Raw genomic sequence first — 68,553 nt, forward strand, 5'->3', positions numbered from 1 at the left:
CACTTGTCTGTAACCCCAGCCCAGGGAAGGCAAGACAGGTGGATCCTTGTGCTTCCTGGACAGTCAAGGTCAATTTAGCTAAAGTGGTAAGCTCTGTGTTCAGGAAGAAGAAGGTATCAAAAGATACGGTGGAGGGCCAACAAGATGGTTCAGGGCATAAAGGCCTAGGACCCACACAGTGGAAGGAGACAGCTGATTCCCACACACTTCCTGCCTTCTGACCTACACAGGCATGCTGTGGTCTGCACTTACAGACATACACATGTGCACACACAATTAAAATATCAAAACAAGCCGGGTGTAGTGGCGCATGCCTTTAATCCCAGCACTCGGGAGGCAGAGGCAGGCAGATTTCTGAGTTTGAGGCCAGCCTGGTCTACAGAGTGAGTTCCAGGACAGCCAGGGCTATACAGAGGAAACCTGTCTTGAAAAACAAAAAACAAACAAACAAAAAATATATAAAGACAGCTAGGAGTGGTGGTGCATATCTACAATTTTAGCACTGGGGAGGTTGAGACAGGAGGATCAGGATTTAAGGTCACACTGAGTTACATAGTAAAGTCAAGGCCAGTCAGGGACACAGAAAGAAAAGCAAGTATTGATGAGTTCTTGCTATGCCCAGGCCAGTCTCTGGTTTGCAGTTCTCCTATCTTCACTTTCCAGGTTCTGTGGCTGCAGGTGGCTTGGGTGTTCCTGCTTCATGGGAGTGTAAGATTCCTACATGTGGGTCACATGACAACTCATGGGGGTGGCGGGGGAAACTCAGATTTGTCAGGCTGTAAGTTAAATGCCTTCACTAGCTGGGCCACTCACTGGCTCGTTTTTTAAAACTTATGAAGCCTATTTTGTATGTGTATGTATATGTATTTGGGTATTCTGCCTGTATATGTATGTGTACCATGTATATGCCGGATGTCCTGAGGGGCCAGAGAGGGCCTCTGATCCTCTAGAACTGGGGCTGGTGATAGTTGTGAGCTGTCACGTAGATGCTAGGAACCACTTGCAGAGCTGCTGGAACTGGGCCACTTCCCCCCTTTAAACGCAGCTCATTCTGTGCCACAGTATACACCGACGGTATACACAGTATACACCGACGGTATACAATCCGTGTTTTTACCACCCCAAAGAGGAAGTACCCCTTATGTTCCCAGACTGGGGCAAGTATGCAGAGATACACAGGGTGGCACCAGAGCTCCCGAGAAGCCCAACCTCTAGTGCTGTGTTAACAGCAATAATGAACATTGCCGCCATTGTGTTGTAGGGCTCTGCAGGGAAAGATGTTGGTAGCCAAATCTGATGACTTGAGTCCGATTCCTGAAATCCACATGGCTTTGGACAGTGAGAATCAACTCCTGAAAGTCATTTTCTGTTTTCTGAAACCACACCATGGCACACACACACACACACACACACACACACACACACACACACACACACACACAAATACACACACTCACACGCATGCATAACCGCACACAGAAACACACACAAATGAATGTAAAAGAAGCTCTAAAGTAAAACATAATTAAAAATAATCATTTCTGAAATGATTTTCTTTTATTTGGGGTTCATCCAGGACTGAGTGGGGAAGGGGAAGCCAGAGGGTAGGTGACCCCCCACAGGTGGGACTCTGGGCCTGAGGCCTGACTCTCCCACTGGGATCCCTGTCAGCCTCCATTGTCTCCAATAGAGAAACTGAGACAAAGCTGACTTGGCTAGGTAAAGAAGGGCTTACAGTTCCTGGGTTGGGCTGAGGTGGGGGTCCTGGGACATCCCACACCTGCCACAGAGCCTTTTGGGCTGGATGCTTTTCCTTGGGACCAGCCAGCAACTGGAACAACGGGTGCCATATTTCTTGTACCTGGAGGGAGGAGGGAGGGAGTAGGGTATGAGAAACCACCATTTAGGATGCAATGGGAACTAGAAACCACCAGGAGGAAACTATTTTCCTCACAAGGTGGCTGTTTCTCTTTCTCTAGTTTCCACACCGGCTGAGCCCAGATTGATTGCCACCCCCAACACCTCCAGGTTGAGGACCTGATGCCACAGGCATTGCAGAGGGGTGTCCCATCTTCAGCGTCTCTCCATAGTGGAGTCCTCTGGGTTCTACAAGAAGCACACCGCCTGGGCCCTGGAGGGTCAGAAGTCAAAGGCCAGAGTTCAATTCCAGAGGCCTGTGTAGAGCTGAGAATTTGGTAGCAGTGGTGGGGGGTGGGGAGGTTCTGTTAAGGATTTAGTAGCTCTGGGCTTGCCTTGGGTGTTGTCAGAGAGAAGGCAGAGGGAGAGCTAGGAACCAAGACAGATGGTGAGTCAGGTGGTAAGGCTCTGATGAGGAGGAAGCTGGGGGTGGGGTGACTCAGTCCTGGAGGGGGGCTCCTTTGAGCAGGTCTAAATGAGGAATTGGAATGAAGGAGGGAGATGGAGAAAGACAGAGAGAATGTGAAAATGGAGCCTCACCAAGGGCCTCACTGCTTCCTGGGCTGGCCAGAGCCTTGGAAGGGCTTGCAGGAAGCTTTTGTGAACAACTTCTTCCAGGCAAGCTGCAAAAAGGACAAGATGTAGTGTCGGGGGGGTCTGTAAGGTGGTCCCCAAAATGATATGTCCCAGGTCCTCACATGCCCAAGCAAATGTCACCACTGAGCTGCTTCCAGCCCTCTCTCTACCTTTCTTAAATCAAAGACTTTTATACACTTATTTATAGATATATTAAATCACAACAGAATAAATTTAAAAGTAAAGTATCATTGTCAGAGGAAAAAAATTATTAAATTCTTTTTTTACTTTTTATTTTGACACAAGGTCTTAGCCTCTAGTGTGGTTGGGACTACAGGCCTGCACTGTTTCTTGTTTTTTCTTGCTGTTGAGACAGGGTCTCTGTAGCCAAGGCTGGCCTGGAGCTTTCTCAGCCTCCTGAATGCTGGGATTGCGGATGTGTGGTATCATACCTGGCTGGAAGCAGCAGGCCCTCACGGAGCCCAGCCTGGCGTGAACTCCCAGAGTTTCTGTCCCTTTTGGTTCCATCTGGAAAATGCTGATTACAGGCATGCTCCTTGTGCCACCGCCAGCTGACTTATGCAGAGCCGGGGACAGAACCCAGGGGCTTCAGAATGCTAAGCAAGAGCTCTACCCACTGAGGCACAGCCCAAATTCATCATCAAGGTTAACAGGCACCCCTCACAAGGTATCTGATACCCCAAAGTCCTGGCTTTGTATCCCACTAGTAGCATGAAATAATTAGTATTGTATTTAGTCGGGCAGGTTACATTCCTGCAATTCCAGTCTCAAGAGGCTGAGGATACAGTATGGTGAAATTCAGGGCTAGCCTAGTCTACATGAGACCTTGTCTCAAAAAGTAAAAAAAATAAAAAAATATAATTTAAAAAAAAAGAAAAAAGCTGGATGTGGTGGCACACACACAGGTAAGCCAGCATGACAGAGGTAGGGAGGTGGAGGCAGCAAGATTCGAAGCTGGGGAGATGGCTCAATGGGTAAGAGCACTGACTGCTCTTCCAAAGGTTCTGAGTTCAAATCCCAGCAACCACATGGTGGCTCACAACCATCCTAACAAGATCTGACACCCTCTTCTGGAGTGTACTTACATATAATAAATAAATAAATCTTTCAAAAAAAAAAAAAGTTCATGACCAGCCTGGGCTACATGAAATCCTGTTTGAAAAAAACAGTAACTTTAAGAGAATCCCAACCAGGGTCTTTGTAGTAGCTCAGTGGCTAAAGGTACTTGCTGCTGAGCCTCGTAAGCCTGATAACTGATAACCTCCGTTTGATCCCTGGAACCACACACACACAGCACATTTATGCTCCATAGATAAATAAATATAATAATAATAATAAAAATATTTGGTTGGACTGTGGTGGCACATGCCTTTCATCCCAGCACTTGGGAGGCAGAGGCAAGCAGATTTCTTAGTTCAAGGCCAGCCTGGTCTACAGAGTGAGTTCCAGGATAGCCAGGCTACACAGAGAAAACCATTCTCAAAAAAGTTTAAATAAATAAATAAATAAATAAATAAATAAAATGTTTGCATGCGATGTGTTCTAAGCAAACACAAACAAGAAGTGTTCTTTAAGTTGTCATAACATCTGTGTGTATGTGAATATCTGTGTGGCGCATGTTTGTCAGTGTGTATGTGAGTGGAGGGCAGAAGACAACTTTTGGGAGTCAGTTCTCTCCTCCCACCACCTCTGCGCTATGGCTGGAGCTCAGGGTGTCAGGCTAAGCTGCAAGCACCTTTACCTGCCGAGCCACCTCACCTGCCTACATCTATCTGTGTTTCTAAGACAGAGCTTCAGCCCAGGGTAGCCAGCTTCAAACTCAACTTCCTGCAACTTCATCGTCCTGGGGGTTGGCAGTACAAGCTTTTGAATTTGGGGTGGGTTTTTGCTCGTAAAGATTATTATTATTATTATTATTATTATTATTATTATTATTATTATTATTATTATTTTGGTTTGGATGGCCTCAAATTCAGAGATCTGCCTGTCTCTGCCTCCCAAGTGCTGGAACTAAAGGTTATTTTAGAAATTATTTGTATTTTATTTATTTGTTTGCCTGCTTGCATGTGTTTCTGGGAACCCAGGGAGGCAGAGTCCACTCGAACAGAAGCTGCAGGCAGCCATGAACTGTAAAGAGACTACCAGGAACAGAACCAAGGTCCACTGTCTCTGCAAGAGAAGTGTTCTTTTTTAAAATAATTTAATTTTTCTTGTTTATTGGTGTTCTGCCTGCATGTATACGCATGTGAGGGTGTCAGAAGACATGGAACTGGAGTAACAATGTCAGCTGCCATGTGGGTGCTGGGAATTAAACCTTGGTCATCTGGAAGAGCAGCCACCTAGCCATCTCGCTAGCCCAAGAAGTAAGCACTCTTAGTTACCTATTTAGCCAGGCTAGCTTTGAATGTGCTTCAGCTCTTTCCCAACATGCCCCATTACACCAGGCTCCCAGTCATTTTACTGTCTTGAGACAGTCTCATTAAGTTGCACAAGCTGGCCTTGAACTCACTCTGTAGCTCAGGCTGGCTTTGAACTTTCCATTTCCTTCCTCAGTCTCCCAAGTAGCTTGGGGGATAGGCATCTACTACCCGCCCTGGACTGAGTGTACTGCTCTTACACATAGGCATACATTATCATGGCTGAGAGTCCTTACCTGTAGGTGGGTACAATCTGGAGGCTAGAATCCGGCTGGATCTGGAACTCCAGAGTTACCCCCTTGAACCTGGGGTCCACCTTCTCAATACCCATTCGCGGGTTTAGCTGCTTCCGTGGTCTTCTCTGGAGTGAGGCAGGAGAAGTAGCACTGGAAATTTCCAGGTTAGGGCACTGTGTGCCCCTGGGATTCCTGGCCATACTCAGGTGGTCTGACATTCCTATGACCATCAGCTCCCAGCACGACCCCAGGACCTGGGTGGCCGGCGAAGGGGAACCCGGCAGTCCCTTTTCTTTCTCTTGGAGGAAAGGCAATGCAGTGCTGACCGAGTCCTGGCATGTAGGCCACAGAGACCTGGGGATAAGAAGCAGTAAGGCGTGGCCACCCCTTTCCTGGGGGCTTGGATTTGATAGGTAAGGAGGGGTGTGGAGTGTCACTCCGTTAGTGCCTCTTCTTTGGTCACCCTGTGCTCCTGGGGCCACATTCTTGGGTTATTAGGTTTAAAAGTTGCAAAATAATTGTTAGCCGACACCGATTCCCCGGTGGCTGGCTATCAGCTCTCCATCAGCCAAATCCCACCACGAACAAAGCAGGGTCCCACCCTAGGCAATCTGCCCAAGTCGGGCTGCTGTCTGGAGCAGCCATTAGTCAATCACCCCACAGACTGTTGTTTTTTAGTAGGCTACCCTCATCACCCCACGGATGAGCCCTCAGTGGCACTTCTTTGGGCCATACAGCCACAGCTGGTTGGGTGGGATGGAAATCACCTGTCCCTTTCAGTGTGTAGCGACTGAAACTTGTTACGTCCGCGTACCTAACAGGGGAAGGCTCAGAAGCCGGAATCCTAACCCCTCCATCTCCAAGCCTGGTGAGGCATTAGCTGGGATGGGCGATGGAAGAGTCTCGCGCCACGCACCTGATATTGGGAGTGAGGCATCTCAGGGCTCCAGGCTCCAGCGCGGGGGGTCGACTCTTCCGGAGCGACTCGGTGTCCAGACAAGGTGGCGCCAGAAGTTCCTGCCGGCGCGTCAAGTCTCCAGCCTGTGCCGCCTCCATGCCCACTGTGGGCCCAGCTGTGGAAACTCTGCCCCGCCCCTCTCCCCCCCACCCCCCAGGGATAAAACGGAGCATGAGAGAGGCGAGGGTGATGACGATGGGCGCCACCTGGGCGGAGCCGGGCGGCGCAGGTCACGTGGGGGCGCTGTTTGCATCTGGGAGCACTTTTTGCCATGGCTGCCAGGAGCCTCAGCTGTGTGGCTCATGATCGGGAAGCCCCCTCTGGGCATCCCCCTCTTTGCTAGCTATCTTCGATCACACAGCACAACCTTGAAGGTCAAGGGATGCTGTGGATACCTTCTTTGCAGCCGGGGCGGGGCCTGGCCGCGCATGGGCATCCCCAGGAAGAAGGGCATCCCAGGCTCTGTCACAGGGGTGCGGGCACTCAGGGCTGGGCAGACCCGCACCCACCCACCAAGGACACAAAACATGTCGGAGATGTGTGTGACTTTTTATTGCAGCTCTGGTTAGAGTCCATCCTTAATTTATAGTTCGATTCTCCCTGGTGGACTGACACACCCAAGATGGAGACCCATCCCCCTCAGGGCTCAGACACTGGCTGTCCCCAGTGGCAGCTCTGGTCTCACACTGTGGGTCCAACTTCTCTTTCCTGGGCAGTCCGTCCTCTGGAGTAGGAAGCGTGGCTTTTCTTTTCAGTTCCATGGCCTGGTCTGTCCAGTGGCCTCATGTCAGTGGGGCTTGGGGATGTGGCCGTCCACATAGAAGTTCCTGGTGATCTTGGGAAGAGCAAATTCAACTCCCTCTAGCTCAGGGGTCAGCACAATCTGGCAGCCCAGTCTTGAGTTCTCTTGGAGCAGTGGAGCCATGTCCAACATGTCGTCCTCCCTGGGACAAAGGACAGTGGTTAGGGTTAGGGTAACCTGAAGCAGCTGGAGGTGGATAGAAGAGATGTGGGCAACATGCAGTCTAGCCGGGGGCTGCCCACTCACCTCTCCTCAGGAGGAGGCAGGAGATCCAGGTGGGCCTCACTCACATACACATGACAGGTGGAACAGGCCAGGGATGCTTCGCAGGCCCCTGGGGACAGGATGGGAAGAGCACAGCCTTAGTGAAGAGTACCTGCCACCTAGCTCCATAGCTCAGAGCCAACTGTTTCGACGTTGTCTGCAGGCTTTTGTTTAAGACAGTCTGAGGTAGCCCAGATGAGTTTTAAATTTGCCACATAGCCAAGGTGACCTTGAACTGGTTCTCCTGCCTCAATCTCCTAAATGCTAGGATGACAACCGTGAACCTTATGCCTAGTCCCACACCGACTCTCACTACGCTAACTTCCTTTCCAACTCAGGGCCTCTGCACTTCTGGACCCACGGTCTAGAATGTTCTCTGCTTTGTTTAGCTGCAGTTAGTCAAGGCTAACTCAACTGTTTCCCCAGTTTCCTCTCTCTTTGTTTTGTGGTGTTTATCACCACATAACTTTTTAGTTAAATTTCCATCCATCCATCCATCCATCCATCCATCCATCTGGGTTTTTGAGATGGGCTTCTTTATCTTGTAACCCTGGCTGTCCTGGAACTCACTGTGTAGACCATGCTGGCTTCAAACTCACAGAGATCTACCTGCCTGTGCCTCCTGAGTGCTGGAAATAAAGGTGTTATTTGCACCTTGCCACCATCAGCTTCACCCTGTGACTTTGTAAAAGGGTATTCGGAATTGTTTCTAGAGTCTTGGGCAAACAAGAGGTCTGCAGTTTCGTCCTCAGTCCTTTAGAAGCCTTTTCTTTCTTTCTCTTTCTCTTTCTCTCTCTCTCTCTTTCTTTTTTTCTTTTTTTTCGAGACAGGGTTTCTCTGTGCAGTCCTGGCTGTCCAGGATCTCACTCTGTAGACCAGGCTGGCCTCAAACTCAGAAATCCACCTTCCTCTGCCTCCCAAGTGCTGGGATTACAGGCAGCATGTGGCACCACTGCCTGGCCTCAGAATCCTTTTCTAAACACCTTTTGTTACTGTGTATGCAAGCATGGGGGTGGAACACCCCTGCCACAGCATCCATGTGGACCTCAGAGGGCAGTGAATAAAGCCTCTGCCCTCAGTCCACCTTGACAGGGGAGGAATTAGTGACTTTATCCACTGAGTCACCCCAAATTTGTAATTTTTGAGACAGAAATTCTTGGTAAATTATCCAGGCTCATTTGAATCTAAAAAGGAGCCTACAGGTTTGCTTTTTGATAATTTTAAAGACAGGGTCTCACCATAAATTCCTGGCTGTCCTGTCCTAGAATGCACTCATAGACCAGGTTGGCTTTGCACTCAAGAGATCTGCCAGCCTCTGCCTGCAAGTGCTGGGACTAAAGGCATGAGCCACCATGCCAAGCCCTTGAGAGCTTTTTAAACATGTATTTCAGGGCTGGTGAGATGGCTCACTGGTTAAGAACACTGACTGCTCTTCCACAGGTCCTGAGTTCAATTCCTACCAACCACATGGTGGCTCACAACCATCTGTAATGGGATCTGATGCCCTCTTCTGGTGTGTCTGAGGACAGTTACAGTGTACTTACATATATGAAATAAATATCATCAATGGGAGGAGAGGCCCTTGGTCCTGTGAAGGCTCTATGCCCCAGTATAGGGGAATGCCAGGACCAGGAATGGGAGAGGGTGGGTTGGTGAGCAGGGGAAGGGGGGAGGGATAGGGGGTTCCAAAAGGGAAACCAGGAAAGAGGATAGCATTTGAAATGTAAATAAAGAAAATATCTAATAATAAAAAAAAAAGAATGTGCTGAGCATGGTGGCTCATGCCTTTAATCCCAGCACTTGGGAGGCAGAGGCAGGCGGATTTCTGAGTTGATAGCCAGGGCTACACAGAGAAACCCTGTCTCGAAAAAGAAGAAGATGAGGATTTTGACTTGATAATGAAGGTGAAACCAGCAGCAAATCACAGATGGAAGAGAGCTGCCTGCGAAAAGACACCCATGAGCCAATGAGCCAAGTGGGCCTGACAAGTGTTTGTTCTGGATATTCAATCTGTGGGGCCTAAAGCTACCCTTTGGTGCCTACGTCAGTTATGCCTCACTGATGTATTTATATATGCTACATAAAACAAATCTTACACAATATATAATGTGTATATTTAAAGTACATAGATGTTGCATATAACTTTAGGTAAATATTAAACTTATATAACTACTGCAGCTTTAATAAATAAGCAAACAAACAAACCCCCACCCCCATTTATTTCTGTGTGTGATCCCGTGTGGGGAATATGCACACCACAGTGCGCATGTATACTTCTGAGGACAACTGGAAGTGGTGTCGAGTCTGGGACCGAATCCAAGTCATCAGGCCTAGTGGCAACTGCCCTTTAACCATGAGCCACCATGACAGCCCTATCAGGAACTCTCCACTCTCCTGGTTCAGCTTCCTGAACTGCCAGGACTGCCGGCCTGAGCTGCCGGGCCTTACTTGTGCTCTTTGTTTAATCTAGGTCTGTGTTGCTGAGGTTGGTCTTCAGCTCCTAGGCTCAGCTAGGCCTTGTGACGCTCAGCTTCTGACAAAGGAGTGCCCACCACGGGGCTCGTGCACCTTTGGCTAGGGGATCTATAGTCACCTTTTTATCCTGGGGCTGGCTGTTGGTCGACCCTCCTCTCTACCAAGCATTAATTATTTTCATTCCCACAACAAGCCATTGAAAGTGATGCTAAATCTACCATTTTATAAAGAAGAAACAAAAGGCTCAGAGAAACCGGCTTGGAGTTTACAAAGCTGGTGAGGCGCGAGAGACATGAATTGTTTGCTTCCGAACTGTTATAAATTCTGTTCTGCACAGTGCCTGCCGGACTCGGGAACAGAATCAGCCATACACACACATACATACACACACACACACACACACACACACACACACACACCGCCCCCCAACCTCTCTAGTGCTTTTTACTGGTTGGGGTTTGTTTTGAGAAAGAGACTCACTGTGTATGCTGTCCTGGAACTTGCTATGTAGACACCAGGCTGGCCTCAAAGTCACAGACAGCCTCTCCTCCCAAGTGCTGCACCACTAACCCAGCACCGACCCTTCCAACTGTCTGCCAATGACAACCTGTCTTTACTCTTGGGCTTAGAGTTCCTGTTAGGCTCAGAACGGCATGCTATGACAAAAGACTGTCACTTTGGTATACACAGTACATAGTATTCACACAAAGACTCTTGTCATTTGGGGGAGGTGGCAGGTTTTTTTCATAACTTGTCATAATTTTTGAGACAGGGACTCTTGCTAAGTTACCCAGGCTGGGTATGAATATAAACAGGGTCTTGTTATTAGTCGATGGTTGCCCTGAAATGTTCTGACTGGGTTAAGGGGTCACTGCAAGCCCAGTGACCTGAGTTCAATCCCTAGGAAAACAATATGGAAGGGGTGAACCAGCTCCCTCAGGCCATCCTCTGACCTCTACGGCGAGGCATAAGCATGCACACACACATGCACGTGCACACACACATGTACACGCACACGTGCATGCATGCACACACACACACACACACACACACACACACACACACACACACACATACACGCTAAATAAATACAATACAGAAAACACTCAAGGGTGATACTCAAGGGAGGCATGAGAGGACGAAATGCCCCATGTCTGAATCATGTTTTGCCATGTGACTCTTGCTTCTGGACCCTGCCTACCATAATATGGTGTACAGCTCCCTGCTCTGCAAGGTGGAACTACTGCCCCCTTTACTCCTAAAGCTGTCCCAAGGAATTAGCACTCAACATACACTGATCTCAGACCTGCTTACATGGAGGGCCTTGGGAGGCCAAGGTGTGAAAGAGGCTGTGGGAGAAATGTCAGAAAGCAAATGAAAGCCAGGCTCTATGAGGCCACTAAATACAGACAGACATGGGCACGGGAGGCTTAAGCTGGGTGAAAGGATGCCAGGCTGTCAAGTCTGAAGAATGAGGAGCCAAGTCATCTGCTGGGAAATCACCTCTCACATTATAAGCACAGAGGTGCTAGGACAGGACTGAGCTGTGATGCCTGAAAAACAGCAAGAGAGTGGTGAGGGACAGCACTGTGCATCTGTGATCCCGCTTCAGTTCCACCTCTCCCCAAAAGGTAGTCAGCGGCAGCACTAGAGAATGGGGGGTCAACATGGAGAATCCACAATTTCCAAGAGAGCACAGATTCTAGCAGCTCAGTAAGGGCTGCTCCAAAACCTAGTTTTATTTTAGTGTTAATTTAAAGAAAGATTTTTAAGTGTTTCCATGTGTCTCTGTGTGGGTTGTGCATGTGAGTAGGTGCCATGGAGGTGAGGTAGTGTGCCCGGCACTACTGGTACAGAAGGCTGTGAATTGCCTGGCACAGAGCTGGTGGTAGGAAGAGAACACAGGTCTTCTCACAAGCCGTCTGCAGTCTTCAGCACTGGCGACCTTTCCAGTTTCATTATTGCCATCTTACTGGCGTTAGCGCAAAGGTGGTAAAACAGTAGAGACAACCTGTATTCTCAGAACTGAGAAAGCTAAGGCAGTATGATCAGCCAGCAGGTTTAAGGGTAAGTCAGAGACTCTGTCTTAACCATTTTGGCACTAAAGAGGTGGAGGCAGGGGCATCACTATTGTGAGTTTGAGCCTAGCCTGGTTATATAGCTGATTTCAGAACAGCCTGAATAACATGGACTCCATCTCAGTTCTTCCCATCCCACCTATTTGGTGATATGGTAGGCAGCACATGCCTGTAGTCTCAGGACTCAGGAAGTGGAGGCAGTAGGTTCACTGCAATGAGTTGGAGGCTAGCCGGGATTACATACTTAAGTTCCTGGACAGCCTGATTCACAGAGTGAGATCGGACCCACCCATACACCACCTAAACAAAAGTATTGGATTGTGGTAGTGCACACCAGGTCCCAGGAGGGTCAGCAGTTCAAAGTCATCCTCTGATACATAGTAAGTTCGAGGCGAGCCTGAGCTATAGGAAACCTCTCAAAATTACAAAAAGGTATAAGAATGCCAAGGATCTCCCTAGTTTCATATGACCTACCTTCCAGGTCCACCCCGTGGCGCTGGGCCAGGTATAGAACATTGTCCCCGACTTTGCCCCTCACCGGGATCCGCTTGCCAGAGCGGTCCACGAACACCACGTTGACCCTGGGGACAAACAGGGTGCAGGTGCTGAGCCGGAGGCAGGGAGTGGCAGGGAGGGGCAGGGCGTGGCACGAGGGGCACTCACACGTCCCGGGGCAGCTCCGGGCTGTCCGCCGCCTCCTCGCCAGCACGCCGCTCGCCTGGAAACACACGAGTGGGTGAGCGGCTGCGGCCTCGCTGCACGCCGCGGCTCGGCCCAGCCCTATGTACCTGTAGTCCCGAACGTCCTAGATGTTACCGCCGCGTGCCCGGCCCTGGGTCCCCAAGATCCCCCGGCCGCCCGTAACAGGACCCGGGCGCTCACGCCCCGGGCCATGGAGGCGGCCATGATAGGCCACGTGACCGGAAGACCTAGCATGCTCTGCGCGTCCTCAGCGACAGTAAACGCAGCGTTTGGGCGCCGTGTGAGGTCAAAGGTGATGCACTGGGATCTAGCTGGACTTCCGGCCTCGCCCTGTGGTTGGATATTTCTTCCCTTAGGTCGTACTGTATGTGTTCTGCTTATATGTACGTATGTGCACCAAGTGGGTGCCTATGGAGCCCAGAAGAGTTGATGGGTAGTGTGGGGCTGGGAACTAAAACTACGTTCGGCAATTGGGACCAACCTCTGAGTTCTCTAATTTTTAGACAGGATCCCCTAGTCTGGCCTTGATCTCCGAATTCCTTTGCTGGAATTACCGGTTATGTGCAACCAGTATTTAAATTTTGTTTGAGACAGAATCTCTATAGACTGAGAAATTCTTAAGTCTCTAAGCAATTCATATAGACCAGGCTGGCCTCCAAGCCCAACTTAAATTTTTAGGGATTGTGTGTATGAGCCCATCCGTGACATGTGTGTAGGTCAGTGGTCAATCTGCGGGAGTCAGTTCTCTCCTTCCACCATTTGGGGCAGAGGGATAAAACTCAGGCTGTCTGTGTTACCAGAATTCTGAGCTAGTTTGCTGGCCCATGGTTTATATCAAGAACCAGCCAGCTCTGATTTTTTTTTTAAAACCGTTTACTTACAAACTTTAATTCAGCAAAGGTCTATGCAGGGGGTGGGGGTGGGGTGAGGGGGTGAGATACACCCACTGGAGTGGGTTTGGGTTATCATGTTTGGGGAGGGAGGCTGGTGGTGGCTCAGCTGGCTAAGGGCAGAGCCCCTAGGTCCCCCTCACATGGACAGAGAGGAGGCCTGCTCCAGTGATCCAGCCTGGGGATGGTAATGACCTGGGTTTGAAAGAACATGGTAGAGGCCCAGTGGCCTGGGTACAATGGTCACCTTTCACAGACAGCAGGGGAGACTGTTGAAGCCAGCAGAAAATACTGGTCTCTGCATCCAGGCTTTGGGCAAAAGGGGTGGTTTGCCAAGATCAAGGCTTTAGCCTTCTGTCCACAGGGCAGACACCTGGAGAAAGGATGAACCCTAGGCCAGAGCTCTTTGGTCCTGAGCGGAGCTTTTGGAGCTCCGCATCTGTGAGGCTCTGACCCAGCAGGACCTGTGGCCCAACTTTAAGGCATCAGAAGGCAAGGATACTGGGGCAGGGGCTGGAGATCTTGGGGCTTAGGGTACTGGCCAGAATAGGCAGGCAGGGGCATGAGACAGCTATACCTGCAGCAGATGACTGGGAAGAGAATAGGGTTAAGCTGTTGGAACCTGCACATGTGGAATAGAGCCTGGGCAGGCCAGACCCTGAAGGAATCAATTTGGGGCTTTTCTGGACGGATGGGGGAGTAGATGTGATAATCATCCTGGTTGTTTTAAAAAATAATAAAAATTAGAAAAGGAAATAAAAGTCAATTGTCGAAGTTTAAAAACGGGGACTGTCTCTGATCCTCACAGGTCAGAGACACCTCCAAAGGCACTCAAGAGGCCAGAACACAGGAGTGACGAGGCAGGAGAGGAGGCCTGGAGCTAGGGAGGGAAAGAGAGCAGGTCAGGCCCCTCTCTCTTAAGGCTGCAGGGTTTGGCTCCAGGAGCAAGCCCACAGGTAATGGTGTGGCCCCAGATACCCCACATTCCTTGAGCTCCAGCTGGTTGGTCAGCAAAGTCTTTTGCAGAGATTTCTCTATTACCCAAAGAAAGGACATTAAAAAAAATAATAAAAATAAAATCCCAGAAAACACAAATACCAGAAAAAACCCAAAAGCAACTTGGTGCAGGCCCTTGGAGCATCTCTGGTGTCGACCCCTTAGAAAATCCTCTTCCGCTTCAGGTAGGAGTCCGCGTAGTGGCCGCCGAGGCCCTGGGAGTGCTGGCCCACGTAGCTGCCCTCTGGGCTGGGCTCAGGTGAGGGCAGCAGGTGGGAAAAACTGCGTTTCTGGCCACCCAGTGGGGTCTGGAGACAGACAGCAAGGGGGGCCAGGTCAGTGGCCTCCCAGAGCCAGGGTTGCCCAGCCCTGTGCCTCCCCTCCTCCTGCCCGTACCTTCAGCAGGTGACTGTGACCATTGGGCCCAGGGCCCAGGCCCAGGAGCCCTTCACTGGAGCCCATTGGAGAGGAACCAACAGCCTGGGGAGTCAAAGAGGTGGGGCAGGTCACCCTGAGGCCACCTAGCCTGCAACTCAGAACTGAGGCCTGGTGGTAATCCAGCTGTCTCTCATCTGTCTTCTGGGGCTAAGACCACCCACACCTTAGGCCAACTTGAGATGAGGGGAAGCTCAACAGTGGGAACCAGAGGGGCCAAAACCACTGCAGCATGAGCTGTCGCCGAGACCCCTTGGATGACAAGGCTACAGAGACATACAGACACACAGCCCGGCATTCCAATGGTCCTAGAGACCAGTCCCTTGTAGGGCAGACTCACCTTGTTCAGGTGGCTCTGCTTGAGGCCAGCCTGTAGGCCACTGGTGAAGTAGGAGGTGGGTGAGCCAGAGTAAAAATGAGAGAGGGGTCCCCCACTGCCTCCACCACTTCGGGGCTCATTGAAGCTGCTAGGTGGGGGGGACATCTGCAGAGAAAGGTTCAGCTGAGGAAAACCATGGCAGGAACCCTTGCCCACCATGATTCAGATTGTCCATGTTTATTTTCTGGGGACCTCTGGGACCCACAGCCATTGTAGCAAATTCAGACTGAACCACAAGAGGATAAGCTCTGAGTGGCTCAGGGAGACACCATGCTCTGAGCCAGTGACCTTCACTTCAACAGATGACTGACCACCTGTGTGAGCCATGGGGTGAGCCCCTGCTGAGCCCCCAGGGAACCACTTACTGCCCCATTGAAGGTGATAAGTAAATGCTTGCACCTAGAAGTTTGAGTTGGACAACATAGGAAGACTGCCACCAGTTTGTGGAGCTCAGTTAATAAGGGAAAGCACTTCTTGTTATACAGCTAGTGCTGACTGCATGTCCACTTTATTACATAGCCAATACTATATGCTGCAGAACACACAGGGTATCTAGGCTCTTACCTTGTGTCGGCTGGGGCCATGAGCCCCTAAGGTTGGTTCCCGAGGGTGGGAGAAGAGTCGTCTAGGTCCCACATCCTAAATTAAAGGGGTAGAAACATGGGAGAAGGGGGTTGGTATATGCCAACTTTATTCTGGGCCAGTTCTACACCAGTTAACACTACGGATTCATGACCCATACTTGGGCCTGCAGCAGCTTCAGTGGGATGGCCCAGTCGAAGCCAGAGCAGACGTGTGCTCTGTCCAAGGGACAGGTGTGCCTGGACCCCAGGAATGGATGCTGTGAAGTGACTGTGTATTGTGATCAAAATGGGAAGAGATGGACAGACAGGATGCTAAGCTCTTTCTCAAGGGAGAAGGTATGTCTTGGGAGTTGGGCAAAGCACCTTCCCAGCTAGGATGCATGAAGCCCTGGTGTCCATCCCCAGCACTATATGTGTGATATAGTGTGACCTGCCCCACCTCTTTGACTCCCCAGGCTGTTGGTTCCTCCCCAGTGGGCTCCAGTGTGGGTGTGATGGAGAAATCCTGAGATCTCAACACTCAGGTGGTAGAGACAGGTTAAGACATTCAGAGTCATCTCTGCTACATAGTGTAATAGCCTGGGCTACACGGAGTTCTTGTCAAAAAAAAAAAAAAAAAAAAAAAACCCAAAACCAAATAAAAAGCCAGCAGGGACTAAAATCTGAAAGAGACAAAGATGGACAGGAGACTCAGGGAAAGAAAAGGTATCAGCCACAAGCTCCTGTCTGCCCACTTGACACTAGAGAAAATACAGCCACCTTTATTAGAAGTCCCCGGACTCAGGAGTGTTTCTGACACCTGGGCTGCCCTGGATTTTGGAATACTCCATGGAGAGACATGGGGGTAGAGAGGTTGCCTAAGTTCAATGAGAAACACACTATATATTGAATGACACTTTTGTGCCTCTGTGTACCATGATGCCACTGAGGGGACAACTTGGGGAAGCAAGTCCCTCTACTGTGTGGGACCAGGAATAGTTTAGGTTTCCAGGCATGAAGACAAGCACCGCTGGCAGCTGGGGGAGCTCACCAGCCCACACCTTTATTTTAATTTTCTTTTGCTTTTGAGGGTCTCATGCAGCCTGGGCCAGTTTTGAACTTCTGATCCTCCCGGTTCCACCTCCTGTTGCTGGCACCACACCTAGCTGACAGTGTCAGCTGTGACTCAAAGGTCAGATGTAGTATCTCCCACCTGCATAGTCACACAGGGTCTCCTAAGACTTTTGGAAATTCAAGCTTGGATGAAGCGCTGGAACACCTGCCTCTTTCATGAATGTGTGTGCATATGTGTGTGAGACTGTATGTATAGATGTGTGTGCATGTGTGTGTGAGACTCTATATATGTGTGTGAGACTGTGTGTGCATGTGTGTGTGAGACTGTATGTGTGTGTGTGTGAGACTGTGTGTATGTTTTAGAATGTGTGTGCGAGACTCTATATATGTGTGTAAGACTGTGTGTGCATGTGTGTGTGAGACTCTATATATGTGTGTGAGACTGTATGTATAGATGTGTGTGCATGTGTGTGTGAGACTATATATGTGTGTGAGACTGTGTGTGCATGTGTGTGTGAGACTGTATGTGTGTGTGTGAGACTGTGTGTATGTTTTAGTATGTGTGTGCATGTGTGTGTGAGACTCTATATATGTGTGTAAGACTGTGTGTGCATATGTGTGTGAGACTCTATATATGTGTGTGAGACTGTGTGTGCATGTGTGTGAGACTGTGTATGTTTTAGAATGTGTGTGCATGTGTGTGTGAGACTCTATGTGTGTAAGACTGTGTGTGCATGTGTGTGTGAGACTCTATATATGTGTGTGAGACTGTGTGCATGTGTGTGTGAGACTGTATGTGTGTGTGAGACTGTGTGTATGTTTTAGAATGTGTGTGTGTGTACAGAGGCAAGAGGATGACATTGGGTCCTGTTGCTCAGGAGCTGTCCACATATTTTCTATAGTTTTTGGCCAGTGTATTCATGTGTGTGCAGATGTATGGAAGTATGGAAGACAAAGATGACCTCAGGATCTTTCTCCACTGTATCCATTGGAGCACTTAGAGCTTGCCAGTCCCACTAGCCTAGCTCATCAGCTCCCTGCAGAGATGCCGTTCTCACCTGCTGCTCCCTGGGATTACAGGTAACTTGCCACACCTGCCCAGCTTCTACAGGCTCTGAGGATCCATATGCTGAACCACAGATTGTTGCAGCCCTGTCCACCTTTTTCGGACAGTCTCACTATACAGCTGTGGTCTGCCTGGAACTTGCTCTATAGACCACGCTGGCCTCAAACTACACAGCAATCTTCCTGCCTTGCCATCAAACCCAGTTGAAATAGGATGTCTCCCCTGGCCTAGAGTTTACCTACTAGACTAGAATGCCTTCCTGTCTCTGCCACTGCGGGCCTGGGGTTACAGGCACTACAGTCCTACCTCTTTTATAATATGTGGATTCTGAGATGAGACTTAGGCCCTTATGCCTGTGACTGAGTGATCTCATCGGATACCGTTCACATTTTGGATGTTTGGACCAAGAAAGCTCACACTGCACAGTCTGCAGATGAGCCTGCTCTACAGGTGCAAAGGGCCACCCTTAAGAGAGGCAGAATATAGGGCAGCCCAGTACTCACTGTGGGATAATCAAAGCCATAGCTGTCAGGCAGCCCTGGCTCAGGGGGCAGGCGGTTGCTGGCGATGGGGCTGAGCAGGCGGGACTTCATTTGGAAGGCTTTGTTGCCATTGTTGCTACCACTGCCTCCACCAGGAACTGCAGGGCTAGGCAAGGGGGGCTCAGCTGGGCGGCGGCCTCTCCCAGAGCCTCCCCAGCCCCGGGTCTCCTTGCCTGCCAGGTTACTGGATGGAAGCAGGCTGTGTAGATTCAGGTAGGGGTTGAGGGGGATGCGGTAGTCCTTTGGGGGCTCCCCCAGCAGTGAGACCTGTAACAGGAAAGTTGGTTTTGCTAGGGACCTGGGTAGAGGAGACCTCAAAAGTAGGGGAGGCTGGAAGTAGGGTAGCACCTTACCCCAGGGGGCGTTGGCAGGGGCCCACTGTCCTTTGGGAGGCCTCTATGGTTGGAGCCTCGGAGCCCCACAGGGGCTGGGGGTGGAGTGAGCTGGGTTGCTGGGGGACCCAGACCCATGGGCTCCCGGTCACCCCCAGAGGGACCCAGCAATGGTGGTAGTAAGGGTTGTGGCTTCCCTCGGCGGGGCGGCAGTTCCGGGGCTAGGCCCCCCCCTAAAGAGAAAAGGAAGGTATCAGCTAAGGGCCCAGCCCTGAAGGGCCACTCTACCCATGGTCCTGAAACAGGCAAGAACACTGTGCCTCAAAGGTAGACTCGGGGTCTCTTTGAGTGCCAGCATTCAAAGACACTGCCAGCTGCCCCACAAGGTGAGCACCAAAGCAACAGACAGAACAGGCCAGGCAGAGCAAGCCACCTGCCCAAGGCCACAGGGGAGGGGAACAAACAGTATGTCTAGAGAGGTGGAGTGGCAGGGTCTGACTTTACCTGCAGACAGCTCCCCAAGGAGGGAGTTGGAAGGTTGGGCCCCGGCCTGGAGGGTACCCAGAGGTGAGTCGCCCAGGATCCCAGGCTTCTAGAACAGAGCACAGTCAGCTGGGGGTGGGGACAATATGGCCTGGGAAGCAGACACGGGACACCCAGAGTCACAATGCCCAGTATCACCAACTCAAAACTTACTCACAGGCAGACACACATAGGGAGCCCTCCAGCACCTGTGACCCCACCCCCACCCATCACCTACTCATGTGGCCTACAGGCCCTCGCGTATATACCAGGCCCTGACCTATATGCACTGGAGATATACAGGAAATACTGAGCATGTCAGGGCTGTCACTCCAAAAAATCCACCACTGTCACACATACCCAATGACAGTCCTTAGCATCCAGCACCCTTGCTCATCACAGAACAATGCTGACCAAGGGTAACTACACCACAGCTGTGTGAGTAAGGCTGGGCTTTCCTAGTCAGTCACTTTAGGAATAGGTAGGCATGCCCTGGCCACCAGGCCCAGGCATCTCTCCAGAGCAGAGGGAAATGTAACTTCTCATACAGGGGTGGGCTAGAAAAGGAGCCTGGTGGGGCTGCCCCCAATATGAGGCTGTTACCTTCTGACCCTGGCTCTGGTTCTGGCTCTGGCTCTGCAGGGCTAGCTGCAGCAGTGCAGTGGACAGGGCAGGCCCGCTGAGCAGTGGCATAGCAGGGGGCGCACCCAGGAGACCTGAAAGGAAACACGATGCTCTGTGATAAGTCACCACCCTGCACAACTGCAGGTTCTCAGCATGACAGATGGTCGAAAGGTCCAGGCAGGGAAGGGTGGGTCTTGCCTGTGGGAAGCTCTGCATGACACCCCTGCCATCATGCATGGCCTATCTTACCCTGCTTGCCACTGGCTCCCCCATGAAGCAGAGGGTTGAGGAGCAGCTGGAGGGATGCAGATGGGCCCAGGTTGTTCAACAGCTGCAGAAGATTTGGCTCAGGCAGGAGTCCCTTGCCTCGATTAAGAGCCTGAGGAAGAGGCCAGAGGGTGGCTCAGAGCAAAGCCCACAGAAGAGAGACAATGGTGTTCAAGGAGTGCCCTACTCACCGTGGCCTGGGCAGCAATGAGTGCTGCTAGCATGCTGCGGCCAGGGGGACCTGGGGCACAGAAAGACACACGTAGGTGGCTGTCACCCAGGGCCTGGCCATCTGCCCGTTCTTGTGCTGCCTCTGCCATCTCTGCTGTCTCGTACTCCAGCACCGCGAAGCCCTTTAGCTGCCCATCCTGGCCACATGCCAGCTGTGAGAGATTTACTTATGAGCACCAGGTAGGTAAGTAACCACAGAGACCAGACGCTGACCCCCAACACTGACAATGAGCCCTTGCAGAGTTGACTCCTTGCCACTCGTCCATTAACTGGCCACTAAATCTGTGCAATGGCTAATGGAGGCCCTAGGTCAGTTTGCACAGTCAGTTTGCACAAGGCCACATGGCTAGCCAGAGGGCTGAGAAAGGACATATCGCACCCATAGCTATTATATTATTTGTGCTAACACACTGGGAACAAACTCTGACAGGGACTATCAGGAACATCAGGAGGTAAGAGATGGCTGCAGAGTCTGCCCTGAACACATGTTTTGGGCCACAGATACTGTGTGGCAAGGGGCTGACGTGGGAGGGCGCACCCAGGCCTGCCAGGAACTACAGGCTGGTTATTCAAGGCTGCTATTACTATGTGAATGTGGAAGTCATGGTGCCAGTGAAGACATAGAGAGACTAAAGTCACAGCAAGAGCTATTTTACTTCACCAGCCTCCTCCACAGGAGCCCAGTGGTTTGTTGAGTCTATAACCTTTATCTAGAAGTTCAGACCAGGTATGTTCCAGAAGTGAAAATGGATGGAAGCTAGATTAGTCCAATGCTACCCATGCTGTATTTAAATTATTTTTATTAAAACAAGATCTCACTGTGTTGCCCTGGCTAACCTGGAACTGATAGACCAGCATGGCCTTGAACTCAAAGAAATCTGTCGGCCTCTGCCGGCTGTGTGCTAGATTAAAGGCATATGCCATCACACCCAGGCCTCAGAGAAAAAAAGTTGGTATATTTGAGAGGGTGTGTTTTCTGTTCAGTCTCCATTTCTTTGAGGCAGGCTCTCTCCCTAAACTAGGGGCTCACATTTTTCTGGACAAGGCTAGAAATCAGCAAGAGATCTTCCTACCCCCCACCTTCAGTGCTGGGATGGATAGATAGATAGATATAGATAGACAGACAGACAGACAGATAGACACTGTCTCTAAAGAGGAAGGAAAGAAGGAAGGAAGGGAGGGAGGCAAGGAGGGAGGGAAGGAGGGAGGAAGAAAAGCTAGATATATTGGCATACCCCTATAACCACAGCAGTCAGGAAGTAGAGGCAAGAGGATCAAGAGTTCAAAGCTAGCCTGGACTACATAGCAAATCTTAGCTACATCAAGGTAATTTGTCTCCAAAGAAGTAAGATACCATCTCTTGCCCTATCAAAAAGAATATGGCCTCAGTGGAATGTCCAGTAAGGCTGGAGATGATTTAAGTGCCAACCCAGCTCTGCCAGAGGACCCAAGTTTTGTTCCCAGCACCCAGAGAGAACCCAGGCAAAGAATCAGCCATCATAAACATCTGGCATGCCCCCTAAGCTGCATTCTAGGCCCAGGAAGACAGCGGCTAAGTATGTTTCCATAGCAACTCTTCTGCATAAGAGCCCAGGCAAGTGGATCCCTCTGAGCAGTTTTCTTCCTTTAAAGACACGGATAACTATGCAGCACGGGCTGAGCTGGAACTCAGAGAGCTTTTTGCTTCTCTTCCTGCAGTGCTGGGATTTAAAGGCATGCATCTCAGCCAGGCACAATGCACACTTGAAGTGGGTTTGGCCAAACACTGCTTGTGTTATAATGTTAATTTTGGTCCCAAAAACTGCTTAAAGAGTGACTACTTATAAGACACTGAGGGACCCAGCCCTCATTTGGTTTGACTGGTAAATACAGATGCAGCAGCCAATGGCTAAACAGGACAGGGCAGGACTTTTAAGAGCCCCAGGCTTGGGAGAGGTGGGAAGAAAGGAAGAGGCAGGGTCGCCATGAGAGGGGCGTAGGATGACCAGCCATGTAAGAATTCTGCTAAGTGGTCCTAATGGCTACTCCCAGATTGGGTCTGGGGTAGCAGAGATGAAATATAGATTTTAAAGGATGTTAACACTGGGAATACCAGAGGGGAGTGTTTGCTAGCCTCAGTAAGAATTATAAGATTCCAACCTTTGAGCTAGTCAAGGCCTATCAGAATTAACTGCGTGTGCATGCATGAGAGTGTCTTTCATTTGAGAATCCAGAGGGCTCTGGTGGGTGGCTGAAATAGCAACCTGCTGGGAGCCAAAGAAGCTTATCTAATTCACCACTACAGACAGTGCCCAATGTGGGGCAAGAACTCACGATTAAAAATTATCTAAAGATTCTTGGACAGAATACACGTACACACACAAATGATGTAAGTCTGAGGGGAGAATTTCTCAATGAGCCAAGCCAAATCACATGGTTCCCACACAAGCTGCAAAACTACCCCAGGCCCTTCTAAAAGGATTCTATCACCTTAGAGAGCATTAGCTCAGAGATGCTGGGAGCCCCTGCTATACAAAGACAGGCTGGCTGCTCCGAGAAAGAGTCAGATGATGGACAAAGCCTACTTCCTACAAACAAATGATCAAAGGATAGGGATAAATGAAGTTTGATTTAATTGTTTTTAAGGAGACAAGGGAGTATAATGGTAATCGTTTCAATGTTCTTAAATATACATAAAATAAAGAAATCCAAGCCTTTGATCTCAAATGTAGAAAATAACGGTAAGAAGGGAGAATTTAGAGAGATTAAATAAAAGTCTATATGGGATTTCTGGGATTGCTTAGTCTGGTATAACAAATCTGGAGCTGAGAAATAGGCTTATTCAATAAGTAGAAGGCAATCTTTTTAAAGTTAAATGTATAGGTAAATACTTTTAGTTTTTTTTTTAAAGATTTATTTATTTATTACATGTAAGTACACTGTAGCTGTCTTCAGACACTCCAGAAGAGGGTGTCAGATCTCGTTACAGGTGGTTGTGAGCCACCATGTGGTTGCTGAGATTTGAACTCTGGACCTTTGGAAGAGCAGTCGGGTGCTCTTACCTACTGAGCCATCTCACCAGCCCCCTACTTTTAGGTTTTTTATCTTAAATTATAGATCATAAACAGGAGATAGTCAGCTTGACCTATCTCAGACAGTGGAAACCTAGGCCTTGATAACTATATAAAAAGAAGGGGGCCATAAGTACCCGCAGATCTTAATCTCCACAGAAGGGAGGGTTTACACATGCATAGATGTATAAAGAATTGAGGCTTTTGATCTTTAAAATGAGGTCTAGACAGGGGGTAGGGAGCCTGACCTATCTCAGACAGTAGTCCCCCCTACCCCCCCACTCACACTCACTCACTCTCGCCTTTAATTCCAGCACCCAGAAAGCAGAGTCATATGAGTTCAGGGTCAACTTGTTCTACAGTGTGTGCTCCTAGACAGTCAGGGCTATTTAGCTAGACCCTGTCTTTAAAACAAAACAAAAACAGACCAAAAATACAATAAGTAAAAAGGTATGTATATGCCCCGTGCTTTATTACTTGAAAAAATAAAAAAAGAAAAGAAAAGAAATTGCATTTTATTTATTTTATGTGCGTTCATGTGTCATGGGCAACTTGAGAGTTGGTTCTCTCTTTCTACCATGTAGGGAGCAGGAATCAAACTGTCACCAGGCTTGGCCTTGTCAACTGAGCTAAGATGACCCAGGGCCTTGCACATGCCAGGCAGGTGTTCCACAGCTTAGGCACACTAGACCCTCACTGGCAGATTCTAGGAAGGAACTCTATCATGAACACATACTGTGACCATCTCATAAACCCCAGAGACAGATGCAAAAGGGTCACCATATGATTGGGACCACAGGAACTCTGAACTGAGAGCTGGAGACGCAAACTTTGATCTGTCTTGAGTCCCAAGCCCATGTTCTATTCAGAGCATCAAACACAACTGTGTCCTGCAGAGGTGGACTCAGAACTGCTCAGTAAGTATCTAAGGACGGGGTGGGCTATAGCTCTGGGGTAAAGCACTTGCTGGGCAAGGCCTGTTCCACTCCCAGCATGAGCAAAATAAATACATGGGAACATAAGAATGAAGGAGAAGCCTTTATAATAACCATTCATAAGGCAGAGAGATGGCTCAGTAGGAAAAGACACTGTTAAGCCTCACAAACTCAATTTGATCCCCAGTAGCCACATGGTTATAGAAGAAATGACTCCTGAAAATTTTCCTCTCAACACCATACAGGTACCATTGTGTGTATACTTGTATGCACACACACACAGAAGCATACATAAATAAGTGTACAAGTTATTTTTAAAGATACTTTACTACTTAGCCTATGTAGACTAAGTACTGTGGTGTTACATCTTTAATCCCAGCACTCAAGAAGAAAAGGCAGGTGGATCTCTGAGTTCCAGGCTAGCCATAATTACACATGTCTAGAAAAGAGGGAGAGGAGATGAAATCAGAGTACGGTGCAGGCAAACAGACTTGCCCAGGACACCAAGGAGGGCTGAAATCCATCCAAGCCCAGCTGTCTGTCATCATGGCTCTGTGATGGGGGCTAAGGCTGGGGCCGAGCAGGTAGAGCTGTATACTGCCTAGAATGCAGGAAGCCCTAAGGAATTCCAACCCCCACACCACAGAACTCAGCATGGTGAAGCATGATCCAGTACTTGAGAAGTAGAACTATACAATCTAAAATTCACACTCATCCTCAACTACATACGAAGGTCAGGATCAGTATGGGCTATCTCAAAAAACAAAATAACAAACATGAGTCAGGCAAAGTGCCTCCTACCAGTAACCCTGACAACCATGAGGGTAAGGCAAAAAGATGGTGTTTCTAGGCTAGCCTGGGCTACATGATCTAAGTAATGAGTATATGACTGATAAGGGTGTGAGATGAGCCGAGGATTTGCACTCTGACCTTTGAACCATTCCCACACCTACGCCCTTAACCACCATATCCCAGAGCCTCTCCCAAGAGCCCCATTCAAAGCTATGACAGCTGCTTCAAATGACCCAAGACCTACCTGACAGAAGGTGGGGGTATAGACCACTGACAGAGCCCGGCGCAGGGCATCCACATCACTGAAGCCAGGTGGCAGGTGGTCCACACAGAGGCATCGAGAGTGCAACAATGCAGGGGTCAGCTGCCCAGCATCTGTCCAGTGCACATACAGTGTGCGTGGGCCCAGTGGCTTGCCCAGCAAGTCAGACTTGGCCCTGGCTGCTGAGTCTTTCTTCATGTACTCTGCAAAGCCATATCCTTTAGAGTGGCCAGTGCGCTCACTGTACACTAGGAAGCAGCGCTCCAGGCTGCCAAAGGGCCGCACCAGCTCTTCAAATTGTGCCTGTGTCAGACTAGGTGGTAGGTTGGCCACGCACAGCAGAGCATCGGTAGGCTGCAACTGAACTGACAGCTCCCGCTCTCGAAGGCGGCTCTGGTGGAAGGTGTTGATGGCAGCTTCAGCCTGCTCCCCATTCAGCAGAGTCACAAAAGCTGTAGGGTAGGAGAGAAGCTAGGGTCAGAGTGACCTGTCTTTCTACCCTGGGCCCTCTAAACCAGGTGTGAATAGAACATCTACTACTGGAAAGCAGAATCCAGTCAGCTGGAGCCTTGGATTTCCACCAGTCCCTCCATAACACATATGTGCCTGGTACCTGTGCAGACCAGAAGATGGTTTTAGAGTCCCTGGAACTGGAGTTATAGGTGGTTGTAAACCATGATGTGGGTGCTGGGCATCGAACCTGGGTTCTCTGGAAGATCAGCCGGTGCTCTCGGTCACTGAACCAACTTGAGCTCCAACCCCAAACTCTTTTATTTTTAAAAAGATTTACTTGTGTATTTCATGTATATGGGTACTTTATCTGCATGTATATCTGCATACCAGAAGACAGCCACAGACAGGCATGAGCTGCCATGTGGGTGCCTGGGAACTGAACTCAGAACTGTTGGATAGGAGTGAGTGCTCATAACCATTTCTGCAGCCCCTAAGCCCCAAACTCTTAATGGTTCTGGCTTCTTAAAGGTCAAATGGGAGTCGGTTAGCCCTCACACCCACCATCTTTGGTGGAGAATCAACAGAACCAGATCAGTACCCAAGAGCCAGGCTGTGGCTGTGATCCCAACATCTGCAACATGGGCCAGGAGAACAGAGTTCAAAGTCAGCCTGGGCTATAAAAACCCAAGGGCTGGGATGAGAACAGCTCAGTTGGTAGAGTGTTTGCCTAGCATGCATGAGGCCTTGGGTTCTATCTTGTGGAATGGCAGCACACACCTGTCACTTCAGCACAAGACTAAACCAGGGTTATCAGAAAATCAAGGTCATCTTTGGGTACATTGTGACTTACACTGTCTCAAAAAACACAAATGAGACCTGAGGCTGGAGTTAAAAGTGTTCATCTTTAGCACCACAAAATTAAAAAACAAAACAAAGATAAGGACTAAGGATGTACTTAGGCAGTAGAGCACTTTCCTAGCATTCAAGAAGTCCTAAATGAAATCTCTAGTAAACCACACACGCACATGTGCGCTCACACACACTCACACTCACTCACTCACACACTCACACACACACACACACACACAAGAATACAACAAATACTCACTCAGTAGTTGGTCTCCAGAGCCGTGTTCTGCCCCTCTGGTCTCCTCACTCACAATCCTTTTCACAGCCACAGGAGCCTTGTTCAGAGACCCTCCTGAGGCAGCCCAGCTCGGGTGCTCCCAGCTCCCCTAACAACACTCAGTACTGCTTTCTGGTGCCTGCCGGGCTCCTCCTGCCTGAGCTCTGCCCACTTACTTACCTGACTGCCCTACCAAACCTAAGCTAGTTCCTCTCTTAGATCCTGGCTCTGTACCCCTGTGCCCCTACTGCTTTTGATCCCATAACCTCATTTTGCCTTCTTCCTGCCTTTCTGAAGGCCTCATGTACCTCAGCCTGTCCTCAAGTGTATTATGTAGCCAAGAGTAGTCTGATCTGATGCTCTGCCTCCAACGTTAGAGCACAACTTTCAAAACAGCTTTACCCACTGGGCCATCTCACTTGCTCCCAGGATGGTATTTGCTTACTTGCTTTCTGCTTCCTTTTTGTTTGTTTGTTTGTTTCCTGGCTGACCTGAGCTAGATTTATAGGCCAGACTGGCCTCAAATTCAGAGATCAAGCTATCTCTGCAGTCCAAGTGCGAGGATTAAAGCTGTGTGCCACACCCTACCATGTTATTTTCTAAAAGGGACTTAAATATCCTTGGCTTTTGGTATGCTCCAAGCCCTGTGGTGGGATGACTGCACCAGGTCTGCTTTGTTGATACCTAGACTCTTTTTCTTGCATGTGTATGAGTATGGTAAACAGGCATACATGCATGTTTACAGTGAGTGTACGCACAGGTATAGGTAGAAGTTGTCTCTTATTTAATGCTTGCTAATTTGGCTAATCTACCTACCCAGCTTGTTCAGGAGACTGGCTCCACCTCCCACACACTTCTATTACAAGTGGGTCATCATGCCAGCCCACCCAGCATTCCTGTAGCTGCTGGGGTTCCAACTGCAGTCCTCATGCTTATCTGACAAATGCTGAGCCATCTCCCCAGCCTTCAGCAGCTGTGCTCTAAGTAGTCTGTGTCAGGCACACTCAGTCTGCATCCACTGCTGTTACTCCTATACAATCCCATAGAGTAAACACAGACCAAGATTCCAACCTGTGACCACGCCTCCAATGGCCAGGATCTTAACCACTGCCTGGCCTGTCAGGTAGGTGTTAGAAGGGGCACATTCCTCTCCACATTAAGTTGTCAGAAGGTGCTCCATGGTCTAAACACCTGGCACAATGCAGGAAAGCATAGACATTCACTGATGGCCTTCACAGGGGAAGTCAACGCTGCCAAGTCTTACCCCAAGGGCATAGGGCTGAGCACTCCATACAGCCTATGGCAGAGTAGGGTGCCCAGTGGGCCTGGGTTAGGAAGAGACAAGTAAGAGCACTGGGGAGCTGAGCACACTGACACACGGATCACAAGCCTTGCACTTTGCAAGCGGAGGCAGGGGGGTGTCTTGATGTTTAAGGCCAACCCACTTATACAATAAATTTAACTCTAATCTGGGTTATATGAGACTCTGCTTTAAGTAAAACCTAAAGTCCAAAACCAAAAATGGGGCTGGAGAGATAGCTCAGCACTTAAAGAGTACTTGCTGCTTTTGCAAGGATGGGGTTTGGTTCCCAGCACCAACACGGCAGCTTATAACCCTCTTTAACTCTGGTTCCATGAAATCTGGTGCCCTCTGCCAGCCTCAGTGGGCACCAAACACGCAAATGGTGCTCAGGCAAAACACCCATACACATCAAATAAAGAAAACTACAACATAAGAAAAGGCAAAGGAGTGGTACAAGCTAAAGGAATGCTACAAGCTTTAGGATACTGGGCACACCATGAACCCCAGAACAATCTGGGCTACAGCCTAAATCCATGCCTCAAAGAAAGGAAAGAAGAAGGCTGGAAAATGGAGTCTGCTGCCATACCTAAGCCCGAGTTCCAGCCCCAGACTCTCATGAGTATATGCATGCTCTCCTATGCACCCGTCATCACAGCCCTCCTCATAGTCTAAGATAGAACTGCCCAGAATATACAGCAAGACAGAACCACGAGAGATCCTGCCTCAGCAAGGGGAAACTGACTTTAGAACATTGTCCTCTAACTTCCACACTAGCTGCCTATGCTAACACACACACACACACACACACACACACACACACACACACACAATAGATAAAGGAACTGACAAGGGTGGGTGGTGCCTGCCTTTAATCACAGTACTCAAGAAGCAAAAGCAGGTAAGTGGATCTCTAGGAGTTCAAGGCCAACCTCAGCTTCATGTGAGTCCCCGCCTCAAAAAAATTAAGACACGGACAGACAGAACAAGGATCTGCTTCCTCTGACACAACACAGGACCCACAATTCAGAACAGATGCTGAGCCAGGTCCTGTTACCACTGGGGACTGTCATGTCATAATTGCCCTGTCCATCCATGACCCACAAACCTGTCCCTTTGTATTTGTCCACGAAACAGTACTTGAGTTCGTAGTCGCTCAGGAGGTCATGTACTTCCTGCAGAGACACAAGCAGAAGCCGGGGAGTCACTGGGCAAGGCCGCCTACAGGTGGACCCTCCATTCAAGCAGATAAATGAATAGCTGTTTGTCCATACAGCTATCTTCTACAATCTATCTTGTGCAGGGCAAGACTGCAGATTACATGCTAGGAACACCAACAACTCAAACTGCACACCTTCAAGGAGGCTGCCCAACTTGTCTGATTCCCCTGTGCAAGGTTGAAACCGGTCCACAGCTAATTATGAAGCCATTTTCTCCAAGAGGAAAACAGCTGAGGCTGTAAGAAGTGAAACACACAAACTATCATGACAACAGGGGGCATGCTACCCAGGGGTACCTGGCCAGGGCTGTCATGACAACAGGGGGCATGCTACCTGACCAGGGACCCCACTCACTTATCTGACCCTACACTGTGTGGGTGCAGGGGCCACCCAAACTCCCTCATGTTGACAGGGCTGCTGTTTTGAATGCTGGCTTCCAGGGCAAGTTGCCTGGCTTCCTTGCACCAAATGACCTGTGTATGAGCCCAAGGAGATAGGGCTGGCAGTTCCAGATATGCAGGACACCATGCACACAAGTGTCTATTCCTTGTCTGGTCCTTTATTGTGTTCCCCAACACCTCTGCAGCTTCACTAGCCATGTGCCTATAGAGCAGGGGGTACTAGGGTGAGCCAGTGAGCAGACAATTTAGCAGCAATCAGAAAGGGCCTATCCCACCACCACCGGGCAGGGCAACAGAGATACCACTTTCTTGGGTCCAAAGAGCATTGCACACCCTGCTCTACATGGGTTCCCAATAGAAGGGCAGTCCCGGCAGACAAGATTAGCCACAGGGAAGTGCCACAGAATACAACCCCCGCCCCCCACCGCGGCATGTTCATGTCGAAAGGAGACTTCATTTTCCCAAATCAATTCTAGTAGGCATTGAGGGATGCAGCTCCAACTTCCGGGTCTACCTCTAAAAGGTGTCGATTATGCTTGATAAGAAAAGCCATGCTCTTAATTCTGAAACTTCCAGATTTGAGCTCCTGTCACCCGAAGGCAGAGGAGGGAAACAACCCTCTGAATATGCATGGGTCAGTTGGAATCTATTTCAATCAATCTATTCACAGTCTCCCGTACATATTTCAGCAGGGCCACAGCTGCCTGCCCCTTCCAACTACCTGCAACCTTCAACCACTTGGCCTCTCCCAAGTCCGATGGTCGCCCCTAGCAACGTCGACCAGCACTTTAAAGTGTTTTCTTTTTTTTCTTTTTCCTAACCATGCCCTTTCCACTTCGTTCTTAATGTTTCACGACCCTGGGAGAGGATATGACACTGGGGAGAGCCCCCACTCACAGCAGCGTTGGTACCGCCCGGTTTCCACCCCCCCGCCCGCGTGCGCGCGCACGCGCACCGTGGTGTTTCCCGCCACGCTCTCACCCCCACCCCCCATACCTGGTTGGTCACGTCCCCCGGGAGGCCTCGGATCAGTATCTTGCGGCGGTTACGGAACTGGCGCTCAGTGTGTTCCAGGCGTTTCCGGATCTCTTCCGGATCGAGCGGCGGCAACTCTTGTTCGGGCGCCCGGCGATCGACGGTCTCGGGAGTTTCCGCTTCGGCCTCCGCCTCTGGGCTCAGCGGCGGCCGGTGAGTAACGGACACGTCGGCCGCCATCTTGGGAAACCCGGCGCCTTCTGGGACCAGCGAGCTCAGGGCGGAGCGACATAGAGCGGCAAGGAGGTCGCGTGTAGTGATTGGTTGGTGGAAGCCCCGCCTCTCTCCCGGCCCCTTTCAGCGTATTGGCTAGAACCAGCCCCGCGAGCGTTGCCCCCTTCCCCTGACTCTGGGCCATTGAATAAAAGGGCGGAGCTGCAACATGGAGCCGCCTTACAAGGCAGGATTGAGAATAGGCAGGCGTGAATCCCTAACACCGCCTTAAGAGTTGGTCAGGTGCACACACCTGTAATCTAAGCCCTTTAGAGGGGAAGGCAGATCTTATGATGTCATCCACAGTTACAACGGAAATCAAATTCATGAGGATCCTGTCTCAAAAGAGAAAATGAAACGACAGACAAAAATTAGGTGTACTGATGTACGCATGCAATTCCAGCACTTTAGAAATGGAAGCTGCCAGGCAGTGATGGCGCACGCCTTAAATCCCAGCACTTGGGAGGCAGAAGTAGGTGGATTTCTGAGTTCGAGGCCAGCCTGGTCTACAGAGTGAGTTCCAGGACAGCCAGGGCTACACAGAGACATCCTGTCTCGAAAAACCAAAATGGAAGCTGCAGGACTTGAAGTTCAAAGTCATTCCCTACTATACAACTCAAGTTTGAGATAAACCTGATTCAAAAAAGAAAAACAAACAACCAAATAACAACGACAAATGCTGGCATTATTTTCAGCACTCTGAAGGCCTAAGCAGCCTGGTCTACATAGTAAGTCAGGGTTTCAAAAAACAAAGAAAAAAAGGACTAACTGCTAAGCATGGCAACCCCTGAGTTTCATTTCCAGCAGACTTGGTAGGGGTAGTAGAGATAGACAGCACAGGAAGCAAAAAGTTAAACAGGAGCTGGGGAAGGAACTGGCAAAAGACACAAGGAAGAAAAGATCAGCAGTTTATAATGACAGACATGGATCTCTCTAGCACCAGAAAACTACTTTCAGGAGTCTATGGGCAAGTGCTAATGTGTGTGTGTGTTTGTCTTTCATGACAGGGTTTCTCTGTGGCTGTCCTGGAATAACTTACTCTGTAGACTAGGCTGGCCTTGAACTCACAGAGATCCACCTGCCTCTGCCTCCAGAGAGCTGGGATTAAAGGTGTGCACTATCATGCTGAAAGTTTTATTTTAAAGATTTATTTTTATATTTTTTAATGTGAGTACATTTAATGTGTGTCACTCTCTTCAGACACACCAGAAGACGGCATCGGATCTCATTACAGATGGTTGGGAGCCACCATGTGGTTGCTGGGAATTGAACTCAGGACCTCTGGAAGAGCAGTCAGTGCTCTTAACCACTGAGCCATCTCTCCAGCCCTTGAAGGTTTTATTGATCTGGAACTTGATACGGCCCAATCCTCCTCTCAGTCTGGACCTTGGTCTTCCCCTGTCTCAGGACAACTTACCCTGGGCTGTATCTTTGGACGACAGTGTGCTGAGAGACACAGAGGTACTTCTGTTTCTCAAGTGGTAGCAGCCACTCGGGTTCTGCATCCTGAGGGTGTACACTGACGCCACTGCAGTGGTCACCATCCCTAGGGGCATGAACACCCCCATAGTGATGTTGGCCATCCTGGCCTTGATCGGCACAGAGAGACCCAAGTGCATATGTGTGTCCTGGGTTCCTGCTGAACTTGCCCCTGTAGACCGTACAGGTTCCTCCGTTACCTTGAATGTCAGTCACTGTGAGCAAGGTGTTCTTGGGCCAGTTTCCTGGCAGTGATAGGTGCCGTCGTGGTTTAGGTTGACAAGTAATGAGGTACCCCATGCCTGGTGCCCTCATGCCGGAGCTTTGGAGCTCATGGCCTTGGGCCTGGCACTGCAAGGTGTGCTGTAAAACCCTCAAGGTGCACGTGGCCAGGCCCTGCCCCCCTGGCTACTCTAAACGTGGGTTCTAACCGCTGGTGTCTAAATGGCCAGGTGCTTGCCCCAGACAACCAAGCCCTGCCCCAGACAACCAAGCCCTGACCTACAACAGAGATTTAAAAAAACAAAAAACACCAAGATCAGGCCATAGAATCCCACCAATTCCCGAGATTGTCCAAAGATCAGGCCATAGAATCCCACCAAACCGCAGACATCCTGGAAAGCCTCTTTATATAAAGCCTGTCTCCTACTCAGCTCTTAGCTGCTGTCTCCTGAGCAAAGGCAGCCACTCTCTTGTAGTTTTCCCATAAATCTCTTGTATGAGGTTTGTTGTGTGGTATGACTTTGTGGTATTCCTTGACTTCTGACTGCCAAGATGCCTTTCTATCTGAGCTGTAACACTTAGAGTAGGAATCCTACCTTTGTAACACAGAGTGCTGGGGACATTTGGCATGATCAGTCTTGGAGCAATCTATAAAACCACCACATGATCAGACACTCCAGATATCCATAGAAGGATATTAAGGCCAGGGAAGAGTCAAGATTTCCCAAGCAAGGACAGAGGGAGGAGATCTTAAAAGGTCTGAATGACCAACTCAACAGGGCATGCAGGTGGACAGTGGTGCTCTTGTGAGGAGTCAGCCACCCACCTCCAGGGTGGCACTGCAAAAGACATGCCCATTGTCCCTCTTGGTGTTCTGGAGATGAAGCTGAGCCAGCTTCCAAGAGGAGGGGCAGAATAACTTTCCAGCATGACCAGTGTGCAAGTCCCATGGACCATGGACAGCTCTGTGATGTTGGTCCTGCTCAGGCTTAGAATAGGCCCTGGGAAACCTAAAGGAGAAGACATACTTCAGGAACTACTGACTCCATGACCTTCCCATGGCTCAAGCCACACCTCCATTATGGCCTGGCCCTGTCTCTACCCTCATAGGCCCCACCTGTATGGCTTCTGGAGCCCTGTGTCTTTCTTACTGTCAAGTGCTCCCAGGCCTCCATACTTCTGCATTTGAGGCACAGGTTACAGACCATCTCTCCATCTGTTTGACATTTCCCTCACTCTGTCTGGTTGTGGCAGTGGCTTTGGCCTGAGCATGTCCCCATGGCTTTAGACTATAGTGTTGAGCATCTTGTCCACAGCATCATTTGGAGCTGCTTCGGAAGCCAGGAACAGACCATCCAGAAAGCAGTCTTATAAGCCTCCATGTCCCTACCTCCAAGATAGTGGGGGGCTTGGAAGATGTGGAGGACTCACTGGCAAAACTAAGGATAACAATTCACAGAAACAGAGGAGCCCTAATCAGGGTCCTCCTAACCAGGGTCCTTCTCACAAGTCCACCCCAGTGCCACTTCCATACTCATTCTGCCCTTGCTTCTAGAGCTGCCCTGTCCAGGATGTGCTTATACTTCCCAAAGCCTGTGAGGTCTTGGATGTCCACTTTCACGGCTCAGCTAAAACCCACCATCTACAAGCAAGCCCCTGCCTTTACCAACATCTCCAGGATTTCTGGGGGCTGGCAGGGGAATGGAGTGGGGCAGCTCAGTACCCTCAAGGAGCCCCGTAGAAAAGGACAAACACAAAGTCTAGAGACCCCAGCAAACAGGGAGGAAATGGGTGTGCCTGCTGCAAACTGTAAATTGGCCTCTTTCTTTCTTTCTTTCTTTCTTTCTTTCTTTCTTTCTTTCTTTCTTTCTTCCCTTCCTTTCTTCCTTCCTTCCTTCCTTCCTTTCTCCCTCTCTTTCTTTCTTTTGTTTGTTTTCTTTCTTTTTAAAGATTTATTTATATGAGTACACTGTAGCTGTCTTCAAGACACACCAGAAGAGGGCGTCAGATCTCATTATGGGTGGTTGTGAGTGAGCCACCATGTGGTTGCTGGGAATTGAACTTGGGACCTCTGGAAGAGCAGTCAGTGCTCTTACCCGCTGAGCCATCTCTCCAGCCCCCTGTTTTGTTTTCAAGACAGGTTTTCTCTGTGCAGCCCTGGCTGTCAGGAATCTGCCTGCTTCTACCTCCTAAGTGCTGGGATTAAAGGCTTGCACCACCACTGCCCGGCTAATTGCTTTTCTTTCTTTTTAAACATGCTGTCACAGGCACACCCCCAGCCATGACCTACCTGGCCTCTCACAGGTAGTCTAGGCAGGGGCTGAGCCCTGCTCCCAGCTCTTCTCTCCCAGGGGCAGTGTTAGGCAGGGACTCCTGCTGCTCAGCTGTGTCCTCTGCTCCTTTCCAGTTACTCCAGGAAACATTCAGAGGACAAAGGAGAAATTTCCTTTTGTTCCTGCGCCCTGCACCAGGCACTAAGATAAAAGATACTCAGTTTTCAAGGACATCACAGTGGAGGGAAGATGGCCATTTATAGGATTAACATCCATTACTATAAGAAACAAAAAAGAGGCTGGAAGTGGCGCACGCCTTTATTCCCTGTACTCAGCAGGCAGAAGCCGGTGGATCTCTATGAGTTCAATGCCAGCCTGATCTATAGAGTAAGTTCTACAGAGCCAGGGCTACACAGAGAAACCCATCTCCCATCTCAAAAAAACAGAGAGGGCGGGGGCCAAACATTCATCACTAATTTGCTGTGCACCCCTCCATATACTGTTTAGGTGTCAAACAACTTCAAGCAGCTAATGAACCCTCATTACTTTTCCTGCTATAGATGGGAAAACAGATCAGCGAAGTGAGGTGATTTGAACCGACAGAGCCTGAGTTAGAGTGTGTGTCTCTAGCACATCAGAGGCTGAGGCAGGAGGATCACCTGTTCTAGGCTAGTCTGGATTACAGAGCAAGACCTTGCCTCAAACAGCCGAAAAGAGAGACCCAGACTATGGCTCCAGTGGTAGCGTGCTTGCTTGGGACTCATGAAGAGCTGGGTTTCATCCCAGTAACTATTAAACCAGGCCCTCTGGCCATCTCACTATTTCACACACAAATCAATGTAATTTAAAATGGGAGGGAGGAGTGTCGGGGATGGAGGAAGACATTAATCCAAGGGCATCCTTGCCACTGTACACTGAAGTCATTGGCACCTAAGACCTTGTCTCAAAAATGGGGTTGGGAGTGCAGAATCGACAGAGGGACAACTCACAGACATAAATGTCCTAACAGGAACACTCATGAATACACATACATAAACACACATGCACTGGAACATACGGACATTTATAGAGACTCCTACATAGTCATTTACATGGCCACACAAAGAGATGCACATAGACATGAGACATGCACACATGGAAGGCATGCAGTTACACTTTGTACCATATTATATACAAACGCATCGCAGACTGGTCACTGTGTGCAGAGCAATGTGCCTTGCTGTTTGCTGTTCTTTTCTCTCTCTCTTTGTTTTTTTCTTCTAATTTCTTGGGATACGGTCTTGCTGTGCTACTTGGTTTTGAATAGCTGGGCTCAAATAATCCTCCTGCCTTAGCTTCCCCAACAGAAGCATCTACAGGCAATGCCACCACATCTAACTTTCTATTCTTGCCTTTTTGTTGTGAGCCTAATGTTTAATGGCTGAGCCATTTCTCCAGACCCTATTCTCTTGCCTGTTTATATGATTATTATTGGGGGAGGGGGAGGGTTGAGACAGTTTCTCTGTGTAGTTCTGACTGTCCTGGAACTTACTCTGTAGACCAGGCTGGCCTTGAACTCAGAGATCTGCCTGCCTCTGCTTCCTAAGTGTTGAGATTAAGGCATGTACCACCATGCCTGGCTTTATTATTTTATCTTTGAGACAAGGTCTCATTGCGTATCTCTGACTTGCCTTGAACCCACTATAATCATGAGGCTGGCCTTGAACTTACAGAAATCTATCTACTTGCATCTGCCTCCTGAGTGCTAAGATTAAGGGGACGCAGCACTGCACACAGCTTTCATGTTTATAACTCCATTTACTTAATCACCATGGATGTGTGGGTGGGAGTGCAGTGTGTGTGAGCATCAGAGAGAGGTGTGAGGTCCTCTCCACCATGCGAATTCATCCTGAGGACCAAGCTTCAGTTGTCAGGCTTGGCTGCAAGCACCTTTACCTGCTGAGTCATCTCGGTGGCCCACAGATTGCGGAGGCCTCTGCAAACACCAGGGCTGGCAGAGCAATGAACTGCGATCTGAGTGAGGCACGCAGAAATCCAGTTCAACATGACTCAGTAGCTGGTCTTGGTTCAAACTCGAGAGTCTGACAGCAGGCCGTTTATTTTAGGCATTTTAAAGTACAGTACAATATGGAAATGTTTTCTGGTGTAACAAAATCCTGTGGGGACAAGGAGACATAATGACATTGAAACTCTTCTCAACGTGCTTGTCACTTCTTTCGTGAAGATGGGTTCTAAAGATAGGCTACATGTGCTATGACAAGGGCCTGGGGGAAGTTCTGGTGTGATCTCTGTCACACAGATAATGTAGAGGTCATCTCAGCTGCTAGCCACCTCCGGTCCTGGTTGGGGGAGCTTAGGAGAACTGTGTGTGCTCTGGCCCTACAGACAGCACAGGGACCATCAGGCTACCACCTCCATTCTCAGGACGTTGGGCAGAAAACAGGTTATATATCTTTTTCTTTGAAAATACAAAGCTATGTGTTTAACATTCCTGGGTTTCCTAGTGCTATCTGTGAGTGCAGGGACCTCTGTGCCCCCAACAACAAACAAAAATGCTAAGGCACTCAAGACTGATCCCCAAGACACCAACATGAAGGGCAGAGGAACACTTCAGCTGTTAAAACCAGAGATTTGGGGACTGGGCATGGAGCTCAGTGATAGAGTGGGGTCCATTCCCAGGCCTGAAAACATAAATGCGCCTTAGGCTGGGATGGCTCAGTCGATAAAGCTCTTGCCATACAAGTGTGAGAACTTGAATTCAGTTCCCAGAATCCAAGTAAAATTCCCACATGCCTGTGTGGCCCCTGTAAGTGTTTTGAGGTTGGTAAATGCAAGTTATGGAGGATTTATCTTTTTTTGTTTGTTTGTTTTGTTTTTTTTTCGAGACAGGGTTTCTCTGTGTAGCCCTGGCTGTCCTGGAACTCACTTTGTAGACCAGGTTGGCCTCGAACTCAAAAATCCACCTGCCTCTGCCTCCTGAGTGCTGGGATTAAAGGCATGCGCCATCACGCCCGGCGGATTTATCATTTTGTAAACCTAAAAAGATTCTTGTAAGCTTCAGGGAATCCACTCAAATCCACCTCCCACAGGTCAAATGGACTCCAGATAAGTACTGTCAGTCAACAGCCTCACCTCCTTATTCTTGACCTTGATCTTTCCAGCCCAGGGATTGGGTTGCCCCTCCCCTGAGGCTCTTTGCTATGTAATCCAGACATTTGGTCTCCCAGATGTCTCCTTCTCTCCTTCCCTGTCTTCTCTCTCTGCATGAGCTTTCTCTTTCCCCTCTCCTATCTCCCTTCCCAGGGTGAATTAATTCCCTCGCTTCCTTCCTTGGGGCCAGTGAACTCACCTGCCCCAGAGCAGCTTCCCAGTAAACCTGCATTTAACATATTTAACCCGGCTTGAAATGGCTCATTTCACCAGTGGAGAGATAACTTATTGTCCCCAGGAAAACTGATATTGCAGCTGCTGCCCCAGAATTCTGTTGTGATGCAGTCTGTCTGTCTTCTCACACACAGGCCAGGGTTGAGCTCTGGGTTAGTGCTCTAGTCCACCCATCCCTACAAATTCAGAATCTCTCTACCCTGTAGCCCTTGGCCTCATTCTGGCAGCATAGGCTAGACCTTCATACCATGTTGAGCTACCTCCCTTCACTATAAATGGTGATGCTCAAGGTATTGGCCCCCTGGGAGGCACCACAGCACCAGAGCACAGTATTGACTGTCGCCGGCCACAGTGTGCCAACCCAGATTCTAGCTAAAGGGCTTCTTTGATAGAGATGTGTCCAAGGTGATAAGCTGAGTGTTCGTCAGTCCATGCTGCTGTTTACTGGAGCGACCCTCCCACAAGAACTACAGGGTGGTGACGCTCCAACCACAGCAGGGCATTTGCCCTTGGAGAAAAAGATGTTCTGTGGTGTTCTGGTGCCCAGGACCCAACCATAGGAGGCCTCACCAGAAACAGGATTTTAAAAAAGATGTATTTATTTATTCTATGTATGTGATATACTCTCCCTCAGATCCTATCACAGATGGTGTGGTTGCTGGGAATTGAACTCAGGACCTCTGGAAGAGCAGTGAGTACTCTTAACCGCTGAGCCATCTCTCCAGCCCCTAGGAATAGGATTTAAGGGTTACTGCTCTGTATGGTGGATTTAGCCCAGAGGGAGAGCTCTGTGAGGGGCTGGGGGCAGCTCAAGAGGCTGAGATACAAACTTATACAGCCTCGGGAGAAGGTAGGTCAGCTGGTTCAGTGTCCTGCACCTTTACTCTTAGCACATGGGAGGCAAAGGCAAGCTCTTTGAGTCTGAGGCCAGTGCTGTATTGTACGACCATGTTTCAAAAATGAGAGCGAAGAGGGGAAGACTTGGGGGGAGTGGCTTTCTGGAAGAGGAGGAGAGGCAAGGAGGGCAGGTTTTGAAGACTATGCAGGAGTTTGTAGAGTGAACCAGAAGCAAGATTCTGGCTGAGCAAACTGCACAGGTAGATGTTGGGAGTGCAGAGGCCATCAGGAAGAAGCTGAGTGAACAGACGCCACAAAGGGGGCGGGGTTAGGGAGCTCAAACTTTCTCCCGCAGAGCCTCTGTCAGGTCTGAATTACCAAAAGACTTCTGCGGTGGCCAGAGAAGCAGGAGGTGGGAGGCTCTGCTGTCTCCAACCCCGGAGCCGCAGTCTTGCCCAAGGAGACCAATCTCCCCTGACAACAGAGAGCAGAGCAGCCTCTGGATGGTGGCTAAGCTGTGCAAGGAAGGCTCAGCCACAGGGACAGCAAGGAGGCAGGAGACAGAAGCACATGGTCGGTATTTCACAGGTCCAGGGTTGATAGGAGGCCTTAGGATTAGGACCACAGATACCAAGATCAGATGAGGACCAGAAGGCGGAGAGGGGTCTCACTGTACAGCTAGGGCTCCCGTGTGCCCACAGGAGGTGCTGACAGAATGGGCAGGGTACCTAGGTTGTTAGTATTGAGATAGCATGGGGTTGGGGAGGAGTTAGCATGCACGCGTGCATGAGTGTGTGTGTGTGAGAGTTTACATTTTCCAGTTCAGTTTAGCTATTAATGGCCGAGACAGGAAGTTAACAGGAAGACTCCAGCAGCGATCTCGGGTGCATAAAGACCATTCCTTTTTCTTTTAGCTTTGAACCTACAAAGTAGAAAAGGCTGGTCGCAAACCTGCAGCCATCTTTCTGTCTCTGTTTTCTGGGTGCTGGATTTTAGACTGGCACCACTATGTCTGGGTTCGTTCTTATTGCTTTTTTTTTTTTTTTTTCAGAGTATCATGTAACCCATGCTGACCTCAAAATCATTATGTAATCAAAGAAAGATTTTGCATTTCTGATCCTCCTGCCTTCATGAGTGTACACACATGCATAGCTTACAGATGCTGCGGGATCAAGGCAGTTAATTGTCAGCCAGCCTGGGAACCTGTGACCAACCCACGGTACCACAAGTGCTGGGACTGAAGGTGTGTGCCACCATGCCTGGAAAGACAGTGCCTCTCAGTCACTGCTATGTCCCCCCAGCGCCAGTTTTTCTGTTTTTATTGTTGTTGCTGTTGTTTTGAAACAGGGTTTCTCTGTGTAGCCCTGACTGTCCTAGAACTTGCTCTGTAGACCGGGCTGGCCTCCAACACATAAAGATCCATGTGCCTCTGCCTCTTAAGTGCTGGGATTAAAGGTATTTATTAACATCCCCAATGCTGCCCTCCCCTTCCTGGTCCCCAGTGCAAATGTTTAAAATAGGAAAATTCAAATCAAAGCCACACTGTGGTTGGAGGGCTCACCCTTGTAATCCCAGCTTTTAGGAGGTAGAAGCAGGAGGTGAGAAGTTCAAAGGCAGAACCAGGAGTACTGGTTACAAACCTTTAATTTCAGCACTTGGGAGGTAGAAGCAGGGTGTCTGTGAGTTCAAGGTCAACCAGTTCTATACAATGGACTCCAGGCCAGCCAGGGCTTCATAGTTGAGGCCTTGCCTCAGAAGTACTCTTAAAAAAAGAAAAGAGGGCTGGAGAGATGGCTCAGTGGTTAAAGAGGGCTTGCTACCCTTCCAGAGGTCCTGAGTTCAATTCCCAGCAACCACATGGTAGCTAACAACCATCTATAATTGAATCTGATGCCCTCTTCTGGTGTGTCTGAAGGCAGCAACAGTGTACTCATATAAATAAAGTAAATCTAAAAAAGAAAAGAAAAGAAACGAAACCCTGTCCCCTACCTCCAACAAGGCAAAGAGTTAGAATTACCCAACATTGTCATAGCACGTGCACACACACACATGCAGAAGGCTGGAAAGCTGCCTCTGCAGTCAACAGCACAGGCTGTTCTTTCTCAAGGATGAAGTTAGAGTCCCAGCACCTGCAAGGACAGAAGGTCACAACTGTCTCCAACTCCAGTTCCACTCAGGCACAAGGTATATGCATGGAACACATTTATGCAGGCAAAACACTCATACACAAAGTGAAAATAAATTAAACTTTAAAAACTTTTTAAAGGAACACCAAAAAGTCTTGGGTGTTCCCTGTGGAAGGAATCATCCAGAAATAAGTGAATCAGGCACGTGAATGTGTCCATCATGGTTGGTGGACAGAAGAATGCAGTTTAACTCTGACACATAGTTGGCTGGTAGTAAAGTCTGCTACACACCCTGGTTTCAACAACAGATATGTTGCAGTGGAAAAAAAAAGAAACTAGTGGAACCAAGAATCGGAAAGCTTTCAGATAAGGGGCGCAGCTCTGTGCATGAGCATGTCCTAGACCTGCAGAAGACCCCCATGTCATACAATATAGCACACAAGGGAAGGAGTCTAAGTAAATTGCCTCACATTGATAAAACAATTATTTTTTTTAAGACAAGGTATCTCTGTGTAGTCCTGGCTGGCTTGAAACTCAAAGAGATCTGCCTGTTTCTGCCTTCTCAGTGCTGAGATTAAATGTGTGTCCCACCACGCTCTGCTCAATGATGGGTCTTATTTAAATTTTGCTTGTGTGTGTGTGTTTCATGCCAGCCAAGACTACTTAATGACATCTTGTCTCAAAAAAAAAAAAAGAAAAGTTTTTCTTTCAAGATAGATTTTCTCTGTGTAACCCCAGCTGTCCTGGAACTCACTCTGTGGACCAAGGTAGGTTTTTTTTTTTTTGTTTTTTTGTTTTTTAAGATGTATTTATTTATTATATGTAAGTACACTGTAGCTGTCTTCAGACACACCAGAAGAGGGCGTCAGATCTCATTACTGATGGTTGTAAGCCACCATGTGGTTGCTGGGACTTGAACTCAGGACCTATGTACGAACAGTCAGTGCGCTTAACCGCTAAGCCATCTCTCCAGCCCTGGGCCAAGATTTTTTAAACAAGTGATGAGCTTCGTGGCATGAACTTGTCTTCCAGAGCCTAGGGTGCTGAGCACGGTGGGAGGGCACTGAGTTTGAGGCAATGCTGATAGACTTGGCATTGACATTGATATGGCATCTCATTAAGCAGCAAAGCATCCTAGTGAGCACTGGCACACGTCCTCGTGACACTGTCAGGAGGACACGCCATCAGCATTAGAAAGTCACCCTTCAGACTTTATGTGGCTTAGGAACTCACTTCTGCGCCGGGCTGTGGTGCCACATGCCTTCAATCCCAGCACTTGGGAGGCAGAGGCAGGGGGATTTCTGAGTTTGAGGCCAGCCTGGTCTACAGAGTGAGTTCCAGGACAGGCAGGGCTACACAGAGAAACCCTGTCTGGGAAAGAGAGAGAGAGAGAGAGAGAGAGAGAGAGAGAGAGAGAGAGAGAGAGAGAGAGAGAGAGAGAGAGAGAGAGAGAGAGAGAGAGAGAGAGAGAGAGAGAGAGAAACAAAAAACCAAACCTCGCTTCTGATGTTTTAACTCACTTCTGATCCTTGGGGTGAAATCAGAGGCCTTGTGCATGATGGGCTTGGAGCCCCACCCCCAGCCCATCGCTGCCTGGTAGCATTAAGATCGTGCCAGCCGCCATGGTCAGCCTATGTGAAGTCTTTGAAATCCTTGGAGAGGTGATTATTTCCCCACCTCTCACAAATGCCTGTCTGAATCTCACCCCTTCACCCAAAATGCAAGCAACACCAAAACAGCAATAAACATAAACTTTTATTAAACACTCATCTGTGGCTCTCTTAAGCAATTTAAATGCAACCCATCATCAGCCCTATGAGGTAGAAAGCCTGACCATCCCCATAGCTGAGATGCGAGGGCCAGAGAGGTCAAGACAGTTTCCTGAGGTTACACAGCAAGGAAAGGGTAAAACTGGCAGAGTCCCACATATGTGACAAATGGCCTTCCTGTGTGTGTATGCAAATGTATGTGCAGAGGTCAGAGGGCAACTCTGGGTATTCTTCCCGGGGCCCTGCTCTACTATTTGTTTTGAAGCAGGGACTCTAGTTGGCCTGAGTGTCACTGGATGGCCTAGGCTTCTTGCCAGTGAGCCCCACAATGCTGCCTGTCTCCGCTTCCCCATGGCAAGCATGTGCCCCCACGCAGAGCTAACTAGGCCTGGGAACTGAACTCAAGCCTTGCAAAGCAAGCACTTTTGTGTGCCCTTCACTGACGGAGCCATCTCCCCAGCCTCTAACAAGCAGCTACTGAGTGCCTCCTGTATACCAGGAACTGATCTAGTTGGTGTCTGTCTTAACCAGCTAGGGACAGAACCCAGGTCTCCCCCATGCTCCCCACTGGCTCCCCAGTCACACTGCAGCTTGGCTAGTGGTTTAGGGGTGATCAGAAGTGTTACTGCTTCCTTTGAAGTCTCACTCTGTCTGCACATCTTGCTGAAGATGGACCCCCCCACACAGCCCTCGGGCCTCCGGCAAAGCAAACAGTTTCTTCCCAGCTAATGAAGATGGGGGTCTCAACCATGAAAAGACAAGATGGGCCCAGAACGAATAGACTCAGGAATCCCAATTAGCCCCTTTGCATATTCAAGGTCTGTTCAGGTCATGGCCAGGCTCAGGGCCAAGGAAGGAAACTTAGGTCACAGGTGGGGTTTCCAGGCAGAGTAAGGTATAAGGTGTGTGGAGGCCTCTGTGTGGGGCCGTCCCTGATGCCTTTGACTGTCAGCACACGCTGAACACGGAAGGCACCTGACCTTGGTACTTCTCCTGTGCTGTCTGGAGGATGGGCACAAGATTCTGGAAGGTGGGCCGGAAGGAGGCCTCTGTCTCCCAGCAGTTCTTCATGAGGTGATAGATCTGCGGGAGAAATGGGGCTGTGGGGCCATCTGCCCTGTGTCGTAAGGGTGGGGACAGGGAACATCTGCTGGTGGACTCACCTCACAGGGACACCTGTCAGGCCGAGGCAGCCTCTCTCCTCGTTCCAGCAGCTCTGTGAGCCTCAGCACGGTCATCTGGCCCTGGGTATGGCCGATGAGCTCGGTGAATTTCTAAAGCACAAACAACAGCAGCTGTTTGCCCAAGCTGAGAACCAGTGAGCAGCCATGCTTCCTAGTGTGTATGTGTGTGTCTGTGCACGCACACACATGCATAGACAGGCCAGAGGATGACAGAGATACCCCACTCCATGCCTGTCTCAGCCCTTTGAGACAGGGTCTAGATTCTGTCTCCCTCCCACAGTGTTAGGGTTATAGGCTGCATACTCATACAGCCATGCCCAGGTCATATGCATACATGTCTGCATGTGTGTGGGGCATGTGCTCTAGCATATACATTTAATACGAATTTCTAACGTTCCGATGGAGATCTGAGGCTGAGCTCAGGAATCATGCTAGGTCTCATCTCCACCTCATCCACTGAGGCAGGGTCTCTCAGTCAAACCCAGAGCTCCCTGACTGACTCGTCTGGCTTGGCAGCTTGCACTAGGAATCCTATCTCTGTCTTCCCAGGCAGGATGTAAAGCAGGTTGACACGCCCACTGATATTCAAGTCAATTCTGGGGATCCAAGCATATGTCCTCAGGCTTGCACAGCAAGTGCTGAACCAGAGCCGTGTCCCAGCCCTGACCCTGTTCTGAGACTGGATCTTAGGTATCCAAGGCTGCCCTTTAGCTCCTGACCCTCCTGCCTCCACCTCCAGTGCTGGGAGATGGGCATGCCCATTTTATGCTGGGCTTGGGATGAGCCCAGAGCTTTATCTATGCCAGCCAGTGCTCTACCAACCGAGTCTCAGCTCCAGGCCCCTATAAAAGCTACTTCTTGAGATAATGACCTTGCTGCAGGCTGGTCTTCACCTCTTAGGCTCAAGGGATTCTTCTGCCTTGACCTGAGTAGCTGTGGAGAAATGCTGTCTTTGGGGCTAATGTTCTCCTGGCTTTCCCCCCCAGCTCTCGGCTAACCAACCACTGTGGTCCAAAGCCTCTGAGTGACTCACTGTGAGATGAACACATGAACTAGCTGAGCCCATCAGATGTGACACATGATCTAGCTGGGCCCATCAGATGTGACACATGATCTAGCTGGGCCCATCAGATGTGACACATGAACTAGCTGGGCCCATTAGATGTGACACATGAACTAGCTGGGCCCATCACAAAAGGTCACAGGAATTTAGAGCAGAAAGAGAGGATCCCTTGGTCTCTGTGGCTGAGGGATGTCAAGTGACAGCAGTAGGACAGGGTCACTGTGTATCTATACACAGCCGGCTTCAGGCACCACCATAGTGAGTGTGGGATGGAGCAGGAGATACTGGCTCCTGGAAACACTTTAGGTCCCACTCACATGGAGTCTGCACATAGAACAAGAAATATTGGGACTTTTGCCTGTGTGCAGTTTGAGTATTTCAGTTAAAAACTCCCGCTGGGCGTGGTAGCGCACACCTTTAATCCCAGCACTCAGGAGGCAGAGGCAGGCGGATTACTGAGTTCAAGGCCAGCCTGGTCTACAAAGTGAGTTTTGGGACAGCCAGGGCTACACAGAGAAATCCTGTTTTGAAAAACCAAAAAAAAAAAAAAAAACCAAAACAAAAACAAACCTGCAGGGGAGCCTGAAGAACATTTGTTACTTTTGCAGAGAACCAGGGTTCAATTACCAGCACCCCACAGCAGCTTACAACTGCCTGTTTCTGAAGTGGTTATGTCCTCACTTTACACATCTGGTGCCAACCCTTCCTCCCTCCTCCCTGTGTGTGATGTGGCACGTGTGCGCACATACCAACATACAATAAATGGGTGGGAAAGAACCATTCAAATAAACTCCACAGAAACAAAATAGCTCTCAACACTGCCAAACAATACCTTTACAGATCAGGCAGGGCTGGGCCAACAGGCTAGTGAAGAGCCTGCCAGTTGCTATCGGTGGTGGCATGTGCCTTTAATCCCAGTACTCGGGAGGCAGAGACAGGCAGATCGCTGAGTTGGAGGCCAGCCTGGTTTACAGAGTGAGTTCTAGGACAGCCTGGGCAACACAGAAAAATCCTGTCTTGAACCCCTCTGCCCCCAAAGTGCCTGCCAATGTTGCCGGCCTGAAGTGTAAATGCCTGCTTTTCTAGAAAAGCTCCCTTGCAAACACAAGGGTAAAGTGGGGTGTCTGTCACTCACCATATGGGGACTCTGGTTAGAGTCACAGTATGTCAACAACTCATACAGAGTTACCCCGAAGGACCAGACATCAGATGCATAGTAAAATTTGCACTCCTTCAGGCATTCTGGGGCATACCTGGAAACAGAAGAGGCTCAGGACTGGCTGACTGGACTTGGGAGTTCACAGGCAGGTGAAAGGACGTTGGGACCTCACCCTTCAGGGCACTGCCTGAGGGGTTACACACCTACTAAGCCAAGTCAACCTGGCTTAGTGGGCTTCAGTCAAGTCCCTTTGGTCCTTAAGCCACGCCCGCCTCATCTCTAGGCCCCGCCCAGCTTTCTTCTGCACCCCAGTGTCTCCTCCACCCTGCCCCCTCCGACAATGCCAGCTCTTGATCACCAGAACACTGGGCTGTCCCCGTCCTCGCGCACTCGGTAGTACTCGTGGCCTTCAGGTACAGCCTTGGCTAGGCCAAAGTCTCCAATCTTGACCAGCCTGTCGTTGTCCAGCAGCACGTTGCGCGCGGCGAGGTCTCGGTGAATGTAGTGCTGAGCGTGCAGGTAGGCCATGCCCTGGGGTGGGGCAGAGCGAGTCAAGCTCAGCCCTGGCCTGAGCAAGCAAAAGGAAGAGCCAGAGCAAGAGCTCTGCCAGCAAAGCTAGCTTGGAGGGCGTGCGGGGAGGGGAGGGGCTTTGTGGGAAGGGTCAAACGCAAATCTCTACAACAGTGGTTCTCAACCAGTGTTTCACGACCCCTGGGGTCCAATGACCCTTTCACAAGGGATGGAGTATCAGATACCCTATCAGATATTTGCACTGCGATTCCTAACAGTAGCAAAATTAAAGGTATGAAGTAGCAATGAAAATAATTTGAACATGAAGAACTGTATTAAAGGGTCGCAGCATTAGGAAGGTTGAGACCCAGTGCTCTACAAGGTTAGGAGTGGGGCTTTCAGAGCCAAGCTAGGCTGGCCAGAGATGGAGAGGTGGCACTTGGTGGGTGGAACCAAGCAGAGATGGCTGGTTCTTGGAATAAGTAAACCTCTACAGGATTTCAGCTAGGGCTTGCAGCCACTAGGCAGGCAATGTAGGCTAAACAGAGGATGGGGGTGGCGGGAAATGGCTCCCGGGGTTCAATGGGAGGGGCTAAAAAAGGTGAGTGGGTCCAGTCCTATGGAAACTGTAGGGATTAAGGGTGAGGTCTATAGAGCTGTGTCCAGGTGACCAGGACAGGAATAGAGCCCATCAGACCCAATAGCCCCACAGCAGCAGAAGTATTCAGCTCTAGGAGGAGGGGCACAGACGTCCCACCTCGCAGATCTGCTGGGCAAACAGCAGGAGCTGCGCCAGCCCTACGCAGTGCCTTGGCAGGTAGTCTCGGAGGCTGCCCAGAGGGACGTACTCCATGACCAGCTGTACAGACTTCTCTCCTGTGAGGCAGAGAGCAAAGAGGATGTTGCAGGAGGGGTTGGAGTCTCTGGATCCTGGAGCCCTGAGCTCTACACAGCTCCCTCCCATGTAGGACAGGTCCATGTCCTATGACCCACGTGGAACCCTGTTGCTGTGGTAGGGGCCCATTTGGATTTGTTCATTCCAAATCCCCAACCCTCCCCCCAACTGAGAAGGCTGCCCAGCCACACCCCCACGAGGGGTGAGTAGTTCTAATTGGTCAGGCCAGGATAGTTCCCACCTCCACCCTAGTGTAGCATGCTCTTCAGATGTTCCAGAGGGAACAGCCATACCCACACACCATGGCAGGCCACCGTGCACACCTTGGTCCTCACAGCAGCCTTTATACTTGACAATATGTTCGTGGTACAGCGTCCGCAGGATCTCGATCTCCCGCTGCCAGCCTGAGCGGAGCTGGGGACCGCACCCTTCCTTCAGGGCCTTCACGGCCACCATCTCGCCAGTGCCGTCATTGGTTGGGTCGTAGCAGTACAGGCTGACCTTGCCAAAGTGACCCTTGTACAAGTGGGCAGGAGAGTCATACCAGGCCATACTTACTCCATGTTGAAAATTCTTCCTCTCCCATGTCTGAAAAGTAACCTTTTTTTTTTTTTTTGAGAATCACACCAGGTAGCATAAGCTAGCTTGGAACTTAATATGCAGGCCAAGGTGGCCTCAGACTTGCACTTGCCTCTGCCTCCTGAGTGTTAGTATAAAGTATCATGCCTGGCCCTCAAAACTATTCTTTTTTTTTTTTTTTTTTTTAGATTTACTTATTATTATATCTAAGTACACTGTAGCTGTCTTCAGCCACACCAGAAAAAGGTGCCAGATCTCATTACAGATGGTTGTGAGCCACCATGCGGTTGCTGGGATTTGAACTCAGGACCTTCAGAAGAGCAGTCAGTGCTTTTATCCGCTGAGCCATCTCGCCAGTCGCTCAAAACTATTCTTAAGTAAGACTTCCAAAAGCCCCAAATTCCTCACGGAGTGGCCCTGCCCCTAGGTCTCCATGCACACCCCCCTCCCAGCTCTCCGAGCCCTACTGCAGTTCTCCAAACCAGCCCAGGTCTCCAGACACACCCCAGCCCTGCAGGCTCCATTCCATAGATCTAAGTCCCAAACCCAATCTCCTTCCACATCTTCAAGCCCCTCTCCTACATATCTACCTTACGCCCCAGTTGTCCATTCCAACACCCACGCTCTCTAGCCGAGGCCTCACCTCACCCAAATCCCGGATCTTTTTCAAATAGCGCTTGTGGAAAACAGTGGGGTCTGATGCTGGTGAGTCTGAGTTCACAGCCGAAGTGCCGACTAGATCTGGGAGAGCCAAAGCCTGCAGTGAGACCCTGGCTGTTCCCCAACTGGTTTCACATGCCCAGAGCCTGATCCTCAGCATCCCTCTCACCCGGAGACCCTTCTGTGAATATGGAACTGTCACACACCATGCCCCAGGGAGAGACCTTAGATGTGCAGTAATGCATTGGCAGGGACACCCCCACCCCCAGCTGCACCCTCAACTCCCAGGGCCCTGGCTCACTCTGTGGCTGCAGCCTTGTGAGGTCCCGCAAAATGGTGCGGAAGGATGGCCGCTGTGCTGGTTCATAGGTCAGGCACTGGCGGGTGAGTGTGGCCAGCTCTGGGGATGAGGGTTCAGGCAGCTGATGTTTCTTTGTGTAGAACCGTTCTTTCTGTGGGGGTGAAAAGTTCAGAAAATGAGCACCCTATTCCACCCCCACATCTTCCCTCAAAGGCACAGCAAGCAACAGGGTTAGCACAGACAAGTATCTGGTCTTTTTATGCCCATTTTACAGAGAAAGCAGCTTAAGCTTAGCAAAGACTACGGAGTCAGGAACTGACTCTGCCGAGCGAGGGGAGCAGGTAACTACCAAGCTACTCCCAGCACCCCAGCTTCCTCCCCGTCCTCGGCTCAGCTGCTTTAACGCCCCCGGGCCAGCAAAAGCTGTGTCTGAAATCAAGGCTGCTCTTCCTGGCCTGGCTCGTGAGCCAGTGTTTGCATTTGATGAACCCTTCTTTAGGAACCCTTTTTAGCCCAAGAATCCTCCAAAACCCACAGAAATCCCCAGAACATACCTCAGAGGGACCACGACCCTGCAGGGGTGCCTCCCCATCAAAGCAGATCTCAAGAAGGGTGGCACCAAAGCCCCACATGTCCGTGGCAGTACCCAAGCTACTGGTCCCTCCAGACAGGCACTCGGGAGCTGTCCAGGGGATGCGCTCCACCCGCTCTGGGGAGCACAGATCACAGATCAGCAATGGTGGAAAGGATAGAGGAAGGCCATCCCTGTGCCCAACCCCATACCAGAACTCACCTTCCCTGGAGAGGGCACCCTGGCCCACACCAGGATCACTTAGCTTGATGAAGGGGTTGGTACCCTCCTCCAACCCCAGGCGAGCCAGCAGGATGTTCCGGCCACATACATTCCCGTGAACCAGATTCTTGTCCTCCTGGGGTGGCAGAGAAGAGAGAGGTGCATGGTTTCCAGGACTGGGCCTAGGTCCCACCCACCAGCCCTACCCAGGGGGATAGCCAAGTAAACATGACGGCTGTCAAATGACAGTACTGGTCATCAGGACAAGGTCACTGTGGGAGCCAAGGTTCTTGGCCAGGAACAAAACGCCAGAAGACCACACTGTAAAACCCAAACACATGCCAGGCACTCTCTTTTACACGGGCTGCTCCTGCACACAAACCCTGGAAAATAATCTTCCCAAGATTTCCTCACGGTAACCTTCCTCTGTCAGGTGAGGCCAGCCCCACCCACCCGTTTCAAATTCTACCTCATTCCCAAGCTGTAACTGTGCCTCACTGCCAGTCAGCAACTCGCCCGGCCCTCAATCCCTTCTGGGTTATGTGTATGCTCTGTGCTGCTCTGTGCTGCTCTGTGTGCCTGCATGTGGAGGTTAGGGATGGGTGCCAGTGCTCTTCCCCAAATGTCCTTCATCTTATTCTTTGAGACAGGGTCATGCATTGAATCTGCGGCTCACTGACTGGGTAAGGTAGCCAGGCAGTCCTGTCTTTGCCTCTCCAGTGCTAGGGATACAGGCTTTTAATGTGGGCTGTGAGGGATATGATTCACGGCTGTACAGCAAGCATTTATCACTCTCTCTCCAGATCTGCCTGCTCAGTTCTTACAGCTTCCTACTCTGTTGTGCTTTATGTACAGTTAGCCCTCTGTAAACACAGGCCACCTTCAGACTGATCCATGATCAACACTGGAGTTGCGTGTCAGGAATGAGAGTGTCCCTGCTATCTCCAGAGGCAGAGGCAGGAGTATCTGGCATTCAGAGCCAGTCTTGGTTACATATGCATTTGAAGCCAGCCTAGGCTACATGAGATCTTGCCTCAGACCAAATTTAATTAGCCAGGCATGGTGGTACATCAACATTCCAGTTGGAGGCAAGTAGATCTCTGAGAGTTCAAGGTCAGCCTGGTCTACATAGCAAGTCCCAGGCCAGTCAAAATCATACGGAGAGACCCTGCCTCAAAAAAAAAAAAAGAAGGAAGGAAGGAAGGAAGGAAGGAAGGAAGGAAGGAAGGAAAGAAAGAAAGAAAGAAAGAAAGAAAGAAAGAAAGAAAGAAAGAAAGAAAGAAAGAAAGAAAGAAAGAAAGATTTTACAGGATTTTCATGACTTTTATATTTTTATATTGTGAAAGATGTACTGTGACAGGTATCTCACACGGAGATACCTATAGTAACAAAAGAGTCTGTGTTGGTCTAAACACACTATACACTTTTGCTATTTTGAAAAATGGTCCTGGGCTGGTGAGATGGCTCAGTGGGTTAGAGCACCCGACTGCTCTTCCGAAGGTCCAGAGTTCAAATCCCAGCAACCACATGGTGGCTCACAACCATCCGTAACAAGATCTGACTCCCTCTTCTGGAGTGTCTGAAGACAGCTACAGTGTACTTACATATAATAAATAAATCTTTAAAAAAAAAAAAAAAAAAAAAAAAGAAAAATGGTCCTGGGCTGGCAAGATGGCTCAGCAGGTAAAAGCACTGACTGCTCTTCCGAAGGTCCTGAGTTCAAATCCCAGCAACCACATGGTGACTCACAACCATCTGTTATGAGATCTGATGCCCTCTTCTGGTGTGTCTGAAGACAGCTACAGTGTACTTATTTATAATAATAAATCTTTGGGCTGGAGCAAGTAGGGTTGACCAGAGCAAGCAGAGGCCCTAAATTCAATTCCCAACAACCACATGAAGGCTCACAACCATCTGCACAGCTACAGTGTACTCATATACATAAAACACATAGTTTTTTTTTTAAAAGAAAAAGAAACTGGTCACATGTGGCCCAGGCTGGCATCAAACTTGCTATATAGGCGCTGACGATATGGCTCAGAGGGTCAAGTGATTGATATCGAAGCCCCAGCACCTATGTGTCAGGCCAGATGTGGCAGCACATGCTGCAGTCCCAGAGCTGAGGAGCTGTAGACAGGAGCCCCTGGTGCTCATAGGATATGAAGGGTGAGGTCAGGAGCTGAGGAAGACATCCGGGGTCTGACCTGCATGCACACATGCATGCACGCACACACGTGCACACTCAAACACACGCACACCAAAAAACGTACTTAGTAAAGGATGGCCCTGATGGAGCCCCTCCTGCCTCCACCTCCCCGGTGCTGAGGCTGTAGGTATACATCACACTGTTTATACAGAGCTGGGGGTGGGCCCCAGGCTTTGTCCATGTTAGGCAGGTGCTCTACCAACTTAGCTACTGCCCCAGACCCCATTTTAATGCTTGCAATAGGGTCTTATATAGCCCAGGCTAATCTCAAACTCACTATATAACTGAGAATAACTAAATTCCACATCTTCCCACATCAACTCCTGAGTGCTGTGGTAGCAGATGTGTGTCACCATGTCACCATTCCTGGCTTCACCTGTATCCCACTTTCTGCAGGAGTCTTGAGCACCTACAGATAGGCAAAGATCTATATTGTCTCTTCCAAGTCAAACGCTAGGCTCCAGAGTCCAAAGTGTAATAATTGTGCAGGGCCCAGCACAGGCCCTGGTGCAGTGCACTTGGGGCCATTAACATGAGTGTACAAATGAGAGGGCGGACCTTCAGGAGACACGGTGATGGAACAGCAACGGCTGGGGCAGATCAGACGCTAAGCATGTGGACAATGCTCCTGGGGGTCATGGCTCAGAACTGTGGCTTAGTGTGGCCTCCCACTCCGAAGCCCAGACTACCTACTCCCATCTCACTCACAAGTACCCACAAGTACCCCCACAAGTGCATGTACCAGGTAGCTGAGGGCGCTGGCCAGCTGCTGAGCCACGACCATCTTCCAGGTCATGGGCACTTGGCCCCTCTGTCGCCGTAACCACACATCCAAGGGACCATGTTCTACGAATTCTGTCACAATGATATCTGCAAAGATATAGCTGCTAGAGGAGAGCCACCTGGCTCTGACCCAGGGCCAGGACAGATGGTGGAGCTCAGCTGAGTCTGGATGAGGCTGGTACTTTGAGAACAGAGGAGAGAGTAGCGGCAGGGGAATGGGGAATCTGGGCATGGAGCAAGGACAAGATGGAGCGCAGAAAGTGGAAAAGGTGTATGTGTGTGTGTGTGTGTGTGGTGAGTGGAGATGTGGAGCAGGAGGCAGAGGTGACATCAATATGCAGGAGTGGGCCAGGCACAGGCTGGAAAGCAGGATCAAGGGACACACATGGGGGCACTGCAGTCACAACTGGGGGCAGCCTATATAAGGAGCTTGGAGGATAGGCAGAGAAGGAACAGGTCTAAGCAGGGTGGACACACAGGGTGACTGAGGACATAACAGGCTGGGACCTGCCTGGGACCATTGTGTTGAAGGGATTGCAGGATGTATGCAAGAAGGAATTCTGGGAAGAATGAAGACTCAGATAGAGCCACAGGGCAGAGTAGGTAGGGCAAGGAGTCAGGATAGGGGCAGGGGCAGAGTGTACTTTAGGGTTAAGATGTAAGCCTCGGGCTGGGGCTGGTGTGTGGTGAGGAGTGGGCGTGTGCTGTGGGTCAAGGTCTGGTCTCCGGGCTACAGGAGAGATTGATGGTCAAATGGTTGGGAGGCAGAGCCCCCAGTGAGGGCCTGGGGATGTAGCTCAACAATAGAGCCCCTGCATGGAACACCATAATGAGGGGCTGGAGGTGTCACTCGTGGGTTGTGTTTACCCTACATGCCGAAGACCTGGGTTCCATCTCCAGTGATGAGCCAGGGAGGGGGAGGGGAACATGCAAACCCAGCTATGTAGGGTGCACTCACTCTCTGAGCCACGCACGCAAACACCATGCAGGAAAGCCAGGTGCATGTGTGACACCTGGCTCATGAGGCTAGCAGTCTCATAGAAGGCCTGTGGAGACAGGGCAGGGCAGGTCTGTAAACCCACCCCATCCTTCCCAATTGTCCTCTCCAGATACGCCAGGGTCAGCCTTGCACACTCACCAAGGCGATATCATGGTGACTGGGGTCGAGAACTTTGAGCACCACTCGAAGCTGCTGCCCACTAGTCCCACCAGGCTCAGGGGGACATCCATTGTCCACTTTGCCCTCATCGGGGCCTCCCACTCTTAGAAGGCCCTCATACACATTGGTCCTTGTGCCTTGGCCCAAGTGGGACAGCTGTAAGAAGTGGTACAGAATGCAGTGTGGGTGGCACTGGATAGCAGGTGACCCCCCCCCCCCCAGGTCTGCACGTCCTGCCACAGAACACTCACCTGGGTGATTTCATCCTGGTGAACCCTGTGGAAGCTGAGCTGACTGAGGTTGAGAGGCCGGGTGTGGGCCCTAGACCCCCGCATGATGACGAGGTTGGAGATTTCTAGGCACAGGAGTGGACATCGCCCTTGTGGGCTGGCTTCAGGGTACAGACTCATCCCTACCCTGTGTTTCCCACTCTCCTACTCACCTCTTGGCCGGGGCAGGCAGCAGTGGTGCAGGGGGAAACAGTCATCACCGGCCCGCAACGAGCAGCCCTGCAAGGCGAGCCGAAGGTCCCCCAAGCTGGCAAAGGAGCGGCCCCAGCCATCCAGCACAAAGGCTCCAGGCTGCTGTGTGATGGGGAACTTTCGCAGGCGCAGGCCCCGAGGGCCATTACTGAAAGCCTGGGGAGATGGGAAAGCAGATGTGAGCAGGGGTCAGGTAGGGCTTGGATCCAGCCTATGACAGGTGTACCTCCCAGCCCTCCACCCTGGCTCCAAGCCCACCGGGTTTCGATGGGCCACGGTAAGGATCAGGCGGTGCAGGTGGCTGGTGCTCCACTGAATCAGGTAGAGGCCGTCCTCTGGCCACAGCTTGGCCTGTACAAACGGATCCCTGAGAGAGGAGGACAGGGCCACCATCAAGCCTCTGGTACTCCTGTGGGACTCATGCCAGACAATGTCCCAGGAGACCTGCCCAGAGATACACACACTGGCTGGGACACAATTCAGACGAAGGAGGTATGACAGTACACACCTGTGACTCCAGCTCTTAGGAGGCTAAGGTCACAGGATCACTGAGAGTTCAAGTCCGGCCTGGGCTATATGCTAGCTATGACTATGTTTCAGAAACAGTAAGTAAATGGGGATCTTAGAAGATCTGAGTTCAGATCCCTAGCACCCACGTGGGAATCTGGGAGTGGCAGCATGCTCCTGTAGTCCCAAGCCTGAGGCTGCAGCTCAGCTAGTCTTAGCCAATCACTGAGAGTTCCTGTCTCGAAAACTGAGGTGGAGGAGCTGTAGAGACTGCTCAGTGCTGAACAGCACTTCCTGTTCTTATAGAGGACCAGAGCTCGAGTCTTAGCACCCACGTCAGGTACCTCACAACCACCTGTGACTCCATCTCCAGGGAGTTCCATGCCTCTTATGGGCTCTGTGGGCACCAGCATTCATATAGCGCACGCGCGCACACACACACACACACACACACACACACACACACACACACACACACTCTAAAAAGAAACCAATGGAGAGTGACTGAGGGAGACATCAAGGCCAACCTCTGGCTGCCTTATGTGCACACATGCATACAAACCCTTCAGAGAGCCTGTAAGATGCTTAGTGGGGGAAAGGCACTTGCCAAGAGCCTGGTGAGCTGAGTTCAGCATCCGGGACCCATGTGACAGGAGGAGAACTGCCTCCTGTAGCGTGCATGCTGCCTTCCCCACATACACTATGGCAGGCCCTCCCCTCAAATAAATAAATGTGTAAAAACCTTCAGAACCACTGACAGTATGCCCACACGTGTCTGTATACATATATATGACTGCTGCCAGAGAGTGAGATGCGTGTGCCTAACACCAAACACAGCAGGGACAATATGACAGATGCTGAGGCAGGAAGACAGCTGTTGGATGTCACGTGGGTCACACACAGATACAGCCACAAAAGGACAGAGTGATTTATAGTTGAGAGATAGTCACATGTCCCCAAAATACAGATCATGGTTGCTGTTCATCGACCTAGAGCCATGTGGGGACATCGATAGGGCCATGTGGGGACACGTTGCTGTGTGATTTGTCCCCTCTGAGGTTCATGTGATGTCCTACATTCCATGATGAGGGGTTAAACATGAGAGGATGCGGGACTGGAGAGATGGCTCAGTGGTTAAGAGCGCTGACTGCTCTTCTAAAGATCCTGAGTTCAAACTCCAGCAACCACATGGTGGCTCACAACCATCTGTAATGAGATCTGACACCCTCTTCTGTCTGGTGTGTCTGTAGACAGCTACAGTGTACTTACATATAACAATAAATAAATCTTTAAAAAAAAAAAAAAAAAACATGAGAGGATGCCAAGATGGCTCAGAGGTTAAGAGCAAGTGCTTTGCTGCTCTTCCAGGGAACACAGGTTTGATTCCCAGCACCCCAGAGGGAATTCACAACTGTTCTGTAGCTTCCAGCATTCGTGGGTGGCAGATATGCATGCGGTGCAGAGGTATATACAAGCAACAAAACAAAACAGACAAAAATGGTACACATAAAATTACAACAACAACAAAACTTAAAAAATAAAAGGTAGTCACATGTCTCTAGTCCTAGCATGGGGAGGTAGAGGCAGAAAGATATGAAGTTCAAGATCCCTCTGCTACCTTGGAGTCTAATCTGGGCCAAATGAAACAGTCTCAAAAACAAAACAAACAAGAGGCCAGCAAGATGACTCAGTAGGTACAGGCGCTAGCTGTCGAGTCTGTTGACCTGAGTTTGATCCCCAGCACCAAGACAATAGGAGAGAACTGACCCCTGTAAACTGTCCTGTGCCTACCCGTGTGCTGGGACTACCTGCACATACCACCATGCCCAGTTATGCAGGGCTGGGGACTGAACCAAGGGCTTTTCAAGAAAAAGCACTATAGCTTGCTATATCGAGCTATAGACCCAGACTAGACTCTCGCTACATCTGTGCATGTGTAAGAATGGATGTGTGCATACACTGTACTCACGTCAGGGGACAACCTCAGCTATCAGTCCTCACTTCTGCTCTGTTGGAGGCAGGGGTCTGTGGCTGGCCACCATGTATGCTGGACAGCATTAGTCTCCAGAATCCATCTCCATCTACTGTGGCACCATAGAAATGCCGGGACTCCAAACACAGAGTGTTTGCTGAGTGTCTTTTAAGGGTCAAATGCAGTTTCTCACACCAGAAGGAAAGCACTTCGTCCAGAGTCACTTCCCCTAGACATGGTTTTAAATTCTAATTTGAAAAGCTGGAGATGGCTCAGTCATTACAGGGCATTACTGATCTTTAGGGGGACCCAAGTTCAGTTCCCAGCACCCACAGCAGGGGTGCTCATGAGCACCTAAATACCAGCTCCAGGAGGATCCAATACCCCTGGCCTCTGTGGGCATCTGTCCTCAAGTATGCAGACATACGCATAGATCCATAATTGTAAGTGTTAAAAAAAATCCTCAGGCTGGAGAGATGGCTCAGTGGCTAACAGCACAGACTGCTCTTCCAGAGGTCCTGAGTTCAATTCCCAGCAAGCACATGGTGGCTCACAACCATCTGTAATGGGATCCGATGCCCTCTTCTGGTATGTCTGAAGACAGCTACAGTGTACCCACATACATAAAATAAATCTTTAAAAAAAATTGGGGGGAGCCGGGCGTGGTGGCGCACGCCTTTAATCCCAGCACTCGGGAGGCAGAGGCAGGTGGATTTCTGAGTTCAAGGCCAGCCTGGTCTACAAAGTGAGCTCCAGGACAGCCAGGGCTATACAGAGAAACCCTGTCTCGAAAAACCAAAAAAAAAAAAAAAAAAAAAAATTGGGGGGAAGGTATGGGGGACTTTTGGAAATGTAAATGAGGAAAATACCTAATTTAAATTAAATAATTAAATAAAAATTAAAAAAATTAAATTAAATTAAATTAAATTAAAATTTAAAAAAATTAAATTAAAAAAAAAAAGGCAGAGACAGGCGGATTTCTGAGTTCGAGGCCAGCCTGGTCTACAAAGTGAGTTCCAGGACAGCCAGAGCTATACAGAGAAACCCTGTCTCGGAAAACAAAAACGAAACAAAACAAAACAAAATCCTCGGGCTGGGCGTGGTGGCGCACACCTTTAGTCCCAGCACTTGGGAGACAGAGGCAGGCGGATTTCTGAGTTCAAGGCCAGCCTGGTCTACAGAGCGAGTTCCAGGACAGCCAGGACTACACAGTGAAACCCTGTCTCAAAAAACCAAAAAAAAAAAAAAAAAAAAAAAAACCCCAAAAAATAAATAAATAAATAAATAAATCCTCGGGCTGGAGAGATGGCTCAGCGGTTAAGAGCACTGACTGCTCTTTCAAAGATCCTGAGTTCAAATCCCAGCAACCACATGATGGCTCACAACCATCTGTAATGAGATCTGATGCCCTCTTCTAGGCTGTCTGAAGACAGCTACAGTGTACTTACATATAATAAATAAATAAATAAATAAATAAATATTTTTTTTTAAATCCTCACAATTTAATTTTGCGTAGGTTCTCACTATGCAGTCCAAGCTGAGCTGCTTGGACTGAGTTGTGCAACTCCTCAGCTAACCTCTATGAAAAATGACCTAGTATAAGGGTCCTGACATTCTGGAGGTGCTAACAGCAATGGTGAAAGGGGACTAAAGGTGTCATACACAGAGGCCACACAGCTAGACACTCGGTGGGCAAGCAAGCGAGCAGCACACTGATGTGGCCCACAGCTATGGCCTGGGGGCAGTACCTAGGTGTGATGGTAGTTGTGTGCATGCACACACACTAGGTAGGCCATGTGAAGCCCCTGTGTGCACGCACACTGTGTATGTATAAATATTTCCTAGAATTCCAGAGTCTGCATCCTGCAGTGCCAACCCCTGGCATCCTTGGGCCACCATCACTCACATCAGGGGCCCATGGATGCCGTTCTGGATGCTAGTCACCAGCCTCGGGGGTGCCACCTCATGGCACAGATAGTGGCTGGAGTCAGCAGTCAAGCGGAAATAGCCATCGACCAGGGCCACAAAGGACAGGGCCTCAGCCTGGGAACAGAGGCACAGCAACTGTGGGGCCAGAGGGACATGGTCAGGGCGCTCAGCAGGACTCATCCCAGTCCTCCTCCACCAGCCTACTGCCCAGGGCTCCCACCAAGCACTTGTTGTCTTGGAGGTGGATGTGCACGCGACGCTCCTTTAGCACCACGTGGGAAATGTCCTGGAAGTCACAGAAGTAGGTCCAAGGTGGTTCCTGAGGGCTCTCTGTCAGGTGCTCTCCAGCCTTGGGGGCTTTGGGCTTCTTCCCCGACCGGCTGCCGTGGGGATTCCCTCTGCTGTTACCTCTCTCAGATTCCTAAACACCAAAGTGGGGTTGGGGGTGGAAGACAGCAGGGCAGGATAGTTCGATTTCCCTTCAAAGAACAGAAGGAAACTGAGCCCAAGCCTCTAGCTCCAAACGTAGCAAGCTGCAGGGGGAGCGCCATGAGTTCAGCCTGGGCTAAGTACAGCCGAGTTCCAGGTCAGCTTGTACAGTATGGAATCAGACCCAAACTCAGAAGATAAAAACCAAAGCCCCTCAGCTGGGCGGTGGTGGGACACGCATGCCTTTGATCTCGGCATGGGGAGGCAGAGGCAGCGGATCTCTGTGGTACTAAGGCCAGGAGTTCCAGGACAGCCAGGGATACATAGAGAAACCCTGTTTCAAGAAAACCAATAAATAAATAAATAGACAAATAACTACCCCTCAAGGGCCAGTGAGATGGCTCAGCAGGTAAGCGTGCTTGCCTCCAGTGCCTGATGACCTAGGCTTCATCCCCAGAGCTCACATGGTTGAAGGAGAGGAACCAGCTTTCCCAGGTGGTATCTCATCTCCACACGGTCACTCTGGGACAACAGTGCCCATCTCCCACAAGTAAATGGAGGGGAAAAAAAAATCAAAGGGACAGAAACAGGACAGACTGACAGGCCACAAAAGTCAGTAGAAAAGCCAGGGTAGCTCAAGTGAGCAACCCTGAGGGGCTACAGCTATGGAGACTGCTCACCTGGGTCTGCAGCGGATGCCACTGGATACCTCCGGTGCCTGTCACCAGTACCTCGTGGGTGGGAGGCCCGGAAGGCAGCTCTGGGCCTGGATCCCCAGCGGTCTGCCCACTGTTCTGGATGTAGCAGGGGTCCCTCTCGGGCTGTGCCAGGACCTCCAGATGACACACAGGTATGCGCTCTGAGCCAAAGCGCGGAGCCAGCCGCTCCAGGGTAGCCAAGTACTTCACCATCACAACCTGCTGGGAGAGGTGGCCAGGCCGGAAGGCCCGCAGGAAGCGGCGGAAGACTCTGTGGAGCCGCAGGCGTGTGAGCACATTGTGCTGCCGGATGTGCTGTCGGAAGGAATGAGGGATGCAGTTCTTGAAGCTGTAATGGGGACAAGGGGGACAGGTCAGGAGCCGGTGTGGGCAGGCTGGGTGACATGATGAGCAGCTGAACCTCCCTGCCGCCTAAGGCCTATGATGCAGACATGAAGAGCCCAATCCAAAGTACCACAGCTCTGCCCTACCCCAGCGCCGAACAGTGAAACTATTTATAGTGAAACTTTGTCTCAAGTGGTTTTTACTTCATTTTTATTTTTCTCTGACTGTGTGCATGCGAGCACGTGAGCCTGCACACATACACGTGCCCACAATGAGAAGGAGAGACCATCAGATCCCTTGCAACTGGGGTTGCAGGTGGCTGTGAGCTGACATGTGGGTGCTGGGAACTGAACTCAGGTCCCCCGCAAGAGCAGCCAGTGCTCAGAAGCAATCAGCCATCTCTCCAGATCGTCTTGGTTTTATATTATATAATTTAGCCCATGCTAGCTTAAAACTAACGGTGTAGCCCAGGCTGACCTCAAACTTAAAGAAATTTTCCTAGTTCTGTGTGCTAGGTGTAAGAATTCCAGGTGCACACCACCACATCTGGTCCAAGCACACGATTACTGTCTTGTGTTCTGGGGATGAGGTCTCACGCACCCCAGACTGCTCTTAACTTGCTGAGCAGCTGACACTGTCCTTGAACTCCTAACTCTCTTGGTTCTACCTCCCGTGTGTTATAATCACAGGTCTAACCAACTACTCTTAGCTAATTTTGGGGTTGAGGGGAATAGGTCATATACACTGTAGCCCAGCCTAGCCTACAGCTTGTAATTCTCCTGTCTCAGCATATTACTGGTTGCTGTGACTACAGGTCTGTACTACATTCCAGCTTCCAGAAATTGCCCAGGATTTGAGGATCTGAGTCCCACAGTATCTTCCAGAAGTCTGAACCGATAGGGAACCCCATTTCAGTAGGATTGGTTTTTATGGGATTAATTCTTTCTTCTCTTTTTGAGACAGGGTCTCTATGTAATCCTGGCTGTCTTGTAACTCACTCTATAGAACAGGCTGGTCTTGACCTCAGTGATCTACCTGCTTCTGCCTCCTGGGTGCTGGGATTTAATGTGTGTATGAGGGGCTGAGAGATGGCTCAGTGGTTAAGAGGTCTGTTAAATCTTAAATCGTCTGTTCTTCCAGAGGTCCTCAGTTCAGTTCCCAGCAACCACATAGTATCTCACAAGCACCTATACTGGGATCTCATACCCTCTTCTGGCATGCAAGTGTAAATGCAGATAGAGCCATATACATGAAATGAATAAATACAATCTAAATTTTAAAAATATGTGTATTGCCCGGCGGCGGTGGTGGTGGTGGTGGCACATGCCTTTAATCCCAGCACTTGGGAGGCAGAGGCAGGCAGATTTCTGAGTTCCAGGACAGCCTGGTCTACAAAGTGAGTTCCAGGACAGCCAGGGCTACACAGAGAAACCCTGTCTCAAAAAAACAAAAACAAAACAAAAAAATGTGTCTCACTACCTTTAGCTTGAAATAATGTTTTAAAAAAATGATAAGGGGGCTGGAGAGATGGCTGCTCTTTCAGAGGTCCTGAACTCAATCCCCAGCACCCATACAGTTCACAAGCGTCTATAATGTGATCCGAGTTCCTCTTCTGGTACACAGGTGTACATGCAGAGATAGCACTCATACATAAAATAAATAAGTCTTTAACAGCAGCAACAACAACAGAGTAAGGCCCAGCAGTGGTAGCACACACCTTTAATTCCAGCACTTAGGAGGCAGGGGCAGGCAGATCTTTGTGAGTTTGAAGTCAGCTTGGGCTACACAGAGAAACAAACAAGAATCCCCCTTTCCTACTTAGTCTCTCTACATTTAATATTTGTGTTTCTTTCTTTAATTAAGACTCTACAGTAATTATTTCTACTTCTGTGTATGCCATGCGTGTGTGGGTGTCAGTGAAAGTCAAGAAGGTTTTGGAGCCCTTGGCGCTGGAGCTATGGACAGTTGTGAGGCAGCTGACCTCACTCAGATCTGCTGTGCCATCTCAGCCCCAGGGTTTGTATTTCCTTTACCACCCAATCTGCTTCACAACATGTGAACTCGCAGAGCTGATATTATGTCCTAACACTCAGAACTAGTACACAGTAGGCGCTCAATTCATGTTTGCTGGACGAATGAAGGCAACATGAGAGGTCCACTTTGGGACCCCTGGGCCTGGGGACTTTAATCCACTTGCTCCTGGTCCCACTCCATTTCGTCACCTGATCTCTCTGGCCATCTCCTCCAGGGGGACGCCTCGGCTGAGAGCAAGGTGACACAGGTGCAGGAAGGCCATGCCTAAGCTCTCATTCTTAAAGTGGTGGATCTCCTCCTCGCTAGACAGGTCCCGCAGAGACACCACATCGTTCATGAACTCATGCTTTCCCTGAGGGGTAGAGCGATGGATAGAAAAAGAGGTGTGGGAGCTTTTTGCTCTATTGCCAACATACCATCCCTGCAGGAGTTTAAGACCATGGCAGACATTACTAATCAATCTGAGCACTCATTCACCCTAAGTTCTTTTGGTAAAGAGAGCTAACCGATCCCAGCTGGTATGAGCTGAAACAGATAGCTGAGTGGAGCTGGAAGTGGAAGGGAGTCCATAACTGACCCTCTGCTCCCCTGAAATGGTCTAAATGCCCCACCCTGCTCACACCTGCTCAAAAAGGTATTCAAACGAGGCAGAGTCCAAGAGCTGTACACCTTGCTCTGCCCGGTCTGAGGAAGTCTCTGCCCCTGGGAAACCACACCGGTATACAGCTGGCTCCTGGGGATTCATGCCATGCCAGTTCCGGAAGTAAAACCTGCAAGGAGGGAAAGGATGGATGGAGCTGGGGCGGGGCAGGGGGCGAGGGGGGAGCCGGTGGGAGCCAGTGAGGAAAGGTGCTTGCCAAGGTAAACCTGCGTTTGATGAGAGAGACCATGGCACAGTGGCTGTACTGGACTTCCTTCCACACTGGTGCTATGTCACATGGATACATGGGTGTGCACGCGTGCGCGCATGCACACACACACACACACACAAAAACACACACACACACACAAACACACACACACACACCACTGGAGCACACAAACACACATTCTCTCACACACACTCCCTACTCACCTCATTCGAAAATAGAGGTTCATGTCTTGGGATGTATCCAGAATATGGTTTGGGGGCAGCCAGACCTTAGCCTGTGCATTGTAGAGTGCGAAGAGATTCAAGCAGGGTGGAGTGATGCCTGGAACACGGAGGGAGGAAGTTAGATTCTGAGCATCCTACACCCACTGACCCCTCCCTCGCACACACCCTTTCCAGGTCCCCTCCCATCTATGAGATGTCAAATGCTGCTGTGTGCACAGGGCGGCTCAGCATCTCCACCATGCCAAGGCCTCCCAGCTTCCTTGCAGGTTGGGTAGGGACACTGGACTATGTGGCATGTGATCCCAGAACTCTGGAGGCCATCCTGAGCTGTATGAAACTCTAGCTCAAAAAGAAAACAAACCGGGCTGAGCATGGTGGTCCATCCCAGCACTCAGAAGGCAGAGGCAGGTGGATTTCTGTGAGGTTCAGGCCAGCCAGGGCTCCATAGAGAGACCCTGTCTCAACACACAAATAACAACAACAAAAGGTTTCAACCTGTCAGCTAAACACAAACTGTCATCCCAACTTACTGAAAGTTAACCTCACTTGATAAAATATGGTACCTCACTTGTAAAACGGCTTTCTTATGTGCCAACTGCTTTACTCTCTGGCTTAAGCCTTCCAGGGCTCCCTATTGCCTGTGGAGAAATACCAACCCTTCAGTATTGAGTCACCCAGGCCTGGCTTCCACTCTCATGCTTGCTTTCAATTCCTCTTGCTTGACATAATGCTCCCAGAGCTCAGGCTGGTCTCAAAGCCCATATGTAGCTGAGGCTAGCCATGAATTTCTTTCTGAGCTTCCCGTCTACACTTCCCAGCCTACGGCGATGACAGGTGTACACCCTTATGCCTTTTCCTTGTGGGGCTAAGGGTAGAAGCTAGGGTTCTCTGAGCGCTGGCAGGTGTCCTACCAGCTGGGTGACAATCTCATCCCAGAGTTTCAATTTCTAGTTCCCTTTTCCAGTACTTAGAACCGGTAACCCTGTGAGCCTGAAGGCCTGTTGGTTCCTCAAACAGAGCGCACACCCAGGACCTGTGCGAAGACTACTTTCTCTGTGGTGTGGAGAGACTCTCTTGTGCACTGTGTGGAAGCATCATCTGTCAATAAAAAGCTGATGGCCTCTTAGCAAAAGGCAGGAAGTGTTAGGTGGGAGCTCCGGTAGAGAGGGAGGAACTCTGGGAGAGTCAGAGGTGAGAGGAGATGTACCCTGAGCTCTGAGGAAAAACATGGAACTGAGAAGTGGTAGCCAGCCATGTGGCACTCATAAAATAGAATAAACAGGTTAATTACGTTATGAGCTAGTCAGGAAGCAAGCCCAACTTTTGGGCTAGGGATTTATTCATAAATAATTAAGTCTCAGAGTTGTTATTTTGGGAGCTGGGTCATGGCTGGAAAAGCCCATAGTTACAATCAAGTGCAGGCCCTGTCGCTCATGTCAACACAGCAGAAGACTGGTGAGAGATGTCACAGTCCAGCTGCTGCTAGCACATTTCTTGTGGTGGTTTGGCCATGTTCCAGCGTTCACAAGCTGATATCACCAGAGCTGTGTGTTAATGGAATTTAAGGGTGGTACCACTGACATGTGGTTAGGACTAAGGAGGCTGCAGAGGCATGGCCTCATGGTGTTAGTAACTTGACTTTGGGGGACACACAGAGGACAGAAAATAGAATTTTGCACAAACTGGGAAATACCCTAACCCCTCACTGAGAGATTCTAGGTGGCTGCTATACCACTGGGTTAAACGGCAGCCCCTTGCTGGGTGAGTCTGTTTTTCCTAAGACTTATTCATGTGCATTGGTATTTTACCTGCATGGATGTTTGTGTGAGAGTACCAGATCCCCTGGAATTGGAGTTACAGACAGTTGTAAACTACCATGTAGGTGCTAGGAATTGAACCCAGGTCCTCTGGGAGAGCAGCCACTGCTCTTACCACTAAGCCATCTCTCCAGCCCCTTCACTGGGGAATTCTAGGCAAGAGCTCTATCACTGAGCCTAAGGTTTGGTTTTTGAAGCAGGGTCTTCTTGTGTCATTAGTTTGGACTGGAACTTGTGAGGATCCTCCTGCCTCAGCTTCCCACGTTCTGGGATCACAGGCCTGGCTCAGCAGTGCTCTCCGTTCCAGCCCTCTGGAACAACAGCCCCTAGGGGTCCTGACATAAGCTGGCACTTACACTCACTCCATTTTGTCCAGTGATGGTGAAACACAGCATCAGCCCCTCCTGGGGTGGTGTACTCACCGACTTTGTGTGCGATGTGGATGCAGACCTCCTCTGCAGTCAGAGATGTCTGGCTGAAGGTGACCCAGGGCTCCCCGCCCTCAGGCCCAGGCCAATGCAGTAGCACCATCAAGCATCCTGTGGGCACCAGGGGCTGAGCTTCTGTGCCATCTGCCTTGCTGTCTTCCAAGATGGCTCTCCGCCCACACAGAGGCATGGTCCCCACCATTCAATGTGCTGGCTGCGGACAGGAAGGAAGACTAACGTACCCCCCTGCCACCCCTACTTTTAGTGATAGCAAAGACATCTTATATTTTTGGTTTCTTTTTTGTTTTTTAGACAGTCTCATGTAACCCAGGCTTGCCTCCAACTCACTACTGTACATACTGTTTCTTTATTATTATTATTATTATTATTATTATATGTAAGTACACTGTAGCTGTCTTCAGATGCACCAGAAGAGGGCATCAGATCTCATCACAGATGGTTGTGAGCCACCATGTGGTTGCTGGGATTTGAACTCAGGACCTTCGAACGAAGAGCAGTCAGTGCTCTTACTTGCTGAGCCACCTCTCCAGCCCTATATATACTGTTTTTTAGAGGTGTGTGTGTGTGCGCGCACACACATGTGCGTGCACATGTGAAAAGAAAGAAAGAGATATGTGCCACCTACCACCTGGAAAATATTTATTTAGTTGAACAAACACTTGAACAAGATCTTACTATACTTTTTCCAGGCTGATCTTCAATACCTTCATTCAAGCAATCCACCTGCCTCAGCATTCCAAGCAACTGGAACTACAGATGCACAACAGTACCAGCAGACTGAACGTCCTGTGTTGCTTCTGGAAGGTCAGTGAGGCTGCCACGGTCCACCTGTCTCCCTCAGGCTGGCTTACAGGCTTCCTGCCTGCTAGGGCAGGAATCACTGACTTTCTCCTTCAATAATCTGCCAACAGTCTGAAAGGCTACGCTGAGGTGCAGTTAGGAGCACTCACCGGCTGTCCCAGCATTTCACAGGGAGGCGGGAAGATCAGGAAATCAAGGTTATCCTCAGATATGTGAGGTACTGAAGGGCATCTAGGGCTATGTAAGATCCTGCCTCAGGAGACAGCTCAAGGGTAAAAGACGCTTGCTGCCAAGCCTGGCCACCTGAGCTCTATCTCTGGTACCCACATGATGGAAGGAGAGGACTGACCAAAAAAGCTGTCCTCTGAGCTACACAAGTGCTATGTGCATCCGTATAAAAACACCTTAACAATAATAAACAAAAATAAAATAAGATCAAGCCAAGCACAGTGGTACATGCCTTTCACTGATAACTCTGTCTGTGAGTTCAAGGCCAGCTCAGGTCACACAGTTGAGATGCTGTCTTAATCAGTTAATCAATCAGCCAATCAATCAGTATCTGCTTTGAACCAAGGTCCCTGAGGGCAGGCAGGCTTGATATAACAGACCTGGCAGTGCGTCTTGGAACTTTCTGTGTGACCTCAGGCAGTGCACTTAACCTCTCTGGTCCTCCATTTCCCCAGGTGAAGAAAAGATGTTGAGACGGTTGCTACGGAAAGATCTTCCAACCTGGTCCTGCATGGTACTGTGTCAGCAGGACCTGAATTAAGACAGGAATAACAACAACCAAATATGACACAAAGAGAATCTGCTGCATGCGGAGGAGCTGAGTGCAGGCAGCATGCCTCCTGCATGCACTATGTCCTAGGCTCCACCCCCTGACCACCAAAAAGCAGTACTACATTTTGGGGTCAGAGATGGCTCAGCAGGTAAAGGGACCAGTGACTAAACTCACAATCTGGGCTTAATGCCTTTAACTCACACAATGGAAGGACAGAATGCTCTGAGCTGTCCTCCACTTATGCTGCATAAGTACACACATGCACACACACACACACACACACACACACACACAGATAACTTAATTATGTCATGAACTTCACCACTTCCACTTTCCCTTCAGCACCCCAGATCCACCCCTGTAAGAGGAGACGGGGGCTGCTCTGACTCCCTTGGGGGTACTCACAGGGGTCCTCCACATTTAAGGGACAAGGTTCCACATGCATACGCCTTTAATCCTGGCACTCTGGGGGCAGAGGCAGGTGGATCTGAGTTCAAGGCCAGTCTGGTCTACACAGTGAGTTCCAAAACACCTGGGATTACACAAAGAAACCCTGTTTCATAAAAACAAAACATAGCTGGGCATGGTGGCGCACGCCTTTAATCCCAGCACTCGGGAGGCAGAGGCAGGAAGATTTCTGAGTTCAAGGCCAGCCTGGTATACAAAGTGAGTTCCAG

The 68,553-nt window shown here is 49.9% G+C and overlaps 4 protein-coding genes, 1 long non-coding RNA gene and 1 other non-coding gene across 18 annotated transcripts in view; all 6 read right to left on the reverse strand.

Moving 5' to 3' along the window:
• Positions 1–1,536: 1,536 nt before the first annotated feature.
• On the reverse strand, positions 1,537–6,237 carry Zglp1 (zinc finger, GATA-like protein 1). Its single transcript, NM_001103168.1, has 5 exons — positions 6,084–6,237; positions 5,168–5,521; positions 2,458–2,540; positions 2,038–2,131; positions 1,537–1,861 (listed from the first exon to the last, which is right to left on the reverse strand). Exons 1-5 carry the CDS (start codon positions 6,221–6,223, stop codon positions 1,732–1,734), a joined length of 801 nt encoding a protein of 266 aa, NP_001096638.1. The 5' UTR covers positions 6,224–6,237; the 3' UTR covers positions 1,537–1,731.
• A 418-nt stretch (positions 6,238–6,655) lies between these two features.
• On the reverse strand, positions 6,656–12,675 carry Fdx2 (ferredoxin 2). Of its 5 annotated transcripts, NM_001039824.3 has the most exons (5): positions 12,533–12,675; positions 12,408–12,462; positions 12,219–12,325; positions 7,174–7,261; positions 6,656–7,069 (listed from the first exon to the last, which is right to left on the reverse strand). In NM_001039824.3, exons 1-5 carry the CDS (start codon positions 12,648–12,650, stop codon positions 6,913–6,915), a joined length of 525 nt encoding a protein of 174 aa, NP_001034913.1. In that variant the 5' UTR covers positions 12,651–12,675; the 3' UTR covers positions 6,656–6,912. The 5 variants fall into 5 exon arrangements, 1 of the variants encoding a protein (NP_001034913.1); NR_157202.1 differs by lacking the exon at positions 12,408–12,462; NR_157204.1 differs by having other exon boundaries at positions 12,219–12,462.
• Positions 6,658–31,152, reverse strand: Gm38431 (predicted gene, 38431). The gene is made up of 17 exons (NR_038081.2): positions 30,903–31,152; positions 29,394–29,460; positions 25,389–25,858; positions 20,328–20,519; positions 20,119–20,248; positions 19,849–19,961; positions 19,228–19,315; positions 18,745–18,956; positions 18,353–18,658; positions 15,711–15,785; positions 15,108–15,251; positions 14,729–14,812; positions 14,435–14,640; positions 12,408–12,462; positions 12,219–12,325; positions 7,174–7,261; positions 6,658–7,069 (listed from the first exon to the last, which is right to left on the reverse strand). It is a non-coding gene; the product is annotated as a predicted gene, 38431 (long non-coding RNA).
• On the reverse strand, positions 13,302–31,143 carry Raver1 (ribonucleoprotein, PTB-binding 1). Its single transcript, NM_027911.4, has 13 exons — positions 30,903–31,143; positions 29,394–29,460; positions 25,389–25,858; positions 20,328–20,519; positions 20,119–20,248; positions 19,849–19,961; positions 19,228–19,315; positions 18,745–18,956; positions 18,353–18,658; positions 15,711–15,785; positions 15,108–15,251; positions 14,729–14,812; positions 13,302–14,640 (listed from the first exon to the last, which is right to left on the reverse strand). The coding sequence occupies exons 1-13, from the start codon at positions 31,119–31,121 to the stop codon at positions 14,494–14,496; spliced, it is 2,247 nt and encodes a 748-aa protein (NP_082187.1). The 5' UTR covers positions 31,122–31,143; the 3' UTR covers positions 13,302–14,493.
• Positions 14,641–14,732, reverse strand: Mir7082 (microRNA 7082). Its single transcript, NR_106050.1, has one exon. It is a non-coding gene; the product is annotated as a microRNA 7082 (primary transcript).
• A 12,059-nt stretch (positions 31,153–43,211) lies between the features above and the next one.
• Tyk2 (tyrosine kinase 2) overlaps positions 43,212–68,553 on the reverse strand; it is a 27,326-nt gene continuing 1,984 nt past the window's right edge. For 2 of the 9 annotated variants that reach the window (NM_018793.2, XM_011242579.3), the window contains exons 2-25: positions 67,704–67,855; positions 66,268–66,487; positions 64,008–64,125; positions 63,555–63,702; positions 63,121–63,284; positions 60,536–60,902; positions 59,647–59,847; positions 59,404–59,561; positions 55,277–55,385; positions 54,979–55,174; positions 54,788–54,891; positions 54,516–54,692; positions 54,336–54,423; positions 53,337–53,464; positions 50,389–50,524; positions 50,150–50,304; positions 49,596–49,746; positions 49,278–49,375; positions 48,379–48,571; positions 47,918–48,036; positions 47,009–47,181; positions 46,627–46,744; positions 44,408–44,518; positions 43,212–44,327 (exon numbers count right to left, since the gene is read on the reverse strand). In NM_018793.2, the coding sequence (NP_061263.2) occupies positions 44,193–44,327; positions 44,408–44,518; positions 46,627–46,744; positions 47,009–47,181; positions 47,918–48,036; positions 48,379–48,571; positions 49,278–49,375; positions 49,596–49,746; positions 50,150–50,304; positions 50,389–50,524; positions 53,337–53,464; positions 54,336–54,423; positions 54,516–54,692; positions 54,788–54,891; positions 54,979–55,174; positions 55,277–55,385; positions 59,404–59,561; positions 59,647–59,847; positions 60,536–60,902; positions 63,121–63,284; positions 63,555–63,702; positions 64,008–64,125; positions 66,268–66,475 (3,555 nt within the window). In that variant the 5' untranslated portion in view covers positions 66,476–66,487; positions 67,704–67,855 and the 3' untranslated portion in view covers positions 43,212–44,192. The other 7 variants (NM_001205312.1, XR_001778942.2, XM_030244455.1 and 4 more) reach the window with 7 other exon arrangements.

The sequence above is a fragment of the Mus musculus genome, chromosome 9, assembly GCF_000001635.26.
Source record: "Mus musculus strain C57BL/6J chromosome 9, GRCm38.p6 C57BL/6J".
Lineage (NCBI taxonomy): Eukaryota > Metazoa > Chordata > Mammalia > Rodentia > Muridae > Mus > Mus musculus.

Coding starts and splice junctions, on each gene's coding strand:
- Raver1 (NM_027911.4), bottom strand. CDS start 31,121: ATGGCGGCCGACGTGTCCGTTACTCACCGGCCGCCGCTGAGCCCAGAG. Junction 25,859..29,393: donor GGACAAATACAAAGGGACAG/GTTTGTGGGTCA, acceptor CCTACCCTACAG/CTTTTGTGACTCTGCTGAAT. Junction 19,316..19,848: donor ACCAGAGCCAGGGTCAGAAG/GTAACAGCCTCA, acceptor GCTCTGTTCTAG/AAGCCTGGGATCCTGGGCGA.
- Zglp1 (NM_001103168.1), bottom strand. CDS start 6,223: ATGGAGGCGGCACAGGCTGGAGACTTGACGCGCCGGCAGGAACTTCTG. Junction 2,132..2,457: donor AGGAAGCAGTGAGGCCCTTG/GTGAGGCTCCAT, acceptor CTGACCCTCCAG/GGCCCAGGCGGTGTGCTTCT. Junction 1,862..2,037: donor TGCAATGCCTGTGGCATCAG/GTCCTCAACCTG, acceptor TCCTCCCTCCAG/GTACAAGAAATATGGCACCC.
- Fdx2 (NM_001039824.3), bottom strand. CDS start 12,650: ATGGCCGCCTCCATGGCCCGGGGCGTGAGCGCCCGGGTCCTGTTACGG. Junction 7,262..12,218: donor CCACGGGGTGGACCTGGAAG/GTAGGTCATATG, acceptor TCCTGTCCCCAG/GGGCCTGCGAAGCATCCCTG. Junction 7,070..7,173: donor CTGCCTCCTCCTGAGGAGAG/GTGAGTGGGCAG, acceptor CCTTTGTCCCAG/GGAGGACGACATGTTGGACA.